General features: G+C 40.6%; 5 protein-coding genes across 13 annotated transcripts in view; 3 read left to right on the top strand and 2 right to left on the bottom strand.

The window, feature by feature from the left end:
- LOC103710492 (Endoplasmic reticulum vesicle transporter protein) overlaps positions 1-6993 on the bottom strand; it is a 14697-nt gene extending 7704 nt beyond the window's left edge. The window contains exons 1-7 of one of the 2 annotated variants that reach the window (XM_008796210.6): positions 6866-6993; positions 6015-6128; positions 5837-5919; positions 4418-4493; positions 4222-4289; positions 2805-2889; positions 1-32 (exon numbers count right to left, since the gene is read on the bottom strand). The exon at positions 1-32 is cut by the window's left edge and continues 90 nt beyond it. In XM_008796210.6, coding sequence (XP_008794432.3) covers positions 1-32; positions 2805-2889; positions 4222-4289; positions 4418-4493; positions 5837-5919; positions 6015-6105 — 435 coding nt within the window. In that variant the 5' untranslated portion in view covers positions 6106-6128; positions 6866-6993. Of the gene's footprint in view, positions 33-2804; positions 2890-4221; positions 4290-4417; positions 4494-5836; positions 5920-6014; positions 6138-6865 lie in introns of both variants that reach the window. The other variant, XM_008796211.6, reaches the window with a different exon arrangement.
- Positions 6994-23000: 16007 nt separating this feature from the next.
- On the top strand, positions 23001-33440 carry HDH (histidinol dehydrogenase). 2 transcript variants are annotated; one of them, XM_039131952.3, is made up of 15 exons: positions 23001-23133; positions 25496-25633; positions 25964-26085; positions 26184-26236; positions 26364-26436; positions 29253-29354; positions 29436-29537; positions 29645-29716; positions 29786-29848; positions 29933-29974; positions 30665-30724; positions 31466-31576; positions 31988-32158; positions 32656-32746; positions 32983-33440. In XM_039131952.3, exons 2-15 carry the CDS (start codon positions 25510-25512, stop codon positions 33255-33257), a joined length of 1461 nt encoding a protein of 486 aa, XP_038987880.2. In that variant the 5' UTR covers positions 23001-23133; positions 25496-25509; the 3' UTR covers positions 33258-33440. The 2 variants fall into 2 exon arrangements, with proteins under 2 accessions (XP_038987880.2, XP_089781406.1); XM_089925280.1 differs by lacking the exon at positions 25496-25633 and having other exon boundaries at positions 23004-23133.
- A 4558-nt stretch (positions 33441-37998) lies between these two features.
- LOC103710490 (protein ARV 2) lies at positions 37999-54579 on the top strand. 7 transcript variants are annotated; one of them, XR_015968690.2, is made up of 12 exons: positions 37999-38284; positions 38431-38478; positions 40163-40252; positions 44306-44351; positions 44439-44521; positions 44623-44717; positions 48082-48148; positions 48267-48342; positions 51228-51326; positions 53240-53321; positions 53480-53878; positions 54266-54579. XR_015968690.2 is itself a non-coding variant. In XM_088704104.2 (11 exons), exons 1-11 carry the CDS (start codon positions 38156-38158, stop codon positions 54363-54365), a joined length of 915 nt encoding a protein of 304 aa, XP_088560230.1. In that variant the 5' UTR covers positions 37999-38155; the 3' UTR covers positions 54366-54579. The 7 variants fall into 7 exon arrangements, 6 of the variants coding, with proteins under 6 accessions (XP_088560230.1, XP_088560229.1, XP_038987877.1 ...); XM_088704104.2 differs by lacking the exon at positions 53480-53878; XM_088704103.2 differs by lacking the exon at positions 54266-54579 and having other exon boundaries at positions 53480-54046.
- Positions 54580-56765: 2186 nt separating this feature from the next.
- Positions 56766-57884, bottom strand: LOC103710529 (V-type proton ATPase subunit G-like). The gene is made up of 3 exons (XM_008796285.3): positions 57791-57884; positions 57270-57370; positions 56766-57084 (listed from the first exon to the last, which is right to left on the bottom strand). Exons 1-3 carry the CDS (start codon positions 57882-57884, stop codon positions 56941-56943), a joined length of 339 nt encoding a protein of 112 aa, XP_008794507.3. The 3' UTR covers positions 56766-56940.
- Positions 57885-69520: 11636 nt separating this feature from the next.
- LOC103710489 (patatin-like protein 3) overlaps positions 69521-71279 on the top strand; it is a 2087-nt gene continuing 328 nt past the window's right edge. Inside the window, exons 1-3 of the mRNA XM_008796206.5 lie at positions 69521-70607; positions 70880-70942; positions 71077-71279. The exon at positions 71077-71279 is cut by the window's right edge and continues 328 nt beyond it. Coding sequence (XP_008794428.4) covers positions 69645-70607; positions 70880-70942; positions 71077-71279 — 1229 coding nt within the window. The 5' untranslated portion in view covers positions 69521-69644. The remainder of the gene's footprint in view (positions 70608-70879; positions 70943-71076) is intronic.

The raw sequence follows: 71279 nt of genomic DNA, 5'->3' as shown, positions 1-71279 counted from the left end.
AGAGGAATCCTCATGATGATCATTACTATCATCTGTACAAAAATTCAACAAGGAATTAGGCCTCGATTGGAGGAACTATTGGCAGTAGAGCTTTTAGAAGTAGAGCTTTTGAAAGTAGAGCTTTTGGAAGTAGAGCTTTTTATAAAAAGTTGTTTGCTGTTTGGTAACTATATTTCTAAAGTGCTGTAGAACTTTAACATGTATTTGGTAAACAAATTAAGAAAGTACTTTTAATATGACAAAATGATTATAAAGGACATTACATAGTATTATACAACAGAGCATAATAAAATATAATATGTATTAATACATAAATATATGATATAATATAATATTAATGTAATGTAATATAATATAATATTATTATAATATAGTTATATAATATTGTATACTATAGCATAATAATTTAATATAATATTAAATTATTTAACATAACATATCAATGTATTATGATATAACGTAATACAATATTATATTTATAGTATAATACAATAATAAAGGTATAAAATATTATAATTATTAGCGTAAATTAATTGTCCATCCTCTCAAAAATTGTGGCATAATATAACATGATATTAAATTATTTAACATAAGATATTAATGTATTATGATTTAATATAATATTATATTATATTATATTTATAGGATAATACAATAATAAAGGTATAAAGAGACATTTTGTGCAATTATTACATTTTATTATGGGTATTTTGGTTCATAAAGAAAAAAATATTATAACTCAAAACAGTTTTCCGACAATTCCTAAAAAGTGCTTTTTCAAGCTCGAAAATGGAGTTTCTCCCAAAAAGCTGTTTTAACTTTCTGAAAAGGCTAAAACAACTTTCTAAAAATTTTACCAAACACCTCTATTTTATCTAAAAATGCTTTTAGAGGGCCAGAAAGTGCTTTGTGGCCCTCCAAAAGCTCCCCCAAACCGAACCTTAGTAATTTATATAAAAGCTTTTCTCAATGCCAAACTCTAACTGCATGCTTCTTTTACTATATAACAAATTTAGTCTAGGAAGGCTACAGTACAAGTAGATGACAAAATTGAAATATATGATACACAAAGGAACCAGTGTGAAAACTAGAAAAACCATCATTCAAAAAATGGTTAGCAAGCTGATTGTTTGAAACAAATTATCAAAAATAATGATAGACACGAAAAAGCAAAACTTCCATCCAAAAAATTCGGTACCGCCCCGATCCGTCCGGTTTTTCATGTTGGCAACATATTCTACTCCAAGATAATTGGGTTTTTCATGTATATGTAGTGCCATAGATAGGTACGTAGAATTTAAAAGAGATTCTCAAAATGCTATAGGTAGAAACAAAAGGTGCTCTAAAACTCATGCTAACTCTGAAAATATGCAGGCTAGTTTTTTGCTGCAAGATGATAACCAAACATTTCCTCTCTCTCTCTCTCTGTGTGTGTGTGTGTGTCTCTGAGAAAGTAGAAGGTTAAAATCCCCACCTAGTAATATTGTGAGGAAGGGAATCAAACCTTGGTCTCTTGTATCAACATAAAGAGATTGTACCAACTCAGCCAGTTGGCACCATCATAATAACCACCCTGTTTTGATGGCCAGATAACATCAACACTCTGTTATGATAACAAACCTTGGTCTCTTGTATCAACATAAAGAGATTGTACCAACTCAGCTAGTTGGCACCATCATAATAACCACACTGTTTTGATGGCCAGATAACATCAACACTCTGTTATGATAACAACAACTCTGTATGTTACTGCTGCCGGAAATAAACCAATTAAATGATTGACTCTGCTTATGGTGTATGCAGAAGTGCTTCCTTTATATTTGGCCTTGGTAGCAAATCAGGCAACGGTGTTTCTATTATATGACTATAATAGCACCATGACTCTCACCATGCACATTTATGCCTAAAATTATTTTAAAAAAAGAAAACACCGACATGTATTGGAGTCAAAGATGGCATAGTATGTGCTTTGTTATTTCTAAATGTGCATGTGCAACATATGTAAGGTGCATCAGATAAGCTCTTTGCTTCTCTAAGAAAAAAAGAGAGCAACCAACCAATTTTTAGATCAAAGCAAGGTATCTCAGTGATTCAATGAACTCGCATCAACTTTTAAGTCAGCCAACAGATCACAAATGCAACCTGAGTAGTCAACATAGGAGTAGATAAATTCATGCAGTCACACAGCACATAGCTTGAACATTACTCGGACCAGAATTACAAAGGGTTAAATCCTCATTAAAGTGACCATATATAAATTCATATTCATAAAAAAAAAAGAAGTCATCCAGTCTTTCTGTAATATGTAACAACAATTACTAACCTTTTTGTGGGTTTAGTAGGACCCTAAAATTATCTATATGCTTTCATAATTTTGAAACAAATATGCACTACAATGGGGTCTACTTATTTCTCAGGTAGGAGCCATCATTTAGATTGTATACAGATACTATTATATAAATACAAAGTTTACAAAAGGGCAACCCAGTGCACGAGATTTCCATCATTGCAAGGCCTGGGGTGGGTTAGATGTACACAGTCTTACCCCCGCATGCAGAGAGGTTATTTACATAATGTAAGTACAAGTTCAACTTGGGTATTATAACTGTCACAACCTTAAAACCATATATCCAAATTGAGCATAATACACATGCCTATATAGGAATCATTGTGGCCCCCTTTTGCGAGAAGGGGCAAAGAGATGCTATATAAAGATAAAATCCAGTTCAACATGAAAGAACTGATTTATTAGCCAAAAGTTTTCTATTGTAGGCTATAAATATTAATGTTGGGAAGGAAATTACCATGCTTGTGAGCAGAGTGCTCCTTTTCAACAAGATCGGACAAGTACTCAGTGCCAATAATGTGACCCTCTTTACTCATGCGAAGCTTCATTTTTGACATCAGAGGATTAGCACAACAACCAGTGGCTATAAATTAGTATTAGTTGTACAACCAATGCTACAACAAATCGTAAATTGTAAATGAATTTAGACAAATAAAGAATGTTGAGATAATTCCACAATAATACTTTAATAGATATCAAACAACATTCCTTAAATTATCTGCTCCAGAAATATTATTTGATGATGAAGAGTTATGTGCAGCTTTAACATCAATGACCTGATATGACTTTTATTCTACACGATGACTTAATAATCTTAATCACATATATCCAATAGGCTTCTATATAATCAGCAGCATGTGTTAACTCAGCATAGAATTTCATATACAATTTTATGATTATCATATAAAAGACACACAAAAGCGATTTTAAGAATTGTGAAAAAATCAGAAAACTTAAAAATGACTGTAAATGACAAAGTCCTCAAAAAGAAAAATGCAGCTCCTCTAATATTATTGCATTAATTCCCCCACCTGATAAAGTTTCTTTCGATGTCAATTTTACATTTCATCTCCACCCTCCCATAGAGCCTATTACATTCTCTTTCTCTAAACGAGCATGATTCTTGTATGTTCAAGGTGAAGTAAAATAGAGGAGTAAACAACCTTAATTTGGGTGGAGTGGATTCATGTTTTTCCCAAATTTCCATAAATTATCAAACCTTAGCCACCAAATTCTAAAAGTGATCGGTCCCCATGCAACTGATACTGAAAGAAAAAAGAAAAGATCCATATTTACAATAGCTCTACATTATCAACACCACAAGCTCTTTCCTCTTTATTAACCCTTTAACTTTAAGCTCCTTCCCTTCAACTATCCACCTCCTATCCCTCTAAGAGAATGAAGAATTTGCTCTACAGGTATCCTTCATCTATGTGTGCAGCAAGGTGAGCAGGCTTGTGAAAATCTATGTTTTCTTCTAAATAACCATAAGGCTATCCATGTTGACGGATTCCAGATAGGCTGGCCTCAAAACTAGCAATGTGATCAATTAGAATACCTAAACAGTTGAATACCTCCCAAAAGACTACAAGTACCATCAGATTGAGCAGTCCACAATACCATCCGTCCACTTCCTTACAGTAAACAACTAGAGTTTATATGAGAAATTACTATCAACAAATACCCTTGTGACTTTGGCTTAATATCGCAAATGGAAGTATAGCTCATGTAGCTAAGAGACAAGTGTAAAAGATGAAATAAAACGGTAAGATACAGGTTTAGATTGCTTCATGCATCGAGTATCAAAACTACAAACAGAAACAAAGTTTGCTCTGCACAGAAAGAATCTACATAGAAAGAAATAACATTCTTACCTTCCATATGTTTGTATCCAAGTCCACCTCATGTTTGCCAGACATGTCAATAGCGTCCACGCTCAAGACTATTTATAGTTATCAAACAGCACAAATCAAGTTTTAGCATACAAAAGCAAAAAAAAGAAGGGAAAAAAGGAACAGAAGTAATAAGCATGTCGAGGGAATAGAAGCATTAGAAAAACATACAACTAACCTTCACAAGGTAATGCGGGGAATGTCATGTTTATATGAATTGGAAGAGTTTCTCCTCGTTTCAGATCTACAGACATCTGCCAGTAACATGCAGGTGCTATCAAAAAATAACCTTAAAATAAAGGTGGGACTATTCTAATAAAACAACTTTCCTAGTAAATTCCCACTAAGCCATATCTCACAAATGAATACTTTCATTATTCTCACAAATGGACTCACTAAGGGTGTGTTACAGCACTCTTGCCAAAGCATTTAATCAATTGTTCCCATTGGAACCGGCCAAAAGTTCCGATGGTTTGAATTAGGCATAAGTTACCAGCAATAAGACCATTATAATCATTTCATTGCTTCACCTTTTGGGTAATACTTGCTTTTTCTTTTCAGATAAGGCGAAGATTCATTTTCACTAGGAGAGAAAATGCTAAAATCTCAGACTACAATATGGAAGACTACAATATGAACTGGCTTTTGATACTTTGATTCAACCAATGCTAAAAGGTCTTCATAACCTTCTAAAATGCATATATGTTCTAGCCAACCAGTTAACCAATATGAGAATATATACAAACCTAGAAGGATCTGTCCATCTGATAACATTGGTTATGAGTTCTGACCACTTGAATCTTAACAGTTTAATAACATCTTATTGTACATATTATTCATTGATGATGGACATAGACTTTGGTCATGGGTACACTGGATCTTTGCATGAAGAACACTTTGTTTCTCCTTGCCTATATTTATCTCATCTGCAAAAATGGTCATTAAAAGATAGACCCATGATTACATCCAACAAAGACCCAAGATGTGACTGCACTTTTGAAGAATAGCACTCACTAAGAAGTGTTCTTATGATGTTAGGTTCTTGCATCCCATAATTCCAAATAGCCTACATGACCACCAGAAAGCAATTATAATGTGCGTACTTTTCCAGAATTGAAAATAAGATACAAGTCAAATGAATTAATATGAATGCGTGAACCTTAAGTTTCAAGGATTACTTGTAGGTGGCAATTCAATCAATCAACATAAATTTTTAACTTAAGACATCAATTCTTAATTGTTGTTTACTGTTGGAGATAAATGTCTCGATAAACCACTAAATTTTAACCTTGATGTTTTCAGCCTCAAAATATAAGTCAAAAGATTTAAATTTCTATATTTTTGAAAAAAGAGCGAGCAATAACAAGACCAAAAGATAAAATTTAGCAAGAGAAAATCCTGAGCTTCTTGAAACCTATCTTAAACCACTGATGTCGATGGAACATCTCTATCCTGACATACTTAATGAAAAACATGTAAATCTTTTAACAGCATTCAAAAGAAAAGTTGCATGCCCCAAGGAGTACTCTTAGAATGTCTTCTGCAGCATGCCTTTTAATCAACAACCATAAGGGAGCAAGAAGAATTGTTAACAAACCTGATGCACGGTGTAAGTGGTGAGGTAATACTTTAGCTCGTGCACAAACAAGGTGGCCATGATGGTGAGGCCAATAATGGAAACTACAAAAACATAAAACACAGAGAACACCACAAAATGAGCCTCTGCGCTATTCAATCTTAAACACGGGAAGCATAGGAACGTGCTAGATACATACCAATAGCTCCAGAGTGAGTCTTCTTTAACAAGTGCTCCTCTGCACGTGGAAATGCATCGATATTCCTCAAGGATTGCAGCCTCACACCCATTTTCACTCTTTTGCCCGACAAAACTGCTTCAACTAAATGCACATTATGATTATGAAAATGGCAGAAGATGGTCTGCACAATCTTTATTTATATAAATGCTACTCTTTCCTTAAATTATTGATATTCATGCAGAGACGGGGAAAACCCTTGAAAAGGGCTAATATATTTTTGTATCAAATATCGCAGAAAAAAGAAATTGTAACAAAATACACATAAATAACATGGAAGCACAGCAACATATCTCTGAGAAACAACCTAATGATACTCCCGATGCCACGGATAAAAGAAATTGATTTGAGGATTATATAGTGGCGCTTCCAGAGTTCTAGCATCGAAGGCACCACCTCCTAGAGCATCAATCTTGTTTCACCTCCCACCAAAGAATAACCATGATAACAAAAGATGCAATTTTTTCAATATTCCTCAAATTAAAGGGAAAAAAGCCAAGAAAGCATCTTGATTCCTTCTGAAGAAAGGAACCCGTTCTCCGCAAAATTAGAATTCCAAAACAAATTGCATCGAAATTTTTAAGGAAAAAAAAAAGAAAATTTGGCCTTCCACTAGAACCAAAGAAAACCCTAATTCCTTACTCCAAGCATTAGAATCCGAAAGACTTGCGCGAAGAAGGAAAGCAATGGATCCCGTAGATTCAGACGTTGATAAATTATGAGATGGCAGTAGGAATTTATTGATATCTGTTTTGATTTCCATATTGAAAAGCAAAGGAAAGAAACTTGGGAGGACAAATCGCGCCGCGTACCAGAGAGTTTTGGATCGCCGCAAACGTTTTCGCCGCCGGCGATGGACAGCAGGCAAAGGGCTTGGCTAAGTATTTATTATATTTATACGGGCGGAGACCGGATGACTAATGATCCCAGCGGTCCACCAACCAACCGATGGGAAGGTCTCGCCAATTTGTTAACCGGACCCGTCAACCCGTGTGGAATAAACGGATTCGGGTAAAGGCTTTGTTCCAGCCATCTCGGAATTTATCCATAGCTCGTGAACTGCACGTGCCAAGCATGTGTTAAAAAAATAAAAAAAATAGAAAAGTTTATTTATCTATCTATTTATTTACATCGATTACTCATACTAATCTCACGTAAGTATGGCCGCACCATCAAGAGAAAGAAGGCTGCTCAATGATGAAGGAACCTCCAGCTTCCATGCTCAGAAGATCTCTCTGGTATACTAGACGGTGTAGGAGGCGACACGGTCAGCCGTCCTATTCACCTTCCGATATACATGACGTAGGAAATCTTTTTCATAGAAGTTCTTGATGAGGAGGTTTCGGGTGGAAAGAAGATCTCCATTATATAAAAGTAAATTATTAAGTTATGTTTGAATTTAGACTTTACATCTACCTAGTATTCAACACCTTTTATGCACGTTATAAAAATATTATAATTTGTGCAATACGAAAGGGTCACTATTTAAAAAGAAACGAGAGAGGGCTGGCTTATATTGCGCAAATCCTAATAAGATGGAGAAAAGTTCAACTTCTTTGGAAGTAGAATTCTGTTCATCAAAAAAGAAAGAGTTGGCTAGCATTTGGACTCTGCATGTGACGGTCAAGAGGAAGAAATCAAGATGTTATGGGACACTTCACTTAGAAAAGGGAATAAGATAAGTGGAGTTGAAAGCTCGGGCAGGGTACCCAAGCATTTATATTATATAATAGCATGCATGCAAATATACATGCATATATATATATATATATATATATATATATATATATATATATACACACACATATACATGCATGCATACATACATACATACGTATACACACATAAATTTATACACACACACATACACACACAGATATACATATATGCATACATATATATACACATATATATACATATATATACATATATATATATACATATACATATATATATATGGGGATTGATAAACTACTCTCTATTATGGTAGGTTATTAATCTACCTATTTTTTATTGGACAAAAAATATCCTTACTTTTTATAACTCTTAAGGGTATTTTATGTGTTTTTACAATTCCACATTAACTCACCCTCTCAACCCCTAATTAATACTCTCTCCCTCTCTCTCCCATATATATATATATATATATATATATATATATAAACATACATACAAACATACATACATACATACATACATGCATACAAATATACATATATGTATATATATATATGTATATATATGTATTGTTGCTGGAAATTGGACCCGGGGGCAATCTTCGGTCGAGGAGAGGGAGCGGCGGTTTCTCACGGCGGGGCGGCGATCCGTTGGCTGGCGGCGTCCTCCGTCCGGGGCGGTCGGAGAGAAGGAGCAGCAGGTCCTCGCAGCGGGGCGGCGATCCGTTGGCTGGCGGCGTCCTCCGTCCGGGTGCCTGCACACGAACCGGTGGCCGGGTTCTCCGGCGCCGGCCCTCCGACGCTCAAGTCAGGGAGGGGGCAAATGGTAGGGAGAAGGAGATAAACAGTGATTTTTGGGTGTATGAATGTTCCAATCCCCTCTTGAGAGGCCAAGGCTCCCTTTTATATGCGGGGGTCGGTTTACCTGTGATGTAACAGGGCGAGGCCGTAGTACGGCTTGGCATGTTGTTCAGGTCGGCGCTCGGTCAGGCGAATCATTGCACTGATGTCGGCGGTATGGCCGAGATCAGAGACTGATCATAGTCGACTAGACCCTGCTGGGTCGATTTGCCGTGGAGAGTTGGGGATCCGTAGATGTCAGGAGCCATGCGCATTTATTGTGGAGTAAGTCGGAGATCCGCATTTATTATGGAGTAAGCCGGAGATCCGCATTAATGGTGGAGTAAGCCGGAGATCCGCATTTATTGTTGAGTGTGCCGGAAGACTACAGCGGCCATGCGCAATAAATGCCGGAGGGGTGTTAGAGTGCGGTCCTCGGACATCGGGGTTTCTCTTAGGTCGGAGGTTTCGGGGTCGGTCGTCTTGTGGCCGAGCGTTCCAAGGTCGGACGCTGACTTCGGCTGTCCGGGGTCGGAGGTTGTACGGCTTCTTAGGGGCATTTATGTCATTTGGGGGGAAACTTTATTCCCCCCAACACTACCCCCCGACTTCCGAGTTTCGAGCGGCTTGTGGGGCTCAGACGTGGGAAGTAAAGTCTGTCACTAAGGTTGGGGGGAAGGTCTCGCCCGCCCCCTTGTGCTTTCCGGAGCTTTCATGGTGAGATATGCGCCCTTTGGCGTCTCGAGGCTGCTTTATTCGGTGAGCTAATGATGGAGCTCGTATCATCATGCTTCTTGAATCGCCAGGATCATTTTACGGCGGATTAATGATGGGGGACCTCGAGCTCGTCGAGGCGGTGTCTCGATTCCGTAATTGACGCTTCTGGCTCATTAATGAGTGTGCCGTTACGGGGTTTGAAACGGACACGCGGCGCGACCCGAGGTCGGACGCTTCCGATTTCATGTTACTGGATCATAATTCCGAAGAAGTGGAGGCCTCATCGGGGCTCCACGTGTCCCAGATCTTATTAAACGAGGGGAGCGGGGGTTGCGTCCGCTCGTTCCTCAAGACGATTTGATTCTGTGGACCCATGATGAGGCCCCGAGATCCGATGGGACAACGCTTCGATTTCGTATCCGATTTATTAAACCGGAGTGAATACGGTGCCTCGGCTTTCGAGGTCGACACGTGGCGCAACCCGATCGGGGGGATGGGAACCGACCTCGTCGATCTGGGCCGTCAGGGGGGTCTATATAAACCCCACGAGTCTGCCCTAAAGGTCTTGTTTGGCTGCCTCTTATTTTCGTCGTCTCCCCCCTGCTTCCTCCCTCAGCTGAATCTTGCCGGTGGTGCCCGGAGCGATTTCCGGCAATGTCCAGTAGGTTTTCTTCCTGTTTTTACTAGGGTTTCCTCTTCTCTTCTCCTCGTCAACTTCCATTTTCTACTCTTAACTTTTGCTCCACTCTTCTGTGAGAATGGGTTCCGGTCCCGAAGAGGTTGGGTCGAGTCTGTCGGAAGAGGAGCTGGAGTTAATCCGCTCTCGTTTCTTCTTCCAGCCCGGGTTTCGCCTTGAAACCGCAGGGCCGGAGGACAGGGTGACGCAGCCGCCCCCAGGTCGGATCGCGGTTTACCGCGAGACACTTTGGGCGGGCCTGCGTTTTCCCGCCCATGAGTTCGTGAGCAACTTGCTGGCCGAGTACCAGCTTGTCCCGGCGCAGTTGGCTCCGAACTCATGGAGGACCATAATCGGGTTTTTATCCCTGTGCCTCGGGCACGGGATCCCGATTTCGGTAGGCCTTTTTTGCCGGTGTTTTCTGTTAAAGAAAAACCCGGCGGACGTAGGGTGGTTATATTTCGCCTTTCGGGGCGGTATGTCACTCTTCCGGGGCGCCCCTTCCTCGATTCACGAGTGGAAGAGGAAGTTTTTCTTTCTGGCGTCTGCGGTGCCTTGGGGGTTCGAGCCAAGGTGGGGACACCCTCGGCTGAAGGCCCTCAACAAACTCTCCGAGCCCACGGGGAGGGAGCTGAGGACCCTGGACTCTTTGCGAGCCCTCGGGAGGGGCAACGACCTGACCGAGCTCCTGCGGGAGGACGCCCTGGCGAGCGTGGGTCTGAGCTCGGCGCGCCCCGAGGGTAAGGGCGGTTGCATTATTCTATTTATTTATTTCTTGTTCTCCGTCTTTACGGTCACTGGTCTGACTCTTAACAAAATTCTTGATTTCAGATATTCCACGTATGCCGACCAGCAACACATCACTTTTCTCTCGCCTGAGGAGGCGAGAGGCCGAGGCCGGGGGTGCTGCGCCCCAGCCTCGGAAGAGGGCGAGGACGGACGGCGCTTCTTCGTCGGCCGGGACGAGTGGCCCCGAGGCGGGGGCCCCTGCAGCCGACCCGAGGCGGGAGCGGGTCGTTGGTGATGCGGGCCCGTCGGCCCCTCCTTGCCCTACCCCCCTTGCCCAGCGGGGGGAGCAGTCCGTGGTCCGGCCGCAGCAGCCAGGACCCGGGCTTACCCGAGGCACCGAGGCGAGCGGCTCCGGGACCTCGGGTTCGATCGTGCCGAGCTCTTCCCGGGCTTTCCGAGAAGAGTCGGTCGAGCCGGACTCTTCTATTCCCGAGGGGCGCTCGGCCTTTCAGGATGCCGAGGTCGCACGCTCCATGTTGCGGCGTGCGGTGCTTCCAGCGGACCGGGCCGTGTTCCGGGGTATTTCGCTGGAGGAGGTCGTCGGCAGTGCTTACTGCAACACCGCCCGGGTAAGCTTCCTTCTTAATTTCCCCGAGTTTTTAGCGTACATATGTGCTTTTCAACTCACAATACCCTCGTTTCTTTCTTTTCAGCATATTCTCGAGCTCGACACCATGGCGTTCATCGCCCATGGGTATCGGAAAGAAGTTCAACAGCTCGGCCAGCAACTGGAGCCGGCCAAGAAAAGAGTCGCCGAGCTGGAGGCGGCGTTGGCCGCGGCCGAGGCTCGGTGGACAGCCACCGAGGCTGAGCGCCTTGCCACGGTGGGGGCGCTCGAGGAGGAGAAGGCGGCTCATGCCCTGACCAGGGCAACCATGCGCGGCACGGAGGCGCGCTTAGGGGAGGTCCAGGCCAGGGTCGCGGCCCTCGAGTATGAGGAGGGGGTCTTCCGCCTCCGACTCGGGCAACTTGAGGCCCGGGAGAGGAGGGCCCTCGAACGAGCCGAGCATGCTGTGGAACTCTTCAAAGAGTCGCAAGAGTTCCGCGACATGTTGGAGGAGGAGACGGTCGACGGTTTCCTTCGAGGCTTCGAGAACTTCCGGGAGCAGGTGCGCCGGTACTGCCCTCAGTACGACTTCTCGACGGTCCGTCCGAGGGAGGACCGGGGCTGGGGGTCCGACGTGCAAGCCCTTCCTGCCATCCTGACGTCCGAGGCGGGAATATACGAGCAGGACCCCGCCGAGCCTTCGACGGGGGTAGCCGAGGCGGACGGTGTCATGGAGGCGGCTCCGGCGGCCGAGATCGACGCTGTCCCGGAGGCGGCGCCCGAAGCTCCTGCTCCCGGCCCCGAGCCTGTTCCGGAGGAAGATCATGAGGTCATCAATGTGCCGGATGACCCCCCGGATGTGGTTCCCGCCGCTTAGGACTTAGCATATTTTTCTTTTCTTTTTCATTGTATCCGGGGTCGGCCCTTGAGTGGCCGACTTCCAATTTTATAATTGGCCTTCCGGCCCTTTGTTAATGAAGAAATGTTTTTGTCATTCTGTGTTCATCTTTCCCTCTGTTGTCGTGGATGAGGCTAGAACCTTAGCTAACCGCCTCGACGACCTCTAACTTCGTATTTTAATCTTTGGGCTGCTTAACGAAGCTGCCCTTTTCCCTGGCTATATCTTAGCCTTCTCGGATTCCAGTCGTCTCGACCAAAGGGAGCTCCGAGCTTAGGTTTCTAGAAAATTTCTCTAAGTCCTATAACTCGGATCTTAGAGTCGTGGGAGTTGCCGCGTTTGGCCTTTAGGAAAATCTTAAGGCACCGAGGTCGGGCCTTAGCCCTTCAAGTGGGACCGGAATAGGTCTATTCGTGTCGCTATTCGGGGAGTTTAGTCGGGTTTCCGAACTCAACTCCGAACCTCTCATAGGGAGCGCGGGCTAATAAACAAGTTATTGCCGAAGGTTTTCGTAGTTATCGTTCTCGGACCCTGCCGAGATTTCGGTGAACAAGGCTGGGATTCCCAAAGATTGCCTTGGTACCTGTGCTTGGCTGGTACATTCGTGGCCGGGACCACTTTCTCAGCTGGACGTCGGAGTTTACTTAGAAGAGCCGAGTTGGGCCCTACTTTATGAAGCTTTAGTACGGATTGCGGAGACTTGACGAACAGAGCAGGCATAATGAAGTTGGGAGGTCGGTCTTAAGCCGACCCAGCGAAGAAGCCCGGCTTTGGGGCAAAATAAGACTCCAACATTGGACGAGATCCCGCTCGGCAATATGTAGATAAAATTTGACAAGGAGGGCGTCTAGTTGGGTGTACCTCTTGCATTCTCGGGGTCATGCTTCGCATGGTGGAGTAGGTCGCTTCCCTTCCTCGTCGACCTCCGGAGTCATTTTTGACTTGTAAAAGGGGCTCGGGCTTCCCATGGACCCGGCGACTCCTGCCGGAGTTGAGAGGATCTGGGGAGGCTCTGTTGATTTGTAGCCCTTTTTGAGATCGAGGGGGCTTAAGACCCTATGGTCGGACCTCGGAGCGCCTCAACCTTGGTCGAGGGATCTCACGTCAGGTCGGCGGGTTCGTGGACGCTTTGCTGACTTGTGATACCTCCCGAGGTCGAGGGAGTCTGGTTCTCTACGGTCGACCCTCGGGGCATCCCGACCTTAGTCGAGGGATCGTTCGTCAGGTCGGCTGGTCTGGGCATGCTCTACCGACCGGCGACGCTTCCCGAGATCGAGGGAGTCTGGTTCTCTACGGTCGACCCTCGGGGCATCCCGACCTTAGTCGAGGGATCGTTCGCTTCGGGGATCGGGGATCGGGGATCGTCGACCGCTCCCGGGGGTCCACTTTGTGGCGCCCCGGGTGGAGCCACCCTTTCCACCCCTCACGGCGCCTTCCCGAGGTCGAGGGAGTCTGGTTCTCTACGGTCGACCCTCGGGGCATCCCGACCTTAGTCGAGGAGTCGTTCGTCAGGTCGAGGGGTCTGGGTACGCACTGTCGACCTGCGACGCTTTCCGAGGTCGAGGGAGTCTGGTTCTCTACGGTCGACCCTCGGGGCATCCCGACCTTAGTCGAGGGATCGCTCGCTTCGGGGATCGGGGATCGTCGACCGCTCCCGGGGGTCCACTTTGTGGCGCCCCGGGTGGAGCCACCCTTTCCACCCCTCACGGCGCCTTCCCGAGGTCGAGGGAGTCTGGTTCTCTACGGTCGACCCTCGGGGCATCCCGACCTTAGTCGAGGAGTCGTTCGTCAGGTCGAGGGGTCTGGGTACGCACTGTCGACCTGCGACGCTTCCCGAGGTCGAGGGAGTCTGGTTCTCTACGGTCGACCCTCGGGGCATCCCGACCTTAGTCGAGGGATCGCTCGCTTCGGGGATCGGGGATCGTCGACCGCTCCCGGGGGTCTACTTTGTGGCGCCCCGGGTGGAGCCACCCTTTCCACCCCTCACGGCGCCTTCCCGAGGTCGAGGGAGTCTGATTCTCTACGGTCGACCCTCGGGGCATCCCGACCTTAGTCGAGGAGGCGCTACGGGGGGCCGCGAAGGTACTACCCCGTTGTTGGTGTTGAGCGCCACGGGGGACTGCGAAGGTACTACCCCGTCTTTCCGAAGTGTCGAGGGGTCTGGGCACGCACTGTCGACACTCGGGGCATCTCGACCTTAGTCGAGGAATCTTGCACCAGTCGACGTTTCACCGTCCTGCGATTCTTCCCGAGGTCGAGGGAGTTTGGGACTCTACGGTCGAGCCTCGAGGCATCCCGATTTTGGCCGGGGAATCTGAGGATCAGAGACGACCCAATATTAGAAAAGGATTACAGTCATCAAAATGAGAGAAATATTTGCAGAAAAAGGAGCTGAGTCCATTATCCTGATTATCTTGAACCCCTTGGGGTTTCACTGGTAGTACATTCGTAAGTTCTCGGAGTTCCAGCTTCGTGGGATCAGAGTCCCTTCCAGGGACTTCAATTTGTACGCCCCTGGCCGTTGTACCCGGGCGATTTGATACGGTCCTTCCCAGTTTGGGGCGAGCTTTCCTCGCTCGGTTGGTTGAGAAGCCTCGGCTTTCCTGAGAACGAGGTCCCCTACTTTGAAGAGCTTGGGCTTAACTCTGGAGTTGTAGTATTGGGCCGTTCGCTGTTGATATCTCGCCATGCGCACCCGGGCGACCTCTCTTGTCTCTTCGACGAGGTCCAAATTGCTCCTGAGCTGGGAGGAATTGGTATCGGGGTCGTAATGCTCCACCCTCGAAGAAGGCAAGCCGATCTCCAATGGGATGACGGCCTCAGTGCCGTATGCTAGGTTGAAGGGGGTCTCTCCCGTGGGCAGTCGGAACGTGGTCCGGTACGCCCAAAGGACATTGTACAAGTCCTCGACCCACTGTCCTTTGGACCGATCAAGCCTAGCTTTGAGTCTCTGCAAAATAGTTCGGTTAGTTACCTCAGTTTCCCCGTTTGTCTGGGGATGGGCAACCGAGGTGAAGCGATGATCAATGCCGAGCTCAGAGCAAAACTCCCTGAAATGAACATTGTCAAATTGTCGACCATTGTCAGATATAAGGATACGGGGTAGTCCGAATCGGCAGATTATAGACTTCCACACGAAGTCCCGCATCTTTTGCTCGGTGATCCGGGCAACAGGTTCGGCCTCGACCCATTTGGTGAAGTAGTCGATGGAGACGACCAGGAACTTTCTCTGTCCGGTGGCCAGGGGAAAGGGCCCCAGGATGTCGATTCCCCATTGGGCAAACGGCCAGGGGGCGATGATGGAGGTCAGCAGAGCTGAAGGTCGGCGCTGGATATTGGCGTTTCGTTGGCACCGATCGCACTTGCGGACGAAATCTGTTGCGTCCTTCTGGAGTGTGGGCCAATAGTATCCCTGCCGCAGGATCTTATGGGCCAAGGCTCGACCCCCCAGGTGATTTTCGCAGATCCCTTCATGGACCTCCCGGAGAGCATAGTCCGCCTCGGAGGGGCGGAGGCATCTGAGAAGGGGAGAAGTAAATGATCGTCGATAGAGCCTGTTCTCGTATAAGACATACCGGGGAGCCTGGCGCTTGATTCGGCGAGCCTCCGTCTCGTCATGAGGTAGGGTTCCGTCCTGAAGGTAGCAGACGAGCCCATCGATCCAGCTTGGCTCGGAGTCGACGCACATGGTAGGCTCAGGTTCCTCCGTGCTGGGGGTCTGAAGATACTCGAGCGGGGTTCCCTTAGGAAGCTCGCTCATGCGGGAGGTTGCCAGCTTGGATAGCTGGTCTGCCCTGAGGTTTTCCGCTCTGGGAATGTACTGAATATTGAAAGAATTCAGGGCAGATATGAGTTCCCGCACCTTTTGGAGATACTTTTGCATGGATGGCTCTTTAGCTTCAAAATCTCCTTGGACCTGGTTCACCACCAGCTGGGAGTCGCTGAAGGCCGTCAGGTCTCCCACTTTTAGTTCTTTCGCCAGCTTGAGCCCGGCGATGAGAGCCTCATACTCGGCCTCATTGTTCGAGGCCGGGAATTCGAGGCGCAGAGCTTGCTCGGCCACCACTCCATCTGGACTGGTGAGGATAAGTCCGGCCCCGCTGCCCCCCGGGGTTGAAGACCCATCCGAGTGCAGGACCCATGGCTGCTTCGGGGTCTCCTCCATGGACTCAGATGGCGGCTCGGGGTCGTCCGGAAGGGTGCACTCCACGATGAAGTCGGCGAGTATCTGAGCTTTGATAGCCGGCCTGGGCCGATATTCTAGGTCGAATTCTCCGAGCTCGACCGCCCATTTGGCGATCCTCCCCGCACGATCCGACCTCTGCAATATCTGCTTCATAGGCTGGTCGGTTAATATAGCTATCGTGTGGGCTTGGAAGTAAGGCCTGAGTCTCCGAGCCGAGATGATCAGAGCGAAGATGGTCTTCTCAAGTTTAGAATATCGGGTCTCAGCATCCCTGAGAACCCGGCTGGTGTAATAGACCGGCTTTTGGAGCTTGTCTTCTTCCCGGACGAGGACCGAGCTTACTGCAGCTGGGGAGGCGGCCAGATATAAGTAAAGAATTTCGCCCTTCTGGGGCTTGGTGAGCAGCGGGGAGAGGCCAGAAGGCTCCGAAGCTCTTCAAAGGCTTGCTGGCATTCTTCTGTCCACCGGAAGTCTTTCGGCCGTTTGAGGCTCTTGAAGAAGGGGAGGCAACGCTCGGCTGACCGAGAAACGAACCTTCCCAGGGCGGCTACCCGCCCCGCGAGCCGCTGCACCTCCTTAACTGTCTTTGGAGGCGACATCTCTTGCAGTGCCCGGATTTTCTCCGGGTTGGCTTCAATTCCGCGTTGGGTCACTATGAAACCCAGGAACTTGCCCGAGGTGACCCCGAACGCGCACTTCACCGGATTGAGTTTCATTTGTTATTTTCTGAGCTTGGCGAATGTCTCGTTGAGATCGGCTACGTGGTGTTCCGCCGCTTGGCTCTTTACCAGCATGTCGTCCACATAGACTTCCATGTTCCGGCCGATCTGGTCTTTAAAGATTTGGCTGACCAGTCTCTGATAGGTGGCCCCAGCGTTTTTCAGGCCAAAGGGCATCACCTTGTAGCAGTAGGTGCCCTTGTCGGTGATGAAGGCCGTTTTCTCCTCGTCTTCCGGCGCCATTCGGATTTGATTGTATCCTGAAAAGGCGTCCATAAAAGTTAGCAGTTGGTGTCCTGAAGTGGAGTCGACGAGCTGGTCGATGCTCGGGAGAGGGAAGCTGTCTTTTGGGCAGGCCTTGTTCAGGTCGGTGTAGTCCACGCACATACGCCATTTTCTGTTGGCCTTCTTTACGAGGACTACGTTGGCGAGCCAATCCGGGTAGGAGACCTCCCGGATGAAGCCGGCTCCGAGGAGTTTGTCCACCTCCTCGGCCGCAGCTCGTTGTCGCTCAGGGGCGGAGCCTCTTTTCTTCTGCTTTATAGGCCTGCTGGTTGGCCTCACCTGGAGTCGGTGGACCATGACCTCGGGGTCAATTCCTGGCACGTCCGCGGGCGACCAGGCGAAGACGTCAGCGTTGTCCCGCAGGAAGCTGACGAGGCGATTCCTCTCATGGGCGTCGAGGCCGGAGCCAACCTGCACGGTTAGCTCGGAAAAATTTTCTTGTAGTGGGATTTGAACAAGGAGCTCACCGGGCTCTACTTGCTTCTTCCAAAGGGTGTCCCTCGCATCGAGGGTTTCTATGGGCAGTGAAGGGCCCATCGGGCGGTCTGGCGCCTCGGCTGGTTGCTTTACTGTGTGGGCCGCCATGTAGCATTGCTTGGCGACCAGTTGGTCTCCGCGGACCTCGCCCACTCCTTGGCCGGTGGGGAACCGCATGAGCAAATGGCGAGTTGAAACCACGGCTCGAAGGGCGTTTAACCCTGGGCGCCCAAGGATGGCGTTGTAGACCGAGGGCAGACGGACCACCAGGAAGTCCATCCTCACAGTGCTCTCCCGGGGGGCGAGGCCAACTGTGACAAGGAAGCTAGCCTCACCTTCAACCGGGACCGCATCTCCGGTAAACCCGACCAGCGGGGCATTGATTCTCCGGAGGTGTCCTTCTGTCAACCCCATTTTTTGGTAGGCATGGTAGTACAAAATGTTGGCTGAGCTTCCATTGTCAACTAGGACACGCTTTACATCAAACCTATTTACAATCATTGAGATGACCACAGCGTCATCGTGAGGGGTCTCAACCCCTTCTAAGTCCTCGTCCGAGAACGAGATGACTTCATCAGTGCGTGGGCGCTTCGGGGGTGCTCCCTGGGCGGCTGTTCCTGCCGAGGTCCGCCCAATCATGTTGATGGTGCCGGCGATAGGCCTATTGCCGCCAGGATTTTCGGTTGGTGCGACATTCTCCGCCGGCCTCCTTTCCTCATGTCGGTTCCTCACGAACCGGTTGAGTACTCCCCGTCTGATGAGCGCTTCTATCTCGTCCCGGAGTTGGAAGCAGTCCTCCGTGTCGTGCCCGCGATCTCGGTGGAAGCGGCAGTACTTCCTGGAATTTCGGGGAAATCCCGTGTCTCGCATAGGAGGCGGGGGTCGGAAGAAGTCCCGACCCTCAATTTCCATCAGGATCTCGGCCCGAGGAGCATTGACGGGTGTATAGTTCTCGTACCTCGCCTGGTACGTCCGGAGCCGTGGTGGAGACCTCGGACGAGGAGGTGTCCTCTGCTGAGGTCGCCCTTGCTGACGGGGCGGGCTCCTCAGTCTGGGGAGATTCTTCTCTCGGCGGGGAGACCGGCTCCTTTGTCGGCCGCGCTCCTCGCGGCGCTTCTTCCGCTTCTTCGAGGTGGGCTCGATTGCCCCCCGCCTGGAGGCGACTGCCTCCTCGGCCTTGGCGTACTTCCGGGCTCGGGCCAGCATTTCGGTGAAGTCGGCCGGGAAGCTCTTCTCGATGGAGAAGAGGAATCGGTAGGAGCGGACCCCAGTCTTCAGAGCCGACATGGCTATCGACTGGTCTAGCTCGCGAACCTCCCATGTGGCGGCGGTAAAGCGGTCCAAGTACTCTTTGAGGGACTCCCCCTCCTTCTGCTTGATGTCCAGGAGGGAGTCTGATGTCCGTCGCTGGCGCCGGCTGGCAGCAAAGTTGGTGGCGAACTGCCTGCCGAGCTGCTCAAAAGAGGACACCGTGTTCGGCTTCAGACCAGAGAACCAAAGCCGAGCGGTCCCTCGGAGGGTTGCTGGGAAGGCCTTGCAGAGTATGGCCTCCGAGGACCCTTGTAGGGCCATGAGGGCCCGATAACTCTCCAAGTGGTCGAGGGGGTCGGTGATTCCGCTGTAGGGCTCCACCTGAGGCATTTTGAACCTCGCGGGAATTGGCTCGTCCTCGATCTGGCGGGAGAAGGGGGACTTGGTAGTGAACTCAAAGTCCCCTTCCTGTCTTGCCTTCTTGCTGTGGAGTGCCGCAATCTGGCGCTCCAGATGCTCGACTTTTCGGTCGAGCTCCCCCACCCGTGGGATTGTCGCTGTGGTTTGCGCCAGCTCACGGTGATCCGGGGCTGACTCCGCCTCAGAAAGTTGGGGTCTCCGGTCGAAACCTTCTCCCGGTAACTCTCTCCGGGGAGAAGCTCGTTCTCCGTTGTTGGCTCTGGAGGAGCCATGCAAATTTTGGCTTGGGAGAACCGGGCCGTTGGGGAGACACTCCGGCAGGACCTGGGCCTGCGGGGGAAGCGTGGGTAAAGCCTCCTCGCGCCGTAGGCCTTGGACGGCGGCGGCCAGGACCTGAACTTGCTGTACCAAGGCGTCGAACTGTTCCGGCTGGACCTGAGGAACTGGGTCCGCCGGAGTTGGAGAATTCTGGACAGAGTGTCCAAGACTTTGCGGGGGACGCCGGGAGACGTTAGAGGCTCCCTTACTTCTCAACTTCATGACTGCTACTCGGGCCCTTCCTCTAGCGCCAACTGTTGCTGGAAATTGGACCCGGGGGCAATCTTCGGTCGAGGAGAGGGAGCGGCGGTTTCTCACGGCGGGGCGGCGATCCGTTGGCTGGCGGCGTCCTCCGTCCGGGGCGGTCGGAGAGAAGGAGCAGCAGGTCCTCGCAGCAGGGCGGCGATCCGTTGGCTGGCGGCGTCCTCCGTCCGGGTGCCTGCACACGAACCGGTGGCCGGGTTCTCCGGCGCCGGCCCTCCGACGCTCAAGTCAGGGAGGGGGCAAATGGTAGGGAGAAGGAGATAAACAGTGATTTTTGGGTGTATGAATGTTCCAATCCCCTCTTGAGAGGCCAAGGCTCCCTTTTATATGCGGGGGTCGGTTTACCTGTGATGTAACAGGGCGAGGCCGTAGTACGGCTTGGCATGTTGTTCAGGTCGGCGCTCGGTCAGGCGAATCATTGCACTGATGTCGGCGGTATGGCCGAGATCAGAGACTGATCATAGTCGACTAGACCCTGCTGGGTCGATTTGCCGTGGAGAGCTGGGGATCCGTAGATGTCAGGAGCCATGCGCATTTATTGTGGAGTAAGTCGGAGATCCGCATTTATTATGGAGTAAGCCGGAGATCCGCATTAATGGTGGAGTAAGCCGGAGATCCGCATTTATTGTTGAGTGTGCCGGAAGACTACAGCGGCCATGCGCAATAAATGCCGGAGGGGTGTTAGAGTGCGGTCCTCGGACATCGGGGTTTCTCTTAGGTCGGAGGTTTCGGGGTCGGTCGTCTTGTGGCCGAGCGTTCCGAGGTCGGACGCTGACTTCGGCTGTCCGGGGTCGGAGGTTGTACGGCTTCTTAGGGGCATTTATGTCATTTGGGGGGAAACTTTATTCCCCCCAACATGTATATATATATATATAGATATGTGTATATATATGTATATATATATATAGATATGTGTGTGTGTACATATATACATATATATATATATAGATACATACATACATACATATATATATATATATATATATATATATATATATATATATATATATATATATATATATATATATATATATATATATATATAGACACACACACACACACATATATATATATATATATATACATATCTATATATATATATATATACACACACACATATATATATACACATATCTATATATAGATATATGTATATATATAGATAGATATATGTATGTATATGTATATATATACATGCATATATATAATGTATGTATATATATAGATAGATATATGTATGTATATATACGTACGTATATGTATAGATATATGTACATATACATATATGCATACATATACATATATGCATACATGTGTGTATATATATACATATATGTATATCGGAGAGAGTGAGTATTAATTGGGGGGTTGAGAGGGTAAGTTAATGTGGGATTTAAAAAGACATAAAATATCCTTAAGAATTATAAAAGCTAAGCATATTTTTTGTCTACGGAAAAATGAGTAGATTGATAACCTACCATAACAGAGACTAGGTTATCAATATGGGGATTAGTAGGTTATCAATCTACCCATTCTTTATTGGACAAAAAATATCGTTACATTTTATAATTCTTAATAGTATTTTATATCTTTTTACAATTCCATATTAACTCTCCCTCTCAACCCCTAATTAATACTCTCTCTTTCTCTCTTCTCTATATATATATATATAAAAGCATACATACAAACATACATACATGCAAATATATATATATACATATATATATATATACATATATATATATATATATATATATATATATATATATATATATGTATATACACATATCTATATATATATATGTGTGTGTGCGCGCGCGCGTGTGTTGCGGGGGGAGGGGGCCTTGAATTTAGTTCCACATCGGCTAGTAGCGGAAAGGTTCTACACCTTAAATGGGGAATGGAAATCCTTTCCTCTCGAGGCGCCTTTTGAAGGGCAAAACCGTGAGGGCAGTAGTCTCCCCCCCGTCTGCGCTGGACGCGCGGGCCAGAGCGCCCAAAGGGCAGTGGTCTCCCCCTGTCTGCGTTGGATGCACGGGTTGGAGTGCCCAAAGTGGGTAATACCTCGGAAGGAACACAGTCCTCTTTCTCTGCTAGCTTAATGTGGGCTATGCTGTTGTGTGAGGCTCCGGCCAAAGGCCGTCCCTGCAACAGATGGCGCGCCAGGTAGGGGGCGCCTCCTCCCACTGTTGACTACCCCTCAGGACTGCGGAGGCTCAAGAACGGTCCCGCTGGGGGGCTATGTTGCGGGGGGAGGGGGCCTTGAATTTAGTCCCACATCGGCTAGTAGCAGAAAGGTTCTATGCCTTAAATGGGGGATGGAAATCCTTTCCTCTCAAGGCACCTTTTGAAGGGTAAAACCGTGAGGGCAGTGGTCTCCCCCGTCTACGCTGGACGCGCGGGCCGGAGCGCCCAAAGTGAAAAATACCTCGGGAGGAACGCAGTCCTCTTTCTCTGCTAGCTTAATGTGGGCTATGCTGTTGTTTGAGGCTCCGGCCAAAGGCCGTTCCCGCAACAATATATATACATGTATATATATACATGTATATATATATAGATGTATGTATATATATAGATAGATATGTGTATGTATATATACGTACGTATATGCATATATATATATATATGTATGTATATATGTACATATATATATATATATATATGCATACATATACATATATGCATACATGTATATATATCAGAGAGAGTGAGTATTAATTAGGAGGTTGAGAGGATGAGTTAATATGGGATTATAAAAAGACATAAAATATTCTTAAGGGTTATAAAAGCTAAGGATATTTTTTGTCTACGAAAAGAAGATTGATAATCTAGGGAGTAGGTTTGTATGTATGTATATATATATATATAAAAGAAAATGATTTTTAATGCGAGATATAAAAGCATTTCGCAGTCTCCTTCGACTTCGCCGCTCGGGACGCCCTTCGCCTGCTCTGCTCTTCGGACCGCCTTCTCTACCTCTTCTCCCTCCTCCTCCAATCCCTTGTTCGCGTAGTCAGGTGAGATCTCTTCTCCTTTCCTCTTCTCTTCTTCTTCCTAAGATTCGTAGAACCATGGAACCATGGACCCACACCGCTCCGCCATCCTTCTTCCCCATATCATCTCCACCCCCGGCCCCTTCCCGGCCGCTAGCACAGCCGCTGCCGCCACCGCTCCGCTATAATCCCCCGAAATCTCTCGATCCTGCTTCGCATCGCATGAAATCCCCCTCTTGGTGGTACCTGATTCTAGGGTGTGCATGCGCTCAAAAACAGAAAATGTTTTGCAATCAAGAGATTTGACGGACATAAAAAAATCCATTGTCAATGGAGGCTCACCCTTTTAGGATCGGGTAGTCCATGGACATTAAAAAATCCATTGTGCATCTAAACAAGCTTTTAATCTTAAGCCACTGATCATGAATGATCATGATATACAGTGGATTGATAGTCTTTTGTCAAGATGTTTTGAGAAATGTCAAGATGTTTTGAGAGAGGAAAGCAAATTTGGATCGAGTTTCCATCGTGCGAGTAATTATGCTATGGTGGAGCGGTGTGGGTATTACGATGCCAGGCATAAAGTTTATAGCTTTAGAGGATCAAACATTAAATGAGAAACTTGATCATTGTTAAGAAAAGAAAATCTTGATGTCTATTATCAAAAAAATCACTTTAGTCTTCCATGCTGTTCCAATCAAGAGGTGTAATCACTCAAGCTCAACGGTGCCTGGGTCCAATCAAAAATTAATTTCAAGCCTCAATGAAGCTGAGTGATAAGACCATTTAGCCCATTTAAACTAAAATGGATCGAAGTTCATTTAGCACATCCCATTTAGCTGCCCATTTGATATAAGCTCATTTAGCCCACCACCCGTTATACCGAGCTGAACCAAACTGATTTTTTTTGGGGGTCAGTTTGAACCAGTTTTAGCATATTGTCGGTTCGGTTTCGATTTTAAGAAACTTATTTAAGTTGGTTTGGTTTCGATTTTAAAAAACTGATTTAAGTTGGTTCGATTTCAAGAATACCTCTGGACCAACCTGATCCAAACCATGCACACCCCTACTCTTAGATACCGAGTGGCGAGTGGAGACCTCCCTCGCTTCCACTAATCCTTCCCAGCCCTCTGCTGCCTGTCGCTGCCTCTGCGGGCACCGCCATCCCCTCTTCTTGAGGCAACTCCTTTCATTCTTCACTAGCCCATCCTGATTGGAATCGTCTCTTTTCATTCTCATGAGACATGCAAACCATTTTTTTTCCAATTCAAGAATATTTTTTCTTAAATCTTTCTCAATTAAAAAGATTAGATTTCTGTAGCTTGTCTCCCGGAAATGCAGTGTTTAATTTTTCTATTTAAAGCTTTTAGTTAGCTTCAAATGCCTTAGTTTATTGATCTTGTGTATTGTTCTTCTAGTGGGATTTTTTGATCTCTTTCTTGATAAAAAGGTTAAGTATTAAGGATTCTATTGAAATTTGATGCATTTCTGATAGTAGTTTAGGTCCACAGATAGCAATCACATACCTAATGGCTGGAAAATTTTGCTGCAATCCATTAACACAGTACAGTTACCCAAAAAAATCCAATGTTTTGTACTTGAGATTGAAATTCTGAGTATTCTGAGCTTATCTTTGGGATTTCCTTTTAAAATGCTTGAATTCTACTATACTTTGGGTTTCCATGTCTGATGGAAATTGGTATTTGCATCATCACCACCTGCGCAACCTCCTCTACTTCCCTTCTCTCTGTCACTCCAACCCTTTCCTCTCATCTTCTCCCACCATGGTCGCTTCTCAATCACAATCACCGGCTGTCTTCTCTCTGTTTCCTTCCATCTGTTTGAAACTTTTTCTTTTTTTGAGGGGAAGCGCTTTGATTGAAGAGCAGATGTTTGAATTAATTACTCAACAGTACAATTACTATTGCCTGTTTTATGAATTGCATTTCTTTGTTTGGATTTCAATATTATGTAAACTTAATTTAATCTCTTTCCTTTATTAATTTAATTGCATTTACATATATAATACTTCAACTGCTTGATGAATTCCTTGTGTCCAAACACAAGAAAGGGTTGACAATCTATGTTGAATTTCACTTATGGGATATCGAGTCTGATCTTATAGGATGAGAATCTGAGTCCTGTAACCTTTTAATCCCTTGGGTTAACTACCCAATCAGACCCTTAGCATCATCATTCCTCATACTTCCTACAGAAATACACTTTACATGAAGGAATTGTTACTAAGATGTGAATCTGGAGGTTGCGATATCACTTACAATCTTTCATTTAGTTAAATTGATCAGTAATGAATTGGTGAAAATCTGGCTGCACTTGTATAATTTTTCTCTCTGATTACCTTTTCTTTTTCGTATATGATATGCAGGGTATAAGGTTGTGATGGACACTGCCATTTTGCCTTTGATAAGGACTAATCAATTTATTGACACACACGTTACTCGTCATTTTCGAATATTCAGTGTCCCTAAGCATAGAAGATATCAGTCATGTTGTTTGTCGCAAGGTGTATTCTGCTCTCTATTGTTAATTTTTGTGTTTGAGCTGCTTCGTTTTAGTAGTAGATATTTTTGAGCGGAAGTTTTAATAGTAGATAATAATGCTGTTCTAGGAACTCTTTAGTCACCTTAGCTTGTTCCTGTTTTCTTTTTCTTTTCTTGTTTTTTTGGCCTCTTCCCTTTTGACAAACACTTGAATGACTTTGAACACATCTCTCTCCCCTTTTTTAATCTGTAAAACATCAGTATGGTACTGTGACACATATTTTTCGCAAATAAATACAACACTATGCAGTTCCAGTGATTGATGTTGTAATATGTATTAATTATTGTTACAGGATATAGAGGTCAAAGTACTAGGTGTTCCATGAAATCTTACAGGCTTTCAGAGCTTAGTCATGCTGAGGTTGAAGGCCTCAAAGCTCGTCCTCGTATTGATTTCACTTCCATTTTCAGTACTGTAAGTTTACTTAATCTCTTCAACATGAAGAAACTTTCACTTCAATAAGAAAGTTTTAGTCTGATCTTGATGAATATATTGCCCCTTTCCTTAATTAGGTAAACCCAATTGTGGATGATGTCCGGATTAGAGGTGATGCTGCAGTTATAGAGTGGGTCTTTCTTTAATATGCTTTTATATTATATCTTCCTATCATCTTTTTTTTTAAAGTATTATTGGAGTTACTAATTGACCAGGAGGCCAGTGTTGAGACTTGTATCTTTTTTCCTGTGTCCCAGTTATACTGCAAAATTTGACAAAGTTGTATTGGATCAAGTAGTTGAGTTTGTTTCCAATCTTCCAGATCCCGAGGTAGGGTGATTCTGACTGCCTGGTTGTTACTGAGAACCAAATATGCACCTATTGTCAACCGAAGTTTTAATAGAAATACATTTTCTTTCTTACAGTTGGTGGCAGAAGTGTTATTCTTCTATGATAAGATAATTTGTCTTGAAAGTTAGAAATGTTATTCTTCTACTTTAGGATAATTTGTCTTGAAAGTTTAATAGTTCATATGAAATGTGCAAGCCATATCTATAAATGCTGCAGTTTATTTGTTTATTTATCAAATTGTTTATTTTGAAGGAAAGATTGGTTTTCCTATTATTAAGTCAAATTGCTACTAAATTTTTGCATATTAGGTTTCATAACTATGAAATTGATTTTTTATATTTATCTTTTATGATATGATTTTATTGATTATAAGGTGCTGATAGAAGAGAAGGTTTTAATCTAAGAATTGTATCTGAGGCATTATGTATCATGCTAAGATTTTTTTTTAAGAGATGCCAATGCCTTTATGTTATACAATTTTCCAAGTTTCTCTTTCAAAAAATATTTTCTAATTTTATGTATAACATTTCCACAAATACAAAACTAACTCTAACCACAAAACACAAAAAGAGAAACCAACAGATAGATAAACAATAGTTACTATACAGAGCATTAGTCAACATATATCCCACATGAGTGTTCCTTCATAGGTTCTACTAGAACAATGATTCTTTCCTACCCCCTGACCACACACTACGGGTAGCCTCATGAACTTGTCTACTTAGAATTAGGGGCAGGCAGCACATGGATGGTTGACTTTTAGGCTTAGAAGGAGGCCTGGAGACCAGGTTTGTTAAGCTATATGATCTAAAGAACAACAGCAAAAATATAAAATTTCAAGTTCGCTGCTTCCTTCTATCCACACTAATTGTAGATGAACTTACTGTCAATTTCTAGGAAGGTGTAATATGGTATTTATTATTTGCCAATAATGCATTGGCTAATGTAAAAAGGATAAATGCTAAATTGGAATCATGGAAAAAATATTTGAGGATAAGGGCTTAAAAATTAATGGAACAAAAGCAGAACATTTGAAATGCAATTTCAGTGAAAATAGAAACAAAAGTGAGGTCCCACTTAAGATGGACAAATGAGGGATGCCACAAAGTGGAAGATTTTATCATCTAGGGTCTATTTTACAAGATAATTGGTGGATGGATGAAGACATATGTAGTAGAACTAGAGTCGGTTACTTGAAGTTGAGAAGTGCTTCTGGGGTGCTATGTGATCCACATATATCTTGATTAAAGAGAAAACTGTATGGCTCAAAATGTTGTAAAAGGTGTCTAGGAAAATAAGTTGAATTTGGCTAAATGAGAATGCTGGGATGGATTTAATAAAAATAACAAGGACAAATTGAAAAATAAGGATGTTTGATGAGATGTAGAAGTTGCACAAATTAAGGAAAGAATGACAGAGAACTAATTGAGATGGTATCTGCCCATATAAAAGAAGATCTGATAGGCTTTAGGAAGAAGACTTCAACATTTGTTGGTAGATGGAGGAAGTGGAGGGAAAGACCTAAAAGATAAGATAGATGGGAGTTCTAGGAAAGGATATATAAAAAGTAACATTAGAGGTAGCAACTAAATTGGCACAATTGGCAAACATGGAACCATAAAGCCATCCCAAATATTGGGGACCATCCATCCACTCCTCTTGAGAATGGCATTCTATCTATAATGGCTTCTTTGATAGCCCTCAATGGGCAAGTTGGACAACATATGGCATTCACTAGTCTTAATAAAAAAAAAGAATAAAAATGGATGATGTTTCCAAAGGACTAACCATGCAATTTTTCTATACATCTTTAAATTTTTAGTTAACAAGGGATCTGTAATGGAGGTCCCGTGAAAAGAAAGAGAAATCTCAATTATATTGGTTGCAAGAAGGAAGTAATGATGAAGAAGAATACATCCTCTATGTAATTAAAGACTTGATTTCCACTTCCCGAAAGATTGAGAGTTTTCTACAAACCACCTATAGATAGGTCCATTTCCTTTCTTTCTTCCTTTCTTTTTCCTATAGTTCCATTGAACTGTAGGGGTTGAATCTTCTTTTAACACTTGTAGGAGTTGAGTTATTCGAGCCTACAGGGTGGCACAACATTTGAAATCATACTGCATGTTTCTGTTAGTTATGAGAAGAGATGAGATACAAACTTCTGATAAAATTAGTTTTCATGAAGATATTTCTAGAATATTGGTGCCTGAAATAGTTCTTTTGGGCAAGCAGCTTGAGTAGCTTGAAGTTTTGATGTATGCAGGTAAATGTGATTTATAACCAATACTCTTGTGCTGCTCTAATTTTGGTGGTTGGGTGACTTCCATGTGGGAATTTTTTTTGCTTTTATGTTTCTCTTCTTCCTTTCTGTTCAGTAGTGTGCCGCACTCCACATTGATAATGATATTGTGAGAGGTTTAAAATGGGAGGAATACTGATGCCACATAGATGTCACTGTGATGAAGCATTCAGCTCTAATATTTTACTTGTCTTTGTATAATCATCATTTTTAATGATAAATAACCTTATTTAAAATCCTAGTAGTAGAGATAATGGATTTATTGCATGGTATCGAACTCTTATTCTTGCATGTTTATGCTTCATTGTTTCTATAATCATAATAATGGTCTTTATTATCTCGCTGTTGTCGTCATAAGTATATGTTCATGCATCAGTTATATTTTTGTGATCTGATAAAATATATCTAGTGTTTCGATGTTTATTGTCGGCATTATTTGCTTAATCCTTTACATGGTATTCGTGCATGATTATTATTTGTTTGTCTACTGCAGCTTGATCCAGATGTCAGGGAAGCATTTGATGTGGCGTATGACAATATCTATGCATTTCATGTCGCTCAAAGGGTTCCTGAGAAGAATATTGAGAAAATGAAAGTAAGCAATTGATTTCTATTAATCTCCTTGCTACCTTGCTTTCTTGTGTCCATTCAATTTGCATGTGAAGAATGTGGATAGGGTGTTAGGTGCAAAAGAATAGCAAGGTGCATCGGCTCTGTGGGGCTTTATGTTCCAGGAGGGACTGCAGTCTTACCCTCTACTGCTTTGATGCTATCTGTGGTATGTTCGTTCTCCTCCTCTAGATCAGTTTAGCTGTTCAACTGTATGGTGGGCTTTGATTCCTCTGTGAGCAAGCTGGTTAACTTTGGATTTCTTTTCTGCACCAGCCTGCACAGATTGCTGGGTGCAAAACTATTGTTCTTGCTACTCCCCCGAGTCATGATGGTAGTGTTTGCAAGGTAAACCTTCTTGGGAAACCTAATTATTATCATCCCCACTATAAATTAAAATATAGCCCTTTTTTGTAGGAAGTACTTTATTGTGCCAAGAAAGCAGGTGTGACCCACATACTAAAAGCTGGCGGAGCTCAGGTAAAAGGATTTTGGGAAGACCTTTTAATGCGAATATGCTCCATATTCTTTTAGTCAGCAGATCTTATTTTATCATAACTACAGGCTATCTCAGCCATGGCTTGGGGCACTGCATCATGTCCGAAGGTACTTCTTTTCAGTATCTATGATATGTAGTCATGAAATCATTGATTTCATTCACATTTAAATGCACATGTGGCTGGCAGTTTTCCCATGATTATTAATAAAATCTTTTCAACTCCAAGGTTTTAAAGATTCTTCTTCCAGTTTGACCATTCTTGGAGGTTTACAAACCAATAATTTCATTTGCACATGAATATTCTGGAACAAATTCTATCAGAGAAGTAACTTCTAAGCATGGAATGATATTCCTTCTAGTCATTATAGGAGGGAATCCTAAAGTTTTATCCTGCTGTCTTACAAGGAGTCAGGGACTCCTACTTTCTAATGCTTTTCTTTCACGAGGGCTTCTTTCTGCTTTTATTGTTACTAAAATTTTTCATGTAACAAAATTTCCCACCTTTGCCAATCATACAAATGCAGATATGTGCATTAACAAGGTGCCATTAGTTTATCCTAGGTTAATCTATTCTCAATGGAGTTGGTTAATGTGATTCAATAATTACAGGAAATTTAAGTAGTTGATACATTGGAATTAAATAATCTACATCATGTTTTTTATGATGTATCTTCAATGTGCTAATATACATATTCTGTTTACTTCTGATAGATGGTTTTTCTAAAGCACTTCTTTAACATGATCATTGTTGTGAATTAGATATTTGTTGGAAAACTAAGGTGTATGATATCATGCAGGTGGATAAAATTTTTGGGCCAGGAAATCAATATGTTACAGCTGCAAAAATGATACTCCAGGTATACCTTCTTTCTTCAGTTTTCTTTTCTTCTCTATTATTTTCTTGATGTTTTTGAGACCTTAAAGGTGTATTAGGATGCCTGGGTCTCATGTCCTGAGATCATATGCATGGAAACTGATGAGGTCAGAGAAAAGTGGCAGTTTGGGGAGCCTTAGTTGCACAACCTCATTATTTTAGGGATGTCACCTTCCTTTTAGAAGGTCATTCTGAGCAGTCCTTAAATTTCGGGATTGTGCTTTGTGGCCTTCATCATGGCATCTTTTTTTCTCTTGCATCAAAAAAAATCACTTCCCTTCTTTGTGGGAATGTATGAGGGCACAAGATGAATGATTCGAACAGGCCCTAATAGCTCCCAATATGCTTTTAAGGTTTTCAAAGTACATCAGTATGTGTCTAAACCTCTTTTGTCATTGATTGTAGAATAAATTGATGATTAGACCTATATATGAAGTGGATTATATTCTTTTGTTTCACTTGATTTTCATTTTCAGACTAAGAAAGCTTCACAAAACTTCTCAGACTTCTTTAATCTGTTTTAAATCCCTGTGACATTTTTTGCTCCTGCTTGGGGAAGGTTCCATAGGGCCTGAAAGTTTTATCTGGCCAAATATCCTTACCATGTTTATGATTAAATGATCTCTGCTATAACAAATCCTCGAGTTCCAGGTCAAAGTTTCCCATTCACTGCTAATGGAGATTAATATGTCACCCTTTGCTATGCTTTCTCTCTTCCCTGCAGAATAGTGAAGCAATGGTTTCTATCGACATGCCTGCAGGCCCTTCAGAAGTTTTGGTTATTGCGGATAAGCATGCCAAGCCAGTTCATGTAGCTGCAGATCTACTATCTCAGGTATTTATGCTTCTTTTGCTGTTTTATTTTATCAATTGCTTATAATTTGTTTAATGGAGATGGCATGAAGAATCCTCTGTTTGAACATGCAGGAATATTTATTTATTTATTTTCACATGGCATGTTTGAGGTTTAAGAAGTTATCATCCTATTTAATATTAGTAGATTAATTTTGTTCACTAAAACTGGTATTGCAGAAGGCTGATAAATAAAGCTATATGATCAAACAAGTAACTCACTTTTAGTGATTATATGTCTTTTGGCACAATAGTGATTATATGTTAGTTCAGGACTTTCTTATTTTAAATATTCCAAATTCTATGAGTTTTGTGCTCGATTATGTGATCTGATGATTGGTTCTTAATTGTGTGGCAGACTATGTTCTAACTGGATGCTCTACTGATTTTTCAGGCAGAACATGGACCAGATAGTCAGGTGGTTCTTGTTATTGTTGGACATGATGTGGATCTCAGTGCCATCGAGGCTGAACTTAGCAAACAATGTGCAAACCTTCCAAGAGGAGAATTTGCTTCAAAAGCCCTCAGCCATAGCTTCACCGTGTTTGCCCAAGATATGACTGAGGTTGGTTTGGCACCCCATCATTGTTTGTTCATAAGTGCAACATTTTAGTTCTGTTGTCATTAATTCAGAATGAAAAGATAGAATGGGAAAGGTCTATGTTATTTTCTCAAACAAGCATAGGTGCATATGTATGATTAAGCTGACATGATATTGTTGCGGTCTCCTTAGTTTGATCGGCCACCTCTGGTGATTACCAGTGTTGGCTTTAAAATCTTACTTTGTTTGGTCATAGTGAAAGTCTTGTCCTATGTATGAATATGACACCTATGATTTTTTTTGCTGTATGTGACCGGACGGGTGTACTGACCCAGTCAAGTAAGTTTATGTTACAATCTATTACACAATGAATTCTTACTCCTGGATCTGGAACGGTCATTATGCCTTGGCTGTTCAAATGGCAGTTGAAGCATTGATTTCCGCAGACTTTGGCTGAATTTCATTTTTTGAGGTCTTGAAGTTTAACGGATGAGTTGAACTATCTCTTCATCTTTTTGCAGGCAATCTCTTTCTCAAATTTGTATGCTCCTGAGCATTTGATCATTAATGTCAAAGGTGCAGAGAGGTGGGAGAGTCTCATTCAGAATGCAGGTAGTTATCAGATGATTTGAGGAGTTGTCATCTTTGCTATACTGACAGATTGCCTTCTTGTATGTTTTTAAAGAAGAAATATTTTCTTGACTGTGGTCTCCAATCCTGTATGCTGAGGCATTGGGGTTCAAAATTGCAACACATCTATTACGAGGCATCAAATAATCATGTAGTAGTAGTAGCTAAGTATGTAATTCACTGATTGGGCAATGACAGTTGTAAATATGTTGTTGCAGGCTCGGTGTTTCTAGGGCAATGGACGCCGGAAAGTGTGGGCGACTATGCAAGTGGGACGAATCATGTCCTTCCAACTTATGGGTATGCTAAGATGTACAGTGGGGTCTCACTGAGCTCCTTCCTCAAATACATTACTGTGCAGTCTCTTACAGAGGAAGGACTGCAAAGGCTCGGCCCCCATGTGGCCAAGATGGCAGAAGTTGAAGGCCTCGAGGCCCACAAGAGAGCTGTTACCCTTAGGCTACAAGACATTGAGGCTGCCCTGCCTGCTTAGGCTCTGTTTGGAGGAGCTGTTGGCAGTAGAGCTTTTGAAAGTAGAGGTGTTGGAAGTAGAGTTTTCTGAAGTAGAATTTTTATAAAAAGCTATTTGCTGCTTGATAATTACATTTCTAAAATGCTGTGACACTTTAATATTTGTTTATAAAAAAACTGAAAAAGTACTTTTGTATGACAAAAATATCATAAAGGCCATTGCATAATATTATACAACAAATCATAATAAAATATAACATATATTAATACATAAATATATGGTATAGTATAATATTATTATGATGTAATATAATATTACAATAATATTGTAATATAACATTGTATATTATAGTGGTTCACCAATCCTCACAGTCCTCGCTTGAGCCTGGATCGCGATGCTACAGTTCATATGCTCTTCTTCGCGGTCCACGCTCGAGGAGGACCTCAGTGTGGATCACGATATCGATGAAAAAAAGAGAGATGGATTTTAGAAGGAACGAAGAAATAAATTAATTTTTTTTCTAAAACGTGATTTAAAAGATGCATAAAAATAGAAAACAAAAATAACTTTTCTTGCACGGAAGAGAGTCTTATCCACGATTAGGATTTTTTTTGTTAGGGCTTCAGCAGATTTTTAGGTTTATAAAAGGACAAAGTATGTAATTGTTATATTTTATTATGAGTATTTTGGTTAAAAAAAATAGTTTTTCGACAGTTCAAAACAGCTTTTTCGGAAAGCTCCATAATGGATTTTCTTCCAAAAAGCTGTTTTTAACTTTTTGAAAAAGCTAAAACAGTTTTTCGAAATTTTTACTAAATATCTTTTTTTTAATCCAAAAGTACTTTTGGAGGGTCAGAAAGTGCTTGTTGGCCCTTTAAAAGCTCCCCCAAATGGAGCCTTAGTTAATATAGAGATTGTATTGTACTTTCTTTTTTTTTCTTCTTTTTTGACAGATGATATGTTTGACTGTTGCAATGTTCGCTGCCAAAAAGAAAAGAAAAGAAAAGAAAAAAAATCATGACATGGAAAAGCAACTGAATTTGGGGCCTCAGAAAGGATCAAATGCCAATTTCTGTTATTTTGTTGTTAAACTTTAACTCTTACAACTCCAGTAGCAAAAATAAAAAAGTACATTGAAGGAATAATCAATTAAAATATCAATTTCTTGAAAGGGAGCATACTCAGAGAAGCTACTATTCTCCGGGGCACCTGTGCTATTGCATATTATATATGGTTAGTTAGGAATGCTCAATTGAGATTTATTCTAGAGGGGGAGCTATCACAAGTTTTGGAGATTATTCACTTGCCCGCTATTGGAAAATTGCTGACAACGAAGGATACTTGGAACTTTTTTGTAGCATTGATTGTGCCTTGGATGATCTTGATCCTCATCTCTCAATAGTCTCTACTCTTTAACTTGCTTAAGTTAAATTTTGATAGTTGTATTGTGGATGATAGTGGTAGAGGAGGTGTTGATTTTGTGATCAGTAGCCTTGATTAGTTACTATTAGTGGTGGTCCTGTTCATCATATCTTTGTTCTTGAACCGAAGCTATGGATCGAATTTAAGAACGGCTTGAGAAGGGATCAGTCATGCGAAGGTCATCCTTTGGGTAGAATCTATTTATCTTGAGGGTGATTTAATAATAGTGATTAGTTGGATATTGAATAGAAGCATATGTTTGATGGACATCAATTATTGTAGGATATTTGGAGAATAATTAGTAGTTTTAGCTCTTTCTATGTCACTTATATTTATCGTGAAGTGAACAGAGCTGTAGATTAAGTTGAGTTGCATCTTATGTGGCTGATCATTTTGAATAACTGTGTGGGTGGGATATATATCAGTTTTTTTTTCTACATTATATTTTATTTTTTGATTTTGTAAAATGTACTCATACGAAAACTGTATGGTCCTTTTATTTCATTAAAAAAAAATCGCTAATACTCATTTTTATAAAGGACAACCTTTTGAGAAAAAACCTTTTCCAAGGATGAGCATTGATAGTCTACATACATTTCAGTTATCATCCACCTCCAACAATAATAAAGGAAATACTCTAATTCAACTCCAAAATCACTAATAAATTGTGGCATCATTGATTAGGTCATCTTGCTTCCACTCTTAAAATTGTTTTACCGTATATTGAATCTTATAATAAGACTCCACTTGATTCCATTTCTTCTTCTTGTCAAATGGCTGAAAGTGCTTTGCTTCTTTGTTATCCATCCAACTTTGTTGCTACCTCTTCACTAGAACCCATGGTATCAAATAGTATGTAATCTTTATCGCTGATTATAGGTGCTATTGTTAGTTCCTCTTGCATTAAGAGATCATTATCAGATGTTTTTATGAAATTTAAAATTCCTGATAAGAATATTTTTGGTTGCAAAATAGCATGAGAGGTGGTGAATATACTAGTTTTTAATTTAAAAATTTGCTTGTATTAAATGCTATATCTTGTCATCTCTCTTGCTGTCACATTGCACAATAAAAGTGGTTTTTCTAAACATAAATATTGATACATTATTGGGATATGATTGACTATTCTATTCCATTCACGTGTTTACCCCCGATCTAGGGTTGATGCTTTTACCATTGCTGCGGTTCAATGCAATCGTACACCCACATCTAGGCTATCGAATCAATTCCCTAAGCTCTTCTTTTCTTAATCTTTCCATCCTCTTTTCTTGTTCTTGTGGTGGATTCCTCTTTGGGATTGATTGGCGGGCCCCACCCCCCCCCCCCCCCCCTCTCTCTCTCTCTCTCTCTCTCTCTCTCTCTAGTTACTCTTGTCTCATTTCTTTTATCCATGAAATGTGGGTGGCTTGCCCTTTTGCTCAAAAAAAGCGGGAAGTTATTTGGTGGAATTCCTAAAAATAATATTCTTTGAATATTTAACTTGCATGTTATCCTTGTCTTTGCTCTTGTAACAAGTATAATGTTCTGTTTGGGATTGATTTTGGGAGTATAAGATTTTTTTGGCAAAAGTTAGTAGAACTTTTGAAAGTAAAACATTTAATAAAAAGTTGTTTGCTATTTGATAACTATATTTCTAAAATATTACAATATTTGCTTATAGTTAATTTGAGAAAGTGCTTTTACATGAAAAAATAACAATAATTATATTATATAGCACTTTCAATTTCTTAACTCTTTTTGTATCATCAAAACTCATTATTATAAAGTATTCTTAATTTACAAATTATGTCTTTTTGATAGTATAATATTGCAATATAATAATATAGTATAATATAATATATTATAATATAGTATAGTATAATATTGTATACTATAATATAGTACAATATAGTATAGTATATAAAAATGTTACTTTCATAGACAATTTTCATTTATCGAAATCAATATTCATGGTTATTCAACTATGCAACATGAAGAAGGGTCACCTCAGGTAGATTTGGACCTCATAAAAATACCTCTTCTATAACGAGAACCACCAACAGAAGTTACCTCAAACCTAGTTACTTCATTGAACCCAACTCCTGCACCATCAAGCCCATGACCGGCAGCATCAAGCTCCCCCACCACCATTACTTCCATCTATTGTCCAATCTCCACAAGTTAGCTATCCCTATCAAACCGGATGAGAAGAAATTGATTAAACCAAAAGCCTGTCATTCCACCAAGTGTCCAATACTGCTAGCTCTATCTATCTCTAGTTCTTTGGTGGAGCCAACTTGTCTTTCTCAAGTTGTCAAAACATCCAAATGGTGTATTGTAACTATTGTCAAGGCTGAAGAATTTGATGCATTGCAAAAGCAAGGTACTTAGTCTTTAGCTACACTGCACCCAAACCAAAATTTTGATGAATGCAAATGGGCGTATTGCATCAAACAACAGACAATTGGATCCTTAGAGAGGTACAAAGCCCATCTTGTTATCTAAGTCTCCCATCAACCAACGATCTGGAGTCAATTATTTTGATACCTCTAACCCAATAGTAAAGCATACCACTGTAAAAATTATTCTCTCAATAGAAGTCAATCAAAGCTGGCCACTTCATCAAATTAGATGTCCGCACTGTATTCCTTCATAGAGTTCTTATTAAAGAAGTATACATGGCCCAAACTAAGGTTCATTGATCCAAGCTGGGCCAACTATGTTTGGGAAATTTACCAATCTCTCTATGACCTAACAGGCACCTTGAACGTAGTTCCTTTGATTCACCAATTATCTATGGGATCTTAGCTTTCGTGGCGTCTGTAGATAACTCACTATTTTTGAGAAATATTGATGTGTTATGTTATTATCCTAGTCACACACACACACATATATATGATATCATCACTAGTAATAACGATAGCGCCTTATTTAACGGATGCCTTCGTCCTCCTCCTTTTCTTCTTCTTCTTTCTTTTTTTTTTTTTTTGCGTTAATACGGATGGATCATACCTGACGGGTATGGATACACCCAATAAAGTCAAAAAATAGGATACCTCGGAGGGCCAATGATAACTTCCCATCACCAGTTCACAAGGTGCCTCCGGAATGACAAGCTACACACGTAGCCACCCAATCCGCAGCATCATTGGCTTCACGGTAAATATGTTTGGCTTAAAAAGCCCATTCATCCTTCGCCATAGCCCAAATGTCACGAAACAAGAGATGGTCACTACCGCCACCCCATAGATTTTCCGAATCCAACGGATGACGGTGGCTAAATCATCCTTCAGGATGCCTTCGTCCTCTTCCCTCGTCAAAGTCTTTGACTGGGTGAATAAGTAACACGAATGGTGTATAAATCATGAGCAACGGGGTTTTCGGTATTGGAGGAGTCGGCGTCGATAGAAAAAAAAAAAACGCTTGCTCCCAAACTCCGAGTCCGCCTCGGAGTACAGCTTGCCTTGTTGGCTTATTGTTCTCCGAGCGACCAACCGGGTGCAGGCGTTGTTTCCCAGATGCGCCCCAAAACCACCGAAAATGAAGAAAAGAAGGCGGTGGAGGAGCGGCGGTGCGTCAACTGCGGCAAGGGGATCAAGACGCTCTTCGTCCAGTACTCTCCCGGCAACATCCGTTTGATGAAATGCGTAAGAGAAACAGATCCCAACCTCTCTCCGCATCCTCTCTTTCCCTTCTCGATCTCAACCCATTCTAATCTTTGCCTCGCCGCCTCTCTCTCTCTCTCTCTCTCTCTCTCTCTCTCTCTCTCTCTCTCTCTCTCTCTTTTTCCCAGGAGAACTGCAAGGCCGTAGCCGATCCCTACATCGAATGCGAGTTCATGGTACTTTAATTTCCCCCTTCCAAAAAATAAAATAAAAACCACTGTTTTTTCCCTTTCGATCACGTACATTCTTGAAAAAAGCCTTGGTAAATCATTAAATTTCAGCGACTTTTTTGCGGTCGATGGTAGTCATAGGGTTGAAAATGTTCTGCCAGTTGAGCTGGGTTCAGGTGGTTTGAGCTGATTAACGATAATCTTTTCTGAATGGTTTTAGTTTTTTATTTTTTTTTGGGTTAATATTTATTTGACAAAATATTTATTTGAGTTGTCAACTCAATTTTCTCAATTTTTCATGTTAAAAAACATGTTAATGAGGTACATTCCTATCGATAAGAAAAGACACCATCTATAAATGTTTGTTTATCTGAGAAAGTAATTTCCAAATTCTCTATTAAGCTTCTTCGCTCTAGTTTCTGTTATACTGCCAAATGTGGTTCAACACAAGATGAAGTATTCCCACATTTTTTTTTTGGCTAAGACGGGTGGATTCACACCATTTTAGTATGAATATATCTAAGAGAATTAGAAAGTAAAAATATCCCGGGTTGGTCCACAACACGTCACCAGAGTACTCAGCCACATAAGAAGCCACCCAATCCACAACCTTGTTCGCCTCTCGATAGTTGTGCTTCGTGAGGAAGGAAGTGGCTTCCCTTGCTAGTCTTCAGATGTTCTACAGAAAGGGATATATATCCATTTTTCTGTCCTGCCTTCGGATCCAACCAATCACTATAGCGGAATCATCCTCAAGAAGGATGAGGTCAGCTTTGAGGACGCAACGTGCATAGGTAATGTCCGCCTAAGCTGCCCTTAGTTCCGCTCCTGGAACTGAGGTATCAAAGATGGGGCTACCATTTGCAGCAGTGAGCCTAGAGACCGGGCCTCTGATCATAAACCCCGCTCCACCTTTGCTGCCACCAATTTCCACAAAAGTTTAATTGCAAGAATGGTACAAGAAGACTTGTCATCTAGGTTTTAAACATCATTATCCAACCATGTACCACTTTTCCATCGGAACAGTATAGTACCAATACATACCAAAATTGACATCTTCTAAAACATGGAAAACCCATTGGTACCGACTAGCATGGTTGATACGGTAACACTGGTACATTGATACAGGCCATTATAGATTGGTGGGCTTGGTACTAGTACAGCTATTTCAGCGTCTTGGCACCTGCTGGTTTTGTGCCAAAATAGTATGATACTGATCCTACTGTTCCGTTCTAGCAATTTTTAAAACCATGCTTCTCATAAATTATTTCTTTTATCGTTTGAAATGTGCGAAATGTAAGTAATAGGTGGAAGGCACCAAATGTTAAAATTTAAACTACTTACAGCAGCCCCATGTATTGACAGACTGTTTCGCTTGTCCTTTCCCGGCCAATGAGGAGGTAAATGAAATTAGATGACCAACAGCAATGATAACCTAAAACATTTGAATCCTTTTACTGGTTTAACTCAACCATGGTGCGTAGCAAGCTTTTTTACATATGTCTGTCTAATATCTGAAACAATATGGTCATGTTCCTTCACCTCATCAGTTTTTGCTACACCACCTTCAAAACTCTTGGATAACTATTACCTTGTTAGCATGTCAAAATTTTTTTCTTTTAGCTCAGTTATGCATGTTTAGTTGTAACCTTTACTGTATTATGATTAATCATAACAATTATTTGTATAGATTATCCTGATTGATCTGATTCTGCACAAGACTAAAGCGTATCAACATTTGTTATTCAATATGCTGAACTTAGATGCTGGTGACACGAAGGTAAAACAACACATCAGCCTTTAATTTTTGAAATTTCTAATACTCACTTGATCTCCCTTGTGTAATTTCTGATCTAATGAGATGACCTTAATGTTTCTGGCTTCTTATATTTCTTATCTTGAAGGCCTGTAAGTATGTATTTACATATATGCATGCTATGCACGTTTTTTCCTCTACGAATCAGTCTCTTTGAAATTCTCATTATGTTAACTAAAATTTAGATATCTAGAGTTTCTTGCTTCATAGCATTGTGTCTGATAGTTGCCCACTTACAACAATGTCACAAGATTTATATTATGACTTATGTCTTAGATCTCTATGCTGACATAATACAGCATTCTGATCTTGACTTGAAGCACAATTTTTAAGGAATCACTTTTGCATGTTTCTCTCTAATAAATGCCACATTAGACCCTACTATTGATGACAAAAAATGTGATTTTTATTTATTTAATCATGTTAGTCTGCACTCACACATGCTTCTGAGTGCAATCTTGTGTTTCGTTGCCTTATGATGCAAAAGGATTGGTGCATTTTCTTTATCCATATAATTTATGTAGCGGCAAAGTGCAGTAGCATGTTGTACATAATGCATCTTAAGTCTGATAGCTCTTTCAGTTATGAGATTTTTCTTATTTCATGTAAATGCACCTCAGTTCTGACTAATTATATTTAGCAATCTAGGAGATTTTGACAAGTTTTGAAATATATGAAATTATGATATCTTTCATGTGCACTCATTTATTGTTAGAATACTTGTATTTATTTTTTGGAGGGACTTGTTATTTCTATTATTTAGAGGTAGCTGGCCTTAAATTTTAACATCTGGTGTCTATGATACACCCATGTGATTCCTTGAAGGATACTTTAAGGTAAATATTAGTCTGTACTAGCTGTAGCTTGAACTTTGTGGGTCTGTTGTTCTACCTGATTTGACTATTGCAGATCATAAAGGTCTTAGTGACCCTAGATCTGGAATCCTTGTGTGGTCATACTTTTGTTGCAAATTTAGTTAAGCTGTAGAGAAGTGCAAGCTATCCTATTCTAACATATAATTCAAAGTTTTATTTCATGGCCTTTGCACCTATTCTTGGCCCTAAAAGTCACAAGTCACATAAATTGTCTCATTTTCTTTTCTTTTCTTTTCTTTTTCTTTTTTGGCTGTAACATTCTTTTCTCTTTTATTGGTAAAATTTTTCTTTATTTTTCATATCATGTACAATCATGCAATATTTGTGTTTATATAGATGGCAACATTATAAACAGAATAAAACCCACTTTTTTGCTTTCTTATCTTGGATCCATCAATAGAAAATGAATATTTTTCCTTTTGCTTTTTGATTCATGTTTGCTGAATGGAAGGGTACTTTAAATGAGATAGTTGTCATCACAAAGCAGGATCTTATGGAAGTCATTTAATCAATAGCAAAATTTTATAAAATTTGTTGTGGTGTATGACTTTTTATGTTGATCAAACTGCATGCTTTTCTTTAATTGAACAATTTACTTTGATATATGAATGTTGTTGTTGTTACCATAACCTTGTTCATCACTTCTCTTCCTTTTCATTGTGCTATTTTATCATTTCCACCCTAAAACATGGGACAAAGCCAACCCTAATGATTTCATCATCTTTAGGCTATTCACTTGTCTCAATAGATATATTCTGACATATTAATTCATGTTATAAACACTGCCAGTGCCAGTCTCAAGCTACGATTAAGAAGTTGCAGGATCAACGTATGTTGACAACCATTCATTAAAAGCAAACTATAAAATGGATCTAAAGTCATAATGCTTGATGAATGAGGATTCATGAAGTTGACCCCAAACAGTTGAGACCTTAGTAGCCGGAATCTTTCACTTAGGGTAGTGCACCTACTTTGGAATCTTCTCGAAATGCTGAACCTGCACCTGCTTCCTAAATGCTTCCTTACTAGAAGTGTTTCTAAAATATCTGCTTCCTGCACCTTCTCCCGCACTTGCTCCATACCCATGCTTGATTGTGGCACTAAGGTCGAGACAAGGGTTGATGGTCATGGTTATAGTTACATTAATTGTGTTTTAGAAATTGTATCACATGCTAGTTTTCAAATTACATGTTGAAAGAAATGTTTTCATATAGAAATTGATTGGTATGCATACGCGATCATCAAAATGTCAATTTGAGAAGTACAAGCTGCATGATTTGTAGTCTATGATAATGAATTGAGGCTTTGACGCTTATGATATATTACAAAAGCATGCCTATATACTTTTGTTGAATTAATTGTAAAAGCTGGTCAGATGATAAGCAGAACTAGCTTAATCTCGAGGGTAAAAGTGAACCCTAATTATGGTAGCAGAAAATATGCTCTACGCCTTAGTACTTCCCTTTTCCCAACCATATGGAATTTCTCCCACCTCACCACAATCGTAATTATGATGGTGGACCAATCCATTCCTTCCTCATTAGCATTAATAGACACAGCCACACATTTTTTCTTGTTGTCCGCTATGCCAACAAATGAATGAAAACAACATATACAACCCTCCTTCCTCTTTCCTCATAACATTGGTAACAATTTTTTTTATAAATTTGTTTTACGGAAAAATTTCAAAACATTGTCGGAAGATAAACCTGTCTGGTCACTTCTTTTTAAGGAGTGAAGCATAGTCTTTGGAGAATGGAGACCAAGGAATGTTGAACTGGCCCGTACCGGCCGATTCAGCCCGTACTGAACTGGACCGGTTCGGCCTTAAAAAACCGTATCGGCCCCAGGGACCGGAACCGGCCAGTACAAGAGCGAACCGGACGGAACCCGACCGGAACCGGCCAGTACAAGAGCGAACCGGACGGAACCGGTCGGGTTCCGTCCGCTTCGGCCAGGACTCGGTGCAAACCGGCACCTCCGGTTCTATCCGGTTCGGCCAGGACTCAGTGCAAACTGGCACCGAGTCCAGTTCGATGATGCCACAGGCTATGGCATAGTCTGTGGCATAAACAGCGCACCAACGTGCGCTTTTTGGTGCCGTGCAAGGATGCCACAGGCTGTGGCAACAGCACGCAGCGTGCGCTTTTTGGCCGTCTGCGCACCTTTTGGCCGGTTCGGCACCAGTTCGGTGGCTGACCGGTATGCCTACCATTACCGGTTCGGCGATCCTTGATGGAGACATTCTCTCTTTCAACTCTGCCCTTTCTGTCAATTTCAGACTCTAATCTCTTGATAGCCAGCTCCTTGATTATGATTAATCCCTCATTTCTTCCTATTGCTTGATAGTGTCCCTCCACTCCCTCCCTTCCCTCCTCTCCCTCATCCCATCTGCCTCAACCCCCCTTTTTTCATGCTTTCTCTGCTCTTCCCTCCATCCCTACCTCATTTCTTCTGTTGGCAAGTCGACCATTGACAAGAACAACACATTAAACAGCGAAAATCTTTATTTCTCTAGCAATGGATTTGGTCAAACTGGTCCATTTGTGTGCCTAACTATGGGTATGCTAGAAATTTATTTACACATCTACAACACCTATAGCTTCAGTTGTTATGTTTATTTGTCCATAAAATTTTATTCTCGCACCTTGTAGCACTGTAAGCTTCAATTATGTTTGCCTTTTCTTCTTGCTACCATAGCCTTGAACTTTAGTCATTTGACAAAACTTATCCCCAAAATTTGTGGTTGACTTATTGTTAGGTTTTGAACCCTGAATTCTAACTGATCCTTTCTATGTGCTTGTTGCACATCTCTATGCTAGTCAAACTGGTTTCTCCATCACTTCATTCCATTCCGTTCTTTAACTAGATATGGTACTCCCTTACTATGTGTTTATTTGTGATGCATTAAAAGGATTTACTATTTGTGTGATAAAGAGATACCAATAATACTTTTGTGCCATGCATCCTTTTTTTTTTCTTACAGCAATGCTATATCTTAATTTCACTCTGTTCTTGTATTTATTTTCTGGTATTTCAAAACCGTTTTTAGCTGTTAATTTTTCAGATTATATTTGCGTAAGAATGTTAAATTGTAACCTAGATTATTTGCTTACAGAATTTGATGTCCTTTAATTTGCAGGGACTATTCTTGAAGTCAAGTTTTGTTTATTTTCTTTTAGATGCATGTATCCATTCAGCCGTGCTAAGAAGTCTGACTTATTTTAACTTATACATGAATATATTGCTTTATCCGAGACCTTAACAATCTAAAGGCAGGATTTCTCTCATAAGTAATAGTAGAGATGATTGGGATTCATCTGGGAGCCTTTTGGTGTCAATTTGGACATGTGGAAAGGTAATGTAGTTCACTAGGTCAAGTTACTTTTGTCATCAGTGTTATAATAATCTTTATTAGCTGCTAATCCTTATATTTTTACTTCTATATATTGAATACAGGTGTTGATGGATGTTTTATTGGGAAATTTTATATTTATATCTGTTATAGTTCTTGGGACAAGGTTTCTTCTCGATTTATCACTTGATATTACTAGGTACAAGTTTTACCTTCCATACTATAGTATATATATTTATTATTTAGTGATTATTTTATCATTTTCTTTTAGAAAGCGATTTTCTGTAAAGGATGTCTCAGTTCTCATATTTGGAAATTTTGTTTGTGAAATGGGCATGTATGTTCTCAGACTTGAAATTTCTTCGCATTTTGCGGCGTTAAATATTTCCAATTACATGTACTAGGGAAATTTGAAGGCTAGAAATTACCGGAGTTCACAAAAAATCAAAGAAGAATCAACTATGAAGCCACATCAGACTTTAATTTCCATGCATGACAAGTCACAATCCCAGTGTCTCTTATTTGATTTTATTTTTTTAAGATAGACTGCTGTAATCGAAAGAAGAGCCTCTTAATCACCAAAAAAAACTATCCAAGAGTAATCTCTTAAATTGAGTGTAGGATTCCCAAGCGTCTTCTTTCCACTTCATCCCACATGAAGGTTTTGTTGAAGAGCCATGGGTGGCAATGGCTTTCCATTGGAGGATAGTCATTGCCCCTAGCTGTTGAGATTTATGTGTTTCCCACTCTTAACTCTTTCCTCACCAAGTCATTGTGCACCTATTCTCTGGATGGGGTCTGCTAGGATGATTCCATGTCACAACTCAAAGCCGATCTCAAACTCGCTGCCCACAAATCTGCCTGAAATCAGAACTCCCGTAAGGCCGTAACTCATGAATTCAAAAGTGCACCACATCCACTATGCACAGGCTCCGACATCTATTGACTATCAAAATAAATCCATGATCCAATCTTTACAATCGAATGTAATGAGAGAGAGGTATGCTGAGTCTCTTTTTGGCCCTTCAGTGTTTAGACTTTACAATGATATTTAACATGGCTTATCTACATCTTAACTTAAAGTAGTAATATTGTTTGTTGTATGACTCAAATCTCAATCTGTATGTCTTTATATGCATGAGAGTTTTGCAGCCCCTGGGCAAAACCTTGCCATTCTCATTCTCATTATGATGGGAACCATCCATGCCCTGACTGTGCTGTAAACTAGAATTAAAATTCCATGTTAACTCTGAGGCTTCATCCATCGAGATTCCCATACATCTCTGTGTGTGTGTGTGTGTGGTGTTTCTTCTCTATGCATATGGCCAAGAGCAATGACTTCAAGTTTCCATCTGCATATGTTCTCCTTGGGTTCCCATTGCGAATTGATTACAACACCTCACGATCCCCAGGTAACAGTATGACCTTTTAACAGATTGCTTGATATGTTTTCTTCATGACTTGTCGTATGCTAAATTATGCTGTCAATAATAAAGAGCAATCATATGGGCTGCAAATCTACATTATCGCTATCTTAATTATCTAGTGTTAATCCTAGAACTATATAAAAGTGGCTATATTTCCCAAAATTTTCAATTCCTATAATAACCCTGGTTAGATTTCTCTTAAAAAATCTTAAACATGCTAGATTTCTGTAAAAGAAGGGATTCTAACACCGTTGGACTTTGAGAATATGAAAAGAACAAGTACAAATAGTACATAGAAATTGAGCAACTCATTCAGGCTTCTGAAACAATAGGTGAGAGAACATCCAGCTTAGCAAGAAAGAAAGAATTAAAATTTTTGAAGAAAGATATTTTAGTATATCTAGGCTCTAAGAACTCTTGAGAGTTGGAAGAGAGAGTATATAGGATGCTTTACAGACACGCGATGTGCCTATTCTGAGAAAAAGGCAAAGATGAGATATAATGCATTAGTTAAAAAAAAAAGTTTAACCATAGTTACTTATTTTCAGGTCTTTGATTTGGACTTCACTTAAATTATTCCAAATCCAAATCTTTAACAAGCATGTGAATTATAACTTGTTATTGGTGATAACTATTATTAGTAACTTTTTTCATTGCTGTTATAGCAATAACAACGTCTTTGTAATAAACAGATAATACTAACATTTTATGAGATTCTTACATTAGCATTGGGGAGTCATTATGACATTATTTTAAATGTTAGTACGCTTTTGAAGTTGAATTTAGAAATTATTTAATCTTGATCTTCAAATTCAGATATCATACTTCATGGGATTTGCTATTGATGAATTGCCTAACTTTTCAGTGGCTAAATATTAAACTATTTTCTGATATACCTCTCTTTTTTATACTCTAACATAATTTGTTTCATATTTTGATATTACATGTTCTAAGCAATATCATACTTTAATCTTTTACATTTTATAATGTATACCGTGCATTACTCAGGCTTTTTGCTTGTAAATAGTTATGGTGGAAAGAAAATCTGTAAATTTTCTTTAGAAATTATGTTAGTGGTCCAAAAAGATGGGAAGAAGTTTCTTTAGGAATTATGTTGGTGCTCAGCACCTGCTACTTGATTGTGCCTATGCTCGGAGAATTTGGGTTACAATTCTTAACTATCTCAATATATTTTTCATATCCCACCTATTGGCTTCTTGTTGGACTGCTTGGAGAACTTCTTACAGACCTACACCCAAAAATTTCAGACCTAAGTTTGAACATGCGACTGCTTCATTTTGGTCTATCTGGGAATAAAGGAACTCTTAGATCTTCCGAAGCTATACTACCATGGAAGCTTGTTTGCCATGCTTAGCCATTGCTCTTTTCAGTGGCAGTATACTTTGTGCAACCAAAAGCAGCTTTTATGTTTTGCAAGGATCTCCAATAGCTTGTATTCTTTTTTATTTCCTTCCCCTGCTTTGGGGATTTTGATGTATCTTTTGACTGTTTCCTTCTTTTAAATCAATTAGGTGCTTCCATCTTCCTTGCCATTAAAAAAAATACTCTCTCTTTGCTGAATGTGTTCACCCTCTCTATCCTACCTCTCCTTTCTTTGTTGAATGTGCTGTTGGAGTCCTCTATTTGCCAGACTCACTGATGGAATTTGTTATGATTCCATATGGTTGGCTTTTTAACTAAACACTCGAGCCATAGGATAGTGTGGAACCAACCATTCAGATCAACTGTGTAAAGACGTGAGGTGGGAGAGGCAAAGGCGCAACGCCTCTTACTTCAAAAGGCGTCATGTATTAGAGTCTAATGCGGGCAAGAAAGCTGAATGGATGTGTTGTGTGGAGAGTATTTTGGAAAATTAACATGTGGGGCCAAACGATATGGAGCTTCGCAGATGGAGGCACTGCTTGGTAGCTTCAATTTAATAGTATAATAGATGTCAAGTGGGACCAGTTTTGTTACAATCTCTGGCTGATGTGTGACTTCGGAAGTTCATTTTATAGTTTATCACTAATAATCTATGTTATCAAATGATTCAAAGAACTTCACAGTATGGCTGCAGTAATTAAAGGAGTCGACTAAATTTTACTCTTGAAACTGTTATTTTTATAAACTACTCAGGTGCAAAGAGATTATGCTGGCCATTCTTATTTCGAGCTACTTCAAGTTGTTTCTCATAGCAATGATGGTATGTAGATTCATTCATTCTCTTTTAAGAAAAAAAATTAGATGTTATCATGATAGATCATATTCTGTGTGCACGTATATGTTTTTTTGAGTTATATCTGCCTTTTCCCTTTCTGCAGGTTTGGGAGTTCCCTTCTTCTGTTCTTTTCATCATTGACATATTTGTTCTATCATCAAATGCAGTGGCTTTGAGAGGTTTGGACTTAAAACTTTGAGTTTTAAAAACATGAAAAAGTGATATTCAGTATTTCAACATAAAACACAGCCTTTGAGTATTTAGATTTATTTTCATAAGCTTGACACCTTACATGGTAGAATATATAAGGTTCTCCAATGCTGTCCCCAGTCCCACATCAGAGCACCTGAAATGCCACAACTAAGTATATCCTCCTGCATCAAAATGGTTAATCATTCTTAAAATTCGTTCAACCTAATTGTTAAGAAAGATTACTGAAGCTTGTTAATGATTTAAAAGATCTCAAAGTTTTGATGCTTAAAGTTTATATTTTCAATTGTATGGAAGAATGGAAGCTTTATGCCATTCACTTCAACATCATCGAAGTCTTTCTATATATGAACGCCCCATATAGCTGCAGCATTAGCCCATGATGCCTTTTCAATTGAGCTGCTTCTTATTGCCATGAGATTGATTCTCACACCTTATATCTAATAAAAGACTAATGAAAAAATTGAAATGCCAGTGTCAAGGGGTATTCTAGTTCTGCTTTACCAAAACAGAGATTTTTTTGAAAAAAGAAATCATGGTCCAAAGTGGTATCATGCTCATTGACCCATGGTATGCCATTACGGTACTAAACCGGGTGATACGGGGTGTATTGTACAATACCAGTTCGGTATCAGTACACGATAAGGAGGATGTACCGACATTCAGTACACTGAACCGGTCTCTATACCGGGCATACCAATACTATGATAGGATTGCCATGCCAAACTAGTACCAGCCTCTATATGTCCTCACAAGAACATGCCTCTATGCAGGGTCCTAGCTTGCTCACAAAATGTTTAGTCAAACAAGAACTTTCATGGTAAGGAGTCAATAATGTTTTAAAAGGCAGCTATCATGTGCAGGGAGTCTAGGCCTCTAGGGACTGCACACATATGCTGAATTTTATGCTACAGTAATATAATAGCAAGATGTTTTTTTTATAAATAACATCAATACTAATGATAGTAGCATCTAGCGCTTAGTGCTTATATCTTAGTACTTGATTCTTAGTAGCAATAATTATGGTATAATTAATACATTGACATTGTTAATATATACATATCTAGCTTCTTGAAGCCTTCATCCAACTCAACCATTAGCTTGAATATGCCTTATTTGCATGGGCTTTCACAAGACTGGCTATGTATGTGGCCGTGCAATGCTAAATTGGCAGTTGATGTGATCATATTTGGTTGAAACCAGATTGGATACGGATCAGACACTAGTCTATTTATATCCAATTTTTTTTGTTTGGCGTATACATGTATGGATACGGATGTTAGTTCGATGCAAAAATTCATATCTATATTTGTTTTAAACGGATATGGATACAAATCAGATATTTGAAGTATGGATATAAATATGGATATAAGTTGGATAATTAAACTTTATGACTGCAGAATCAAAGTTATTAATTACTAAGTAGATAATGAATCAAGGTAATTGTGGCTATTTATTTTTTGTAAAAGTTCATGAGTACTATATAAAATTCAATAGGGTTACAAATAGAATCGGATATTCAGATATAGATATTAGTTGGATGCTCAAATTTCTATTCATATCTGAATAAAATTCAGATATGAAAGTGGATTTGGATAGATATTACCCAATCCACTTTCACCCCTAGATCATAAAATGATAAGTAGATTGCATATGCAGCTGCACAATGCTAATTCTACTGTATACGTGTCTGCAAAGTGCTAAGTAAACCAATTTGTTTGGCCTTTGTGCAGCCCGACTATATGTAGTAGTCGCCTTGGGGGTATGCAGTGCGGTTAGGGGACTACATATGCAGCATATGTGGCCTTATGCACCGCATTTAAAATTGTGGGAGTCAAAAAAAAAAAAGAGGCAAAATTAAAGTTCAAACCGTAACCAAGCACCTGCCAGAGAGGTTTTTTAGTTCCTAATCATAACAATAAAAGAAAACTTTGTGATTGTCCATTTTGGATGACACAGAAGAAGTCATTAATTATTAAGTTTATCCCACTAGCCACCTCAAGTGAAGAGAGGCCCACTAGCTTTCTTCTGTTTTATTGTATGTAATTTAAATGGAATACCTCAGCCAAAGTAATATTCTTATACATTTGGAATTGATCTATAAGTAATTAGAAATTGCGTCAAAGTTTTTCTAGGAGAGACTTCATTTAAGATAAAATTATGTAGATATAAAATAAAGATTTTTGTGGTCACAACTATGTGCAGAGGTAAAATTTGAAAAGATGACATTTAAACTCTAAAACAGGAGCATAAAATTAAATTTTTTTCGAAAAAAGAACAGGTGTAAGATTGGTCATATTTATAATCTGTGCAAGCAGATGTATATATATTGAAAATTCTCATATTTTTCTCATTCACTGTAACAAGCTTCTGATGATCTAATCATTGTACTGAGAATAAATCTTATTAATATAAGCAGTTAGAGAGCATGATCTGATGATCCAAATAATGTATATTTCACAATCACTAGGTGAATGTTAAATTTGTCAAATTTTGAGCAATGGTGAATGAACTTTACTTGTCAGATAAGCCTATTTCATGATAGGGTTATTTGGCCACAATGATGGTGCTTCTCAAGGAGTTGCAATTGACACTAAATCATTTCTTTACTGCATAACTCGAATGAGTAACTGCCCGCATCCGTCCATGCACTTGTAAAAGTAGTAAACATAAAACTCAAGATTGTGTGATAACTCTGATATACTCTCTTGTACTGTCCCAGAATTTTTTATTCCTCAAGGCTTGTCATTCAATTAACATCTCATGGGTGCAATATGTGGTACTTTACAATGTCAATTTGCTTCTCTCTTTTTTTTTAATCTGTTAAAAGTGTTTCAAATGTTGTATTTTGTAGTTGTAACAGAGTTGCCGACTGCTGGGTGCCTTGCAGTATGCTTCGGTGCACATGCAGCCAAATTGTTTACTGATCGTTGGCTGCTGCATCTATTATCTGGTTTGTTATAAATTCATTGGCAGCTTGGATTTCCGGCCATCTGCATTCAACTTGTTTTTTTACTAATTCAGTTGTATAACTAATTCTTTCCTGATTAATACTACAGGTGCCACCGTGAGAAAAATGCTTCTCACTTAGTGAAGGCATGTCACGTTCATTTTCACATCACCATCTTTCGTTGTATATTTTACATGGTCATCAAGCTGGATAATTCAAAATATATCATCAACATCAAATATTATGACACTTCACTATGAAATTCAATATGATAAGTTAGGAAGAAATGTAATTCTAATCCACCAATCTCTTAGCCTTTGCTAAATGTCATTAAGTGCATATCATTGTATCTCACATAGCAAAATGGCTGAAATGAGAACTCAGTCGATTTCTTTTCTCCAGTACAATCGATAGATAGATAGATAGATGCCAAAGTCTTCTCACTCCTCTTCGCTTATACTAGCGAATTTCCCTTGCCCAGCTACTTTACTACCTTCTTGCACCATATCTTTATGTGTTGTTCTGCGATCAGACTGGTGAATAAAGATCAAAACAGATCATTCAGTCCTGCCTCTTGTTGTTTCATTGGAAACTTTGTTAGAATACTTCAACAATGGTCAAGGTTGGCCAACCAATATTGCCTGCTGCTTTTGTGTTCGCTGCTTGTATTGTAGGAAGATCTTGATAGTGTTAAATGAGACAATTAGGTTGTAATTTCCTTTAGGATTATTATTAAAGCTTCCAGTTTCCACCACCTTGATTGTAATGTCGTATACTTCCAGTTCCTTAAGGAGATACATAGATGCGTAAGTTTCTCACTCCTCTTGGCCTGTACTCATGAATTTCCCTTGCCCACCTACTCTACTACCTTCTCGTACCATTTCTTTATGTGCTGTTCTCCCATCAGACTGGTGGATAAAGGTCAAAGGAGATCATTCAGGCCTGCCCCCTGTTGTTTAATTAAATACAATGAGATCATTCCGGCCCGCCTCTTCTTGTTTCATTAAATGCTTTGCTAGTATGCTTCAACAATGGTCAAGGTCAGCTAACCGATGTTGCCTGGTTCTTTTATGTTCGTTGCTTGTAATGAAGGAAGATCTTGATAGTGTGAAATGAGACAATTAGGTTGTAATTTCCTTTAGGAGAGTTATTAAAACTTCCAGTTTCCACCACCTCGATTATAATCTGCAAGTAAAGATCATTCTGGATGCATGATAGAGGTGAAAGCCAACATTCTGGCAGTTTTGGAGACTGAGATGGTCAAAACATTGTATGTCTATTATTTCAAGGATGGTTCTTGTTTAGTTAACATTCACCATTTGTCCCATAATAAATCAACTTAATAAGTAATAGAGATTATCTACATGAGGATTCTGCACAGTAACCTTTTCAGGTTCTTGAGTTTCTTTAATGTGGTACTGGATAGTTCAGAGAATACAGATGTCCTGCTGACTACAAATGAAGCAGTGCAAATCTATTCACTAAAACCTATTGTTCTGTTTCTTAACACGTCTGCATGAATGACTTCCTTTTTTTTTTTTTGATTCTTGAAGGAACTTACGCATGCAACTCATTGCAGCCTAAGATTGATCTCTGTACAGGTCTGATAAGATGCCATGATCATTTTGTTACTGGTGGGTGGTCAGGTTTGGTGTAGTATTGTGTATTAGGTTAGTCTCGCTTTACCTACTGCTGCGAGGCGCAGGCATCTCCTCCCTTTGCTTCATCTCCATTCCAAATCCTTCCTTATCTTTATTATTATGTGCATGCGTTACATATACCAAATTCTAGCTGCTAGAATGAAAGAATGCCACATATTTTGTTCTTAATTTGAAATTTAGGTTAGCTTCTAGTTATCTTACAAAACCATGCCCATATGGTTTAAAATTAAAACTTTGATGTCGGATTGGGTGCAGTTCTTTTGGCTAATGGTGCTTCCTCTGTTAGAGTGGTTCGTGACCCATGGGCCGCATATTTTGTTCCTAATTTGAAATTCAGGTTAGCTTCTAGTTATCTAAGAAAAGCTTGCTCATTCGGTTTAAATGGAAATTTTATGTCAGATTGCTTGCAATTCTTTTGGCGAATGATGCCTCCTTGCACAAATTTCTCCCACTTTTTCGTGACATTCCTGATATTTTAATTGGGAGCCGAATCAGTTGGTCTCGTGTCCCCATTCAAGAACACAACATCAGGGAGCTCGTCTCAGACAAAAATCTCTTCCGCTCTTTTACAAGCTACCTTGGCTGCTGCTTGCATTGCAGCCAAAGCCCGGAGGTAGTTTGTGAAGAAATTTATGAAGGGTGTGGAAATTTATAAACATGCCGAGTATGAAGTCCTCATGGTGCAAGATTGGTTGCCGAGTACTACCATGCAAAGCTTTCCTATCCCACAGAGTTGTTATATAATTTCCATGAACGATGTTAGATACTAGATTGCACTTGTGCAAGTTCATTTGGGATCATCATTCTCATTCTTTTACTTGGAGATAGCTACAAATCGCTAGAAGATTGTGTCATTGCTTGTTGCTCGGGAGATTTGGAATACTTGATATCAAGGTTCGCCGTCTTATTTTCAGATCTATAATAACATAGTATTGGTATGGTACAAAATTTTTTTATACTAGGTATGTTACATGTATCGGATACTAGTACAAAAGTGGTGTAATATAGTATGTCTCGTACCATCTGGTTTGGGTTGGTATGGCGCATCTTGCTTGATATATACATATCTTCTAAAATGAACGAACCTATTCAGCTGCTACCCTGCATCAAGTTTAAGGGTTGCCTTTGTTCTACTTCTGTTGCATAACCTTTCTAGGACCTTTGACAACCTTTTGGGTCACTGGCGTCTTACCTCTTCATCCTCTGTGCTTATGAAACTCGTTAGAATGACGACTCCCACCCCTAATTGTGCTTAATCTCAACTTTGATGGTGCTATGCAGAGGATTCCTAGGAGCAAAGCGCAGGTTTCTTCATCCATCAAGCTCGTGGCGTCTGGTTAGAAGCAGATTCTTGCATAATACTACTTACCAGATCCTTTAGTTTTGGGATTTCTTTTACTTACAGGGAGAGCAATCAGGTAGCTGACTGGTTTGAGGGGGTTTGTTGCTGCTGATGAAGGTGTCACTGCATGCATCGCTGCACTTCTTAGTGCTCTTAATGACATTGTGAATGCAGATGCTGTGAACCAATGACATTAGACAATTGTAGAGGGGTCTTTGCCCCTCCTAATTATCCAAAAGCAAATAAATACAAATGAACATAAAAATAAGAAGGATTTTTTGCATGGATACCCTTCTAAATATCGGATTTTGCATGAATATCCTTCCAAAATTGATATTTGCATGTATACCCTCGTAAAACACTTATTTTGTCATTCTACCCTTTTTTTATTTTTGTTTTTGCATATGTACCCATACTATCTAACGACGTTAAAAAATTAACGGTTTCAAATTAAAATGACTAAAATATCTTTAATGAGTAGACATGCAAATAGATTGTGGTCCTGATAGAGAAAAAAGATAGGGACAATAGCGTAATTTTAAAATTTTATTTTATTTTTAATTAATATAAATATATTTTTTTAACACCATTAGAACAACTGTTATATTATGGGCATTTGTACAATAACAAAATTTGATGAGGGTATACATGCAAATATCAATTTTGGAAGAATATTTATGCAAAATTCGATATTTAGAAGGGTATCCATGCAAAAAAACCCAAATAAGAATATGGCGATCCTGATTATCATTGTTCCTGCAGTGTTATGACTTTAGGGTGGCTTTTCTTATGTTAGTCAACTGCGTTACATTGGTTTTTCACCTGTGCCATTGAGCACTACCAAGACAATGCTCACCATCCAAACCATTCTCACAGCAACTACTAGGATTTTCCTATATTTGTTGCTGGTTTCCAGCAAACTCCTTACATTCAACCCAGTCTACAAAAGATTTGTCACCTTGAGAGGGTTTTTAATCAATTGGACTCTTCAGAACTCAGATCCTTTTACAGATACATGGAAAGCTTTGTCAAAATATATAACTAGAAGCCTTCATATCCAATGACGACACTTGGACTAGTCAGCAAGTATGGTGCAAAAGAACAAAGGGACGAACGTTTAGTCTCTAAAGATAACCCAACAAAACATATTATCTTCAAGGAATAGCTCGAGCATGCATAATATGTAGCTTCTGGCACATCCATGTTTAAAACCATGTCCGGTAATATTTATGCACTTTTTTTTTTATTACAATGCTTCCATAGATAAAAAAAATACGGTGAACAATAGCATCATTAAGAATAAGACACCTAGAAAAGCTTATCCAGCTACCTTCACGAAGCTATTCCATTATGTCACCTGCAATGGCAACAGAAAAAGGAAAATCGCACTTCAATTTTTTGGGCAGAGATATTTAACAAACAATTCTATTAAATTTTGTAATAGAATACTGATCTTTCGGGGTTTTTTTCACATTACTTCATGATTGTGATCTAATTTTCTTTTTGTAATAATTATGGCCATTGGAAACAAGACTTTTTTTTAATATTGTGTCACTTGCATGTTGCCGTTCTATGATAACATACAAGTTATTGGAAACTCACTAACAAATGGCTGGTCAACACAGAAAGGGACTTCATGCCATCCAAGATCAGGTATATACTAATTGATGATCCAAATCAATTGTTAAGTGAATTGAGTTGCAGAACTCTCAGAACTGTAAAAGATAAATGGTTTCAGTAAGTGTCCCTCCAAAGCGTGGTTCTTCAAGGTGGAGATCAACCTCAAATTAAAAGCACGACCAGCTTAAATATTACAAAACCATCGTTTGGTCCTAAACCTTAAGAGGACACAAGAGACGCTACATACTTGGAAGAAACATTGCTTTAGATACCATGCGTCGCATGTCCAAAGCTATTCACTCATATTGTTCTTGGTCATCATCCATTGGTCTCTAGAGCAGCCTATGTTAGCATGAAGAAATTAGAAAGGAAGACAGTGGTCTATAGAAAAATTAGAATGCTTCCACAATTTTGTTCCAAAGAACATAAACAAATCATGATAAATTGGTGGTTTGCAGTAAAAGGATTTTGATTTGCCAGATTTAATAATTTCCAGAAAGTGGGAGCCATGGAAAAATATGTAGAAGAAAATATAATATGATCAATTGTTTCATGGGTGTTGAAGCAGAATATGATAGTCAATGCTTATACAGGAACAACTAAGATGGATAGCGGAGCAGTCTGTAACTACTTTATAACAAGATAGAGTAGTGCATCACCTCAAAATTGGTTTCAAAGAATGAAGAGTAGTCTTCTAAGCATTCTAATGTTGCCAAGCTAGAGAAGGTTTGAGGAAGGGTTAATGTTGTTCTTAACTGCATGTACTAGGATCCAAAGACTTATGATGTTCTACAAATAATCAATATAGCAATTAAGATACAAAGATTCACATCAATTAAGGGGAAATATGCTAAGCCTTGCATTAATGCTTTAAGCTGAGTAAGTTGAGCCACTAGAATTGAAAGCACAAATCATGGCAAAAAGGCTAGAATGGAAGGAGTGGTTTGTTCACATTCATGGCTATAGCGAAAGAAAGACAAATACCACCAGCCTTCTAAATTTTAATGGTTGTGATGTGCTTCATGAGCATGCTCACAACTTCTGGACGAACACTCGAGGATGCATCCTTCAGGCGCTCGATCTTGACCTCAGTTTCCTCTTCAAGCCTTTTCGAGTTTGATTCAGAACTGCCGCTGCTCTGCAAAGATAACCATAACAATAACATTCAAGGCAAATAGCAAACATCCAACATAAATGCTAATTTCATGCTCTTGTTACCTTTCGAAACTGTTATGTGGTATCTGATATTAATTTTTCTAATTATCAAGTCATCATGAACTGGAAATCACAAAAACGACGGCAGGCTAAGTTATTGCATGATACCTCAGAAATTTTTCTTTGATACTCTTCCTCTAATGAGGTACGATAAGCAGCAGCTTCCCGTTCAGCTTCATCCTTTGCTTGCTTCAATCTTTCCAACTTCACTGCACAAGTTCATATCCAAAAAAGAGTGCTTATGATCCATAATTTTATCATCCAATAATGAATACCTTAATATCTATCATAGAAAACTAGGGCATACAACTCTACAAACATAGGCAATATCCTCCACTACTAATTACCCACATCATTAACTTAGATAACATGGATGGGGAAAAAATAAAACTTAATTCAATACAACTATAAGCTACAAAGCATCTTTTCATGAATCTTGCACCACAAAAGGAATGTTGCTTAGGAAAATGTCTCCTTTTTAATTGACAACTATATAATATATATAAATAATATGAAATTGATAATAACCAAATGAAATGAATACAAGCTTAAGACAAATAAGTGATCTAACCATCTGCATGCATCATTAAATAACAACAATATTCAAATAAGAAACGAGATGAAGATACTGTTTCTCGTGCGAGAGACGATCTGTCTAGCCTCTTGCTCTGCAGACAGTAGCATGGAGACACCACCTTGTCCTCTCATGGACTCCATCTTCATGGGAAAAAAAAACTGAAAATATTAGGCCTTAACCAAATCACCAATTGCCATAACATGAAATAGATGCTAACATAATAAATTTCTTGATTATTCCCATTCAATTTTTTTTAAAAAAAGCACATTCAACCGTGGAAAGAAGTTGATACTCATAAATTCATTAAAATTCTTCTACTCACCAATGCATCTATCAATAATGGAAGGATCCTAAAAATTACAATAATACATAAATAAGCTCACATTTTTAGATCAAAATATTAAGTTTTTCATGAGGCATTGATTCTATCTTCATGGGGAAGAAAACTGCAAATATTAGGCCTCACCCCAATCACCAACTGCCATAACATGAAATGAATGATAAAATAATAAATTTCTTGATTATTCACATTCATAAATAAAAATAGAAAAAAATCACATTCATTTGTGAAAAAAATTGATACTCATAAAATCATTAAAATTCTTCTACTCGCCAATGCATAGATCAATAATGGAAGGATCCTATAAATTACAATAATACATAAATGAAGCTCACATTTTCAGATCAAAATAATGAGTTTTTAATGAGGCACCGATCTCCGTACTGTTAAAAATCTAATCTTCAGTAGGGTAGATAAATGGGGGAAATGAGACTTACTTAGGAAGCTGGATCAGGGGATTAGAATGGTCGTGGTGAGAGAAGGGAAGTAAATAACTGCAAGAAGCCACGTCGGTGGACAAGTGGTTCCAAGAAACGAGCCGTTTGTACCCAGTCTTTTCTTTTCTAATAAATTAATGTGTTTCTACCTCCCTTCTAATCACATAAGGGGAAAAAAAGGAAAAAAATAAAAGAAAAGAAAAGAAAAGAAAGATGAATGGTTTAACTTTGCAAAACCAAGCAATGGAGATACATTGAAAACTAAAAAGGATGATTAGTTGATCTTTCAACATCAATATAAGTTCATACACTTTGAAAGAAATTTTGACCCTATAGCTAAAGGGCTAACTAGAATCTTCTTGATTCTTTCCTAACCATTTTAATGTCAGGCGTCCGTTAGGTGGATCAAGAGCTACTTGATTAAATTTAGTGGGAACTGATGTAAATATAATTTTTCCGGCATGTTTTTATATTGCAATTGCATGGGGAAAAAAAAGCAATAATTCTTAGCAAGTTAGACTATGGAATATGGCACTTAGGTTATGCCCGATGAAGCTTCAGGCTCCGGTCTAGCCTTGGCCCAACCCAAAGCTCATGTAACGCTCGAGCTCGATTTCTAGCTCAAAGCTTGAACCCAAGCACGGCGATATCGGCACGACTGAACCTATCCAGATAAGAGCTAGCCTCTCCCTCCCTATTCTCCTTTCGGCCTCACCATAATCCTCCCTAGCTACTTTGAAGGCTGGGTATATAAGTTGTAAATTATCCACAAAGACCGTTAAGTATTTCTTTAAGTTGTAAATTATCTACGAAGATGGTTAAGTATATAAACATATTTTTTAAGTTGTGGCTTGTAGTAAGTTATGCTTAAACGCAGTAGTATCATACATGCAGCACAGAAGATGGCAGATCAAAAAGAAACTACTCTTGGTTTGACAAGATGAACGCAGCCACCAATCAATCAAGGTTGACCATCCACACCCATTGTAAGCAGGTCAAGTCATTTAGGACAAATATCCCATTCTGATCATCATTATGACTGCAAGTACACTAGAGCTTGGACCATCTGAGTGGTGCCTTTCTTTCCTTCTCCTCACATTAGCTCAAGTATCCCATTTTCAAGTCGAGCACGTCATGGTTAAAATGAACAAAGATTGCAATGAGATTTGTTTGGAGGAGGTCCCAAAGTTTGAACCCTGAAAGAGGTCTCCCAGTGATCGGCAATATTAAAAAATTTATAGAATAATAATAATAATTTTTTTATTTTTTTATTTCATCATAGTCGGCACATCTCAGAAGTTATATATATAAGTGTACAAACTTTGTATAAAAAAATAATATAGACTGATATATAATCATTCTAACAAAAAAAAATATTATTGGCTGATATAAATTATTACATAATTCTTAAAATTACTCTAACAAAAAAAAAAATAATACAAGATGATAAAAGATTGCACTAATAAAGAAAAATATTTTTGGCCGATACAGGTTGTTACGTGATTCCTAAAATTACACTAATATCCTCCCTCAAACTCATAATGGTACTATACGAGCCAACTTGAGTTTGGAAATTAGACTATGAATGTACTTAGAAACTGGCATACTAGATCAAGAATTTAAGTAGCAGTTCAAAAGCTGACGTAATAGACTAGAAGCTGACATAGCAGCTCAGAGGCTGATGTGGCAGTATAGAGTCTGATGTGGCAGAACATGAGCTGTTGTAATAGCTTAAAAATTGATGTAGCAAATTAGGAGTTGACATAGCAACTTAGAAGCCGATGTGGCAAATTGATGTGTCAAGCTCATATGATAATACAGAATCCGACATGGCAGAACAGAAACTAATATAGTAGTTTAAAAACTGATGTGGCGATTCAAGAAGCTAATATAACGAATTGATGCGTTTGGCAATGCAAGGTAGCTAACTGATGTGGTAGACTAATGCATCTACTGACATGGTTGACTTACATAGCATACTGGAATGTCTGATTGATATGACAGACTGATGTGTCTGCTGATTGACTTGTTTGATGATGTGGCAGTGAGAAGATATATAAAAAAGGCATTTGCAGTGAGGACAAGGCTCAGAGAGAAGGCAACCGAAGGTCAATGATCCTTATAGATGGAAGCACCATGGACGAGGAGCAAGAGACCTCAAATTGGATGGTAAAGGATCCGGAGGCAGCAAATGAAATCAGAGATGGAGAGAAAAAGGTCGAGCAACGATGAGGAGAGACGACTAAAGATCTGAAGCTGAGGAGAAAAGTGATGGAGAGGAGTTGTGGATCCATTAAAAAATAAAAAAAAATTCAGAGTTAATCTACCGAAAATAAAGAATGTGTAAATCTACTAAGGAATATGGGATCTTTGAATGTTGATTCATTAGTAAATAGAGGATTTGCAGAAGCATAGAGGATCTGCAAATCCACCAAAAAATAGAAGACTTCTAATGTTGATTCACTAAGAAACAGTGATCGATAAATCAACAATAGAGGTCTTCAAAGCTTTTAAACAGGGCAACGACGGTCATAGCAAAGGCAAAAGAGATAGCGGTAGCAGATTAGGTGATCGGTGGCTCTGATACCATGTTAAAATATTGGCAGAAGAAGAGAAAAATAAGAGAAAAAAAGAGAGAAGTGAATTTATTTCTCTATTCCATCACATTCGGTACATCTCAGGAGTTATATATACTAGTGTATAGATTTTATATAAGAAAAACAATATTGGATGATATAGGATCATGCTAATAAAACGAAATATTACTAGCCAATACAATTGGTTTAGTGAACCCTAAAATCATTTGACAAGATCATGCTAATAAAAAAAAATAATACAAACCGATACAGAATCACGCTAATATCGATATAGGTTGTTACGTGATCCTTAAGATTATGCTAACATGCAAGAATAATTTTTCCATTAATTACTTCCATAATACGGCTGTTAAAGATGCTTCCATCACTGCTCTCGGGCTAAACAAAATGCAAAAAGAATTCGAAGTCAGTATAAATCATAATTATTGTCGCTTAACATATCCAATTTCTGGACGTTTTTAGATCCTTAGCATTGTTCATTAGTGCAAGTTCAAAAGAAAAAAAAGAAAACAAATTGTGTGCAGATCTCAGTTTCTAGGTAGCTTCCAACAAGAAAATTCAGACCATCTGAAAGGAAGACAGTCCAGTCAAGCACTCTGTATCCATAATATCTTTGTTCCAGCTAGAAACCAAGCTGGCTGCTCCTCCAATAACCAACATCCCAGCGGCTTCTAACTGCATTATTTGATGTAATGCTTCTCCAAACAAATATATATGCTGTCCTTCTTAATGGTAAGAATCCTCAGGTTCTTTGAATTGGATCAAGGGATATGGGCCCAATGGGAGGGTACCTGCAGCTTTGAGGGGTGGGACATACACCTGGCTGCAATAGGACAAGTGCATATAGATTTGGGAGGAGACAACAAAATCATATGGCAGGTAGGGTATTAATTAGGCAGCAAGACTCACAAAAGGTGTGACAATGAATGATACTTTCTATTTGCTTTTGATTTTGTGAGGTCTATTACCCTGTGAAGAAGGAGAAAAGGCCTGTAATTGGAGTTCAAAGCTAGCAAAATATGTGGTGCTTCTGATATCTGTGGCATTCCTTTTTTGGAGTAGAGATTGCTTGTGGCTCATGGAATATTGTACTGCCACATGGTTTTGTTTTAGGGGAGGAATATAGAGGTTTCAATTTAATAATCATTGTCATTCTAGAATTGCTAGTGTCTCCAAGATATATGACCCCTGAATCAAGTTCAAGGAGAAAAAGAAAAGTGGGTTTTAATGAGAGTTAGTGGACCTAACATTCCAAGCAGGAAAACCAAGGTGATCAATCTCAATTTCAATCTAATTAATTGTTTTGAGGCAAACTAAATAAAAAGGAAATCGTTTCTAGAAGTATATTCGAGCCAAATTAGTACCTTTGATGCGTTATCACATGATTCTACTGAAGAAGCATACTCCTTGCATGGAATTAGCTAACAAATATAATTAAAAGGTTCTTTTCTTCATTATTGTTTCTTAAAAGGAAATTATAAGTTGTTACACATTATCCATGTGCATCATTGATGTATACAAAAGGATAAAAAATTGAAGTCAGTCGGAAAACTTATTAGACGATCTTTGCCCACGATGCAGGATAGCTTAGGAGTCAGAGAGAGTAGGATGCTCTGATAACAACTGATGCACAATAAGAATAGGGTGCTTTAATACCAACCGATGTATGACAGAAGAGGGAGGAGAGAGAGGAAAAGAAAAATGAAAAAGAGAAGAAGGGAAGAGAGAGGGCAACTCAATATTCAATTTCAGTAATATAAACTTGTGTTATCAATCCAATAGCAGTGGATTTATAATAACCTAAAACTCTAATAAGAATCCACATAGAAATAAAGTATTAGAGTTCTCTTAAAATTCTAGCCTTAGAATTTATATAAAAATAAAATTTCATAATTTCTAAATAAAAAATTACCTCAATAAAATAGAGAAAATATTCAGATTTCTATATTTAGACCTAACAGAAGTGTGCCTAGATTTTTTATAGTACAGTCCTCCGTCGGGCTATTTCCCATGTTGGAGACGCCGACGCGACATCATTTGTCACAAACGAAAGGGATATTTGGGAGCTCCTGTGCTGATTGGTGCAAAACTTGCCAACCAATCTACAATTTGCTTAGCCTCCACGCAGTTGTGTTTTACTGTGCAATGTGTGATGGATTGGATGGCCATCCTCATGTCCTGCACTATTAGCCAAATTGTCCATAGGTTTCTCCCCTTATTTCTAGAAGCATAACAAGAAAGAGAGAATCAAGTTGGATGAGGAGCTACAAAGAAAAAGTTGTTAGCCAGTAAGTAACAAATAGTAGAACTTGTAATCCAAATGATATTACATGCTTGCTTAGAGCACAAAGGTCTCGATTAAAATATTAAAAATAAGTTTAGGCAAAGTTCCACAAATATTGATTGTTGGCAATTGTAAGTTGTGGAGGCCAAAAATAAGTAGGTTGTTGGTTGCTAAATTACAAAAAGAATCATACCGAAATCTTTCGAATGAATATTTATAAAAAAAAATAGGAATGTGGAGCAAGATGTAAGGAAGTGCCAGAATATTTCGCAGAGAGACTGAGATTAGGTTCATAAGAATGGTAGCAATTCTATGACATATCCGATTCAAGAATGGTCAAGAAGGGCCTTTGTAACATATTAACATTTTCTATAGAAAGTTATATATATATATATATATATATATATATATATATATATATATATATATATATATATATATATATATATATATATAATTTTTCCATTTTTTGTTTCATAAATGGCTCTTTATATCCTTGAAAAATCTATAACCGTTGGGCAATGGCTTTTTTTTCTTTCATAAAAGGCATGTACCTTTTTTTTTTTAGTTCTTGACCATGCATCGAATCTAATGGATACAAAAGATGAACTTTTGGTGCAATAAAAGGCTTCGAGGCCAAGTTTCGCTTCCTGTGCCTCAACTACTCTTGATCACTGTTTGATTTGCGACATGATACCAACAATAATTTGTAGCTCCTGTAACCGCTGTACAGGGAGACATACAGATGGTTAGATATGCACGGCATTATCATCACCATCATTATCATCGTCATTAGCAATGATCGCTATCTGAAAGCAGTTGAGGTGAGGATTTGACTTGAAAACCTACCAGTATGACTAATAAAACACGAATGCAGTACCTAATTTGATTCATCTAGAGCCAATTGGATGTTGAGTTATTGCCATTAGAATGATGCCAAAAGCCTATAATGGTACAAGGATAGTTTATCACAATGTGGCCATGCACTGGGCTAATTAAGTCATCTTATTTCTAGAGGTCTCATTCATCATGTGCTCATCTTGGTTATTGGCTCATGCAAATGAGACGATCTGATTGGCATGGTGCATGATCGCAGGGTGCACGATCATATAGTGCATGCGATGCAGGATATAATTTTCCTTATGATGGCCCTATTGGATGGATATAATAGAGAGAGAGAAGTGGGAGCAACTTCGATTAATATAAACCTAATGGACATGGAGATGATGGGGCTTGCACTAACTATTGACTGGAAATTCATTGAAAGAAAGGGGAGTTTAGATGTGGCCTTCAATAATGAGGTGAGCCAAGCAGCCGTGTTCACACGTGTGACCGTGGTCCTTGAAGCAATGTTAATGTCACAAATGGTGAACTCAAGTCCATAGCTAGTTGGCATGAGGACCGTCGGTGAGACCCAATCAAATTCTCAATAGAATGCATTGGCTACGTCAAATAATCATAGCCGACAAGTGTTATTCCGACCATTTGGTGTTGGCTTTAGGGGTTTCTATATGGATAATTTCATGAGAGCATGAGATAATTGTGGAACTAATTTGAGGACAATTAGTTAGTGATCGTCCAGTAGTTCACAAAGTTCAAATCTATGAATATGGACCTCATATGAACAGGCAGTGTTAGCATGGAAAAAAATGCAAGGAATGGAGCTAGGAGACACTAGAAATGTTGGAAATTTAACCAAAGAGATGTTGGAAATCTGAAAAGTAATTCATTAAATTAACAATTATATCTGTTTCTTAGAAAGCTTATGACCTTTTGGAACATTCTGCATTAGCCATTGGCCTTGCACCAACTTCAATTGGTTCTTGACACAGATCTTTCAGGGCATTATCACCAAGGAGGATAGATAATAAAAAGAAAGCATGAAATTTTTTTGAATAAAAAAGAAAGTACACAGGTAGAGTTGAGCCAAACAAATGGCTTCAATTGGTGATGGCAACAACCTAAAATTTAGGAAAGATGGAAATCTACCAGCCAAGAGCCTAAGAGTTGTGCATATCTAACAAGGAGGATAGCCATGAGGATATTCTCATAAAGGATACCTAACTAGTTTGGTCCAATTTACACCCATCATAAAACTTGGCCTTTTTGCATGGGAGCAAGAAGCTCGCACATTACAGGAACAAGAAACCCTTCAAATTAGTACCAGTATCTATTGGTCAACTGGGGAAACCTTTTCCCATACCATATCTCAATTTCCAAAGTATGGTAGCCCCTTCACCTCCAATATCGACAGCAGCTTGATTGAAGCAATTGTAGCAGCTCTGACACCTATTAGTTTTATACCTTTTAACATCTCGAGATAAGAATTTGTTCGTCGCGTTCCTTCATTGCTCTTTCCTGAGTTCTTCATTGATTCCTCTTCCATTTCATTTGTTTGGTTAAACTAAAGTTGGAGAACATTCCACTGATAGCAGAGAGCACAGGTATTAGTTTCAACAAACTTCTTTTGCTGAAAATGAGTTACTGGTAGATGCCATTCTCATTGGAAGCTTTTGCTGAAAAGAGTGATTAAAGGACTTTGCCACATTATTATCGAAAATATTCGATTCGAGTACATTTAACTCATGCAGCACATGCTTGCAACTCTTCCTCCACATAGATTTACATACGTTTAAATCTGTTTATTATTTAAAATAAAAAGGAAAAAGGTGGGTTGTTGCAAAAAATTTATGCACCCTTAATGTAAGTAGATGTCCTTACATGACACAAAGGAGCTTGTTTGGAATAACTCGTGAATTGGTGGGCCAACCTGCCCCTCCTTTTGGATAGGTAATGTATCCCATCATCTTTTAAGGGTTGGGTCATGTGGCCACACATGATCACCCACTTATATCCATAGCCTAGTAACAGTCAATGATAGTCGTTAACCTTTTAGAATTATAGTTAATTTCCCATTACCAATGGGATTAAAAATTCAAAGTATACTTTACTTCATTCATAAAGAATGATGTGATAATGCGGAGGTCTTCCATTTCAAAGTTGTTTGTGTGCAATTAGTTACAATAATCTCAAGGCCTTTGACAGCTTGAGGCGTCTGAGGCTCTACTTTTACTCGTGTAGCACCTCGGACGATATACTTCACCTAAGAGTCCCCACCCTCGAGTTTCATTAAGGTCAACTTCGATGGATATATGCTAAGTGGTGGTAGGAGAGGAGGTGCCGGCTTCGTCATCAGAAGTCCGGACTTCAGGATAATGATTGCTGGTGGTTGTCAGATCTTTAACACCTCGGTCCCGGAGGCTAAGTTGAGGGCGGCATGGGTTGGTTTCGGCCATGCTCGGCGCGCGCTGTAGGCTAAAGCCGTTATGCTTGAGGGTGATTCGGCTATGGTGATCGGCTGGATCCAGAGACACACCGACAACATGGGTGGGTGCCACCCCTTGTTTTGAGACATCCGGGCGATTGTTAGTGCCGGCGCGGTGTTCCAGATCATGCACGTTTACAGAGAGGCTAATGGGGCTGTGAACTGGATGGCTTCGTATGTGGCCAATCACTCTAAGAGTGCCCTGTAGGTTGGAGAGAGGGAGCTGCCTAGAGCGCTCCATGATATGTTGTTTTTTTATTAAAACATCATATTTCATACATAACATATACCAAAAAAAAAAAAAAAAGTATTTCTTGATCAAGTAATCTGTCATGAGCACTTGAAACCTCAAGGTTCTTTTTTAATTAAGACAACTTTTTGCAATCTCTATCATTCTCTTTTAGCTTTGCACTATTATATACCTAGTCACCGTCACAAAGCAGGACATATTATATTAAGAAGCGTGAATTGCGAATTTTATACAAGCATTATCCTGATGAGTAGGTTTTAGTTGAATGTAGAAGATAAACTTTTAAACAAGTAATAAAAGTTGATAAATTATGGTTCTAATACTAAACTACGTTGAGCCTATTATTTATTTGAGATTATTTTTTCCCCCATCATGACTACCGAGTAATCAAAGACCGTCCATGCTTTTCATAAGACCACTTGCACTCGCTTTCGAAAACCTTAGAGTAAAAGAGTAGTTTTCTTTAATTGATTGCAGAAAGACCACCAATTACAAACATGCCTCTTAGTGGGAACATCATGAGATGGGAGGAAACCTATCACGACCAAAATATGATTTTGATGATTATTTAAACACGAGGAAGGAACAAGGACACAGAAAAGAGAGATAAGGGAGGCCATTAATTAGATGTCTATGATCATCCTTGTGAAATAAAAAAGCAAGGCATGCTTTCGTGGACTGCCAAAAGAAGAATTTGTAAGCTAAGACGAATGAAGTGGTTGGCCTCAGACTCCTTATTGTTGTATCACACTTTGTTCTCTACCAATCCTCTAACCCTCCATCAAAGTGCAGACATGACTCAGCACTATGTGATGTCTACAGTCTACCTTTAAAAACTCTAGTTAATCAGCATAAACATATCACCAGATCACATGATTAGAGCCAAAATAATCGAGGATTGATGGTAGCTTACCTACTAGTGGAGATAGAGTTGGTGTGGTGTTTGTGATTAGGGACTAGTTCTTCGGGCTGGTTGCAACGGGAGGACGACACTCTTTGGAGACATCAGTTTTGGGAGCAAAGCTTAGGACAGCATGGGAGGACATCTTCTATACGAGATATATGTTAGGCGCTAGGAGTATCATCCTTGAAGGAGACTCAACTGTGGTGATTAAGTGGATACTAGAAGTGAAGCGGAGGGGGAATGAGCATCTACTTTTTGGTGATATCCAGTGGCTGATGCGGAAGTGTGATGCTTTTCAGGCCGTGCATGTATATCGAGAGGTGAACAGAGTTGCGGACTGAGTTGCCTCCTATGCTGCCCATCACTCTGGAGAGATCTTCTCGATCGGACATTCTACTGTTTGTCCTCCACTGAGTTGTATTCTTTCTTTTGACTCTATTGGCTATGTTCATACGAGATTAGTATGAGCAGCCGGTGAAAGAAGAAGAAGAAGAAAAAAAGATAGCACCAAGCCAATAAGATGGGAATTTGTCGGAGAACAACATGCAAGCCTTGCACATAGGGGATGCTTCCATGTATAGTTATGAGCCAGCATAATGATTGGAATGGCATGTTGGAGGGGTAATGAGTGTAGCATTCCAATTGAAGCTGGTCTCCAACAGTATCTATAAGTGCAGCACTCCATTCTATTTAGGACGTAATTACTCATCTATTTAGTGGAACCAACGCTACTTGTTCTCTTATCACTTTTCTTCCTTCACCTCATAAAAACCAAATAAATGCATCATGCTTAAACGTCCCATTCAAGTATACCAACACTACTTGTTCTCATATGAGTGTATATATCCAATAAAGATGTTTTGATTATGAAACATACATGGAATCTATTAAATGTGAATTAAGAAAAGAGCTAGAATGATATGTTAGCATGCGTCATATTTTTCCATTTTTGACGTTGATTTTGATCTTTTGCAATTATTTTCCGACACGAGAGAGCAGGGTGATGTGGCGAAGCCTAGCATAGCAATTGAATGGAGACCACACGTATACCAATTATCTTTTTTCCTTCTTATGGGCCCTATTTATCATGCATTTGGGACTTCCAATGACCTGTAAGAAGGAAATAAGGTGATTGGTATGGTGCACCGCTACATGGTATAAGATATAATTTTTGAATTGGAGGGCTCTAATCCTCGATTCGGGCCGGATCATATATCTCTAATTTTGAATCTCCACCGTCTGATGCCCCCCCTTCGGCGGTCCCACCCCTCCTTGTCGCACGTGGGTTTTGCCGTGCCCTGCGACTCCTCAGCATTTGCTTGCGGAGGACGGGACTCTTCGTACCACCTTCCCCCTACGTTATCTCTTTCTTCCCGATCGCGGCGTGACCCACCCAAATCTTCAATCAGACGGTCCAGGTTCGATCATTTAACGCGTCCGTACGTGACATGGCACTTTCGTCCATATACGAGATGATAAAAGGTGTACTCTGTTGGCTTCTTCCTATTGGACCGGGTGGCGAGCCCATGCGCAAATTAACCCCCCACTGGATCACGAGGCGCTGCTAATGTGTACCACGTTCCTTAGCTAATATGCACCGCTTCTTCTCCCTATTTAAGCCGCTCGACGAGCTGTCCGCCCATTCCCATCTCGCTCCCATTTCTCCATTCCCTTTCCTAAAAAAAATCCTGCTCGGCTCGGCTCGGCTCGGCTTAGCCAGCTTATACGGCTCGGCTTATGCATGAAGCTCTTGTAATTAAGCATTAGAAATGGCAGCAACGCCGGCTTTGATGGAGCCGAGCTTGGACGTGGACAGGCTGAGCTACGAGATCTTCTCCATTTTGGAGAGCAAGTTCCTCTTCGGCTACGACGACCCCAAGCTCTTCCTCGCCGCCTTGCCGCCGGAGACTCCGGCGAAGACGCCCGCCGGGACCCCTACTGTGGCCGCCGCAGGTGGGACCCGGGTCCGGATCCTCTCCATCGACGGCGGCGGCCGCGCCTCTGACGGCCTTCTCGCCGGCGCCGCCCTCGCCCGCCTCGAGGCCTCCCTCCGCAAGCGCTCTGGCGACTCGGCCGCCCGGATCGCGGACTTCTTCGACGTCGCCGCTGGATCCGGCGCCGGCGGTGTCCTCGCCGCAATGCTCTTCACCCGCGGCCCCGACGGCCGCCCCCTCTTCTCCGCCGCCGAGGCGCTCCAGCTCCTCGCCAAGAACCGCTTCGCATTCGCCCCCAAGAAGGGGCTCCTCCGCGGAATATTCCGGAAACACGGGGGTATATACCGGCGGATCTTCGCCGACGCGACGCTGAGGGACATGGTGAAGCCGGTGCTGATCCCCTGCTACGATCTGGCGACGGGGGCGCCATTCATGTTCTCGAGGGCAGACGCGGTGGAGTCGGACGGCTACGATTTCCGGATGCGGGAGGTGTGCGTGGCCACGTGCGCCGACCCAACGGCGACGGGGGCGGCGGCGGTGAAGATGAAATCGGTGGACGGGAGGACGAGGATCGTGGCCGTCGGCGGCGGGTTGGCGATGGGGAACCCCACGGCGGCGGCGATCACGCACGTGCTGAACAACAAGCAGGAGTTCCCCTTCGTCGCCGGGGTGCAGGACCTACTGGTGGTGTCGCTGGGGAGCGGGGAGGTCGCGGCCGCCTCCGGGAATGTCGGGGCGTCGGCGCCGCCGCGGGAGGCGGAGCTCGTGAGAATCGCCGGGGAGGGAATGGCCGACATGGTACGGACGAAGGACCACTTTTATCTCTCCCTGTCTGTTTTTATTTTTTCCTCCTTTAGCATTTTCACACGTAGTTATACTGTAAACTGAAAAGTTCTTGGAACTGTCGGTACGGAATAAATCATTACGACCGTCCAATTGGCAGGTAACAATGATTCCATCCAGTGGACGGCTGTGATTAGACAGAACTCTAATAATAAGCTAAATGACTAAAATGAGCCCTTTATTTAAAAAACAAAATGTTTACTAAATTTTATCTGGTGTGGTATCAGGTGGATCAAGCAGTGGCAATGGCCTTCGGACATAGCAGGACAAGCAACTATGTCCGCATTCAGGTACTGTGAGGGCAAAATTTCCTTTATTCTAATGACTAAAATGTCCTTACCTACCAAGTTGTGAGAAGGTTAGTTTTGGAAAAAAATACAAAAAAAGATCATATTTTTATCTTTAAATTAATATAATTCTTCAGGTTCATGGATTCGATCCTCGAGGAGATCACACATCTAAGAGTGCTAGCACAATGGATGTGAGAAAAGTATTAGGAGCAGCGGAGGAAATGTTGGCACAAAAAAATTTGGAGTCAGTTTTGTTTCAAGGGAAGAAAATATTGGAACATACCAATGGTGAAAAACTTGAATGGTTTGCAAGTGAATTGATCAAGGAGCATGAGAG

This window comes from Phoenix dactylifera, chromosome 9 (assembly GCF_051530095.1).
Source record: "Phoenix dactylifera cultivar Ajwa chromosome 9, Ajwa_hap1_PhDact_Kaust_v1.1, whole genome shotgun sequence".
Taxonomy (NCBI): domain Eukaryota; kingdom Viridiplantae; phylum Streptophyta; class Magnoliopsida; order Arecales; family Arecaceae; genus Phoenix; species Phoenix dactylifera.
The sequence above is the reverse complement of the archived record's forward strand: the minus strand, read 5'-3'. Positions and strand labels throughout refer to the sequence as shown.

Coding starts and splice junctions, on each gene's coding strand:
- HDH (XM_039131952.3), top strand. CDS start 25,510: ATGGACACTGCCATTTTGCCTTTGATAAGGACTAATCAATTTATTGAC. Junction 26,086..26,183: donor TCACTTCCATTTTCAGTACT/GTAAGTTTACTT, acceptor TTCCTTAATTAG/GTAAACCCAATTGTGGATGA. Junction 26,437..29,252: donor CCAATCTTCCAGATCCCGAG/GTAGGGTGATTC, acceptor TGTCTACTGCAG/CTTGATCCAGATGTCAGGGA.
- LOC103710490 (XM_088704103.2), top strand. CDS start 38,156: ATGCGCCCCAAAACCACCGAAAATGAAGAAAAGAAGGCGGTGGAGGAG. Junction 44,718..48,081: donor TTATCACTTGATATTACTAG/GTACAAGTTTTA, acceptor TAAACTACTCAG/GTGCAAAGAGATTATGCTGG. Junction 51,327..53,239: donor GCTGCTGCATCTATTATCTG/GTTTGTTATAAA, acceptor GATTGGGTGCAG/TTCTTTTGGCTAATGGTGCT.
- LOC103710529 (XM_008796285.3), bottom strand. CDS start 57,884: ATGAAGATGGAGTCCATGAGAGGACAAGGTGGTGTCTCCATGCTACTG. Junction 57,371..57,790: donor CGTCTCTCGCACGAGAAACA/GTATCTTCATCT, acceptor GAACTTGTGCAG/TGAAGTTGGAAAGATTGAAG. Junction 57,085..57,269: donor ATCAAAGAAAAATTTCTGAG/GTATCATGCAAT, acceptor TTATCTTTGCAG/AGCAGCGGCAGTTCTGAATC.